Source organism: Poecilia reticulata, chromosome 2 (genome assembly GCF_904066995.2).
Source record: "Poecilia reticulata chromosome 2, P_reticulata-male-v2, whole genome shotgun sequence".
Lineage (NCBI taxonomy): Eukaryota > Metazoa > Chordata > Actinopteri > Cyprinodontiformes > Poeciliidae > Poecilia > Poecilia reticulata.
In genome coordinates this window covers 12,411,312-12,483,400 of record NC_088831.1, presented here as the reverse complement: position 1 = coordinate 12,483,400, position 72,089 = coordinate 12,411,312, and the positions used below count along the sequence as shown (strand labels likewise).

Here is a 72,089-nt window from a genome sequence, read left to right as displayed (position 1 = left end):
AACCCAGGGAGAAAACTAAAACATGCAGGAGGCCGGCCCTCCAGGACCCACTTTGGGCATCACTGATCTACATACTCAAACTGTCCCGGCTGAAGAGAAGCACCTCAGAGCATGATGCTGCCACCACCATGACTGACAGTGGGGATGGTGTGTTCAGTGACGTGCAGTGTTAGTTCTCATAGTGTTTTGGCCAAAACGTTTAGTTCGGTTCTGCTCTGACCAACTCTGTCACCTTTTTTCCTGTGGACAGATTGGTTTGGTCCAGAGTCAACATGGCCTCTTGGCTGCATTTCTGATCTCTGCTTTCCTTGTTCAGCTGGACGGTTTATAACTGAACCAAACTCTTTCCATCTCCAGATGATGGATTGAACAGTGTTCTGTTCTTTTCATTGACTAAGTCTGCTTTAAACTCCTCCACAGCTTTCTCCCTGACCTCTCTGCCATGTTCCTTGGACTTCATGTTGCTGTTTTCTCTGAATCTCTGAGGCGTCACAGAGCAGCTGGATTTGTACTGAGATTAGATCAGATCACACACAGCTGGACTCTGTTTAGTAATTAGCTGTCATCAGGAAACTTCTGAAGGAAATGGTTTGGACTAAAACTGAGGGATGAATACTTTTGCAAACCACACTTTTCAGTTTATTTGTAAAATGTTTTCAATATGGATAATTTTCTTGCTACTTCACAATTGTAAACCACTTTGTGTTAAACTTTAACATTAATGTATAATTTTACTCTAATATATTTTCTGACCAGAGCTGTCTATTCGTTGTTCTGATGTTAGTTCACAATCATCACAACGACAGGAAGTTCATGATTTTCATTGAAATTATATCCAAACCGAGTATTTAATTAAGATCTTTTCACCTATTTTTGCATACATTTATCAAAAATAAACATTTTTTTCAGAAAGCTTCATTGTACTTTTTAAAAAAAATAAATTGAAACATTTAAATAATGATTTAATAAGTTATTAATTGCCATTTGGCACGCTTCCCTCTCCATAAGAGTCAGAACTGGAGGAATGGTTTATTATTATGCTGTGAAAATGTTAATTTTTCTAAGAGCAAGCTAGTTTACCCTTCAGGACCCTGCTGAGGGTGTAGAGCTGGTCCAGTGTTCCACGACCAGGACGAAAACCACACTGCTCTTCCTGAATCCGAGGTTCGACTATCCGACGGACCCTCCTCTCCAGGACCCCTGAATAGACCTTACCAGGGAGGCTTAAGAGTGTGATCCCCCTGTAATTGGAGCACACCCTCCGGTCCCCCTTTTTAAACAGGGGGAACACTCCAGTCTGCCAATCCATGTCCTGGAGGGTGCATGGAAGTTCGCCCAAACAGTCTACATGTGTTTTGTGGACTTGGAGAAGGCGTTCGACCGTGTCCCTCGGGAGGCCCTGTGGGGGGGCCTCCCTTCTGAAGCTGCTGACCCCGCAACCCGACCCCGGATTAAGCGGAAGAAGATGGGCGGACGGATGGATGGATGGACAAGCCAGTTTATCCCTAATATAGTTTTAGCAATAAAAACTTTTAAGGAATGATAAAGCTACATATCTAGAGACAGTGGTCCTCATTCATCAAACTGTGGCAGCAGCAGATTTGATCTCAGATCTGCTTGTTCTCTCAGTTCAACAGGAAACAACTGGCTTGTTCTTAGAAAAATGTGCATTTCCAAAACTAAAAAATGCACTTTTTTTCCCTTGAGTTCTACATTATAAACTATATTTATTTATTACATTTTGCCAATGGAATAACGTACTTATTCCATTGTCAGATTATTTCACTCACAACATGGAGAAAATGTTGTGCTATAAAGTGAAATAATCTGCCATTAAGGAATTATTGACATAAAAGAAGCTCGTATATCTTGCTGAAAAATTACTTGTAAGTTATTTTTGTATTATTTTAGGCATACCAAGATATTTACATTAGAAACTAGTCAAAAATACTTAGTGATTGTTTTTTGAAGTGTAGCTGTACAACTACCAGTGCTTCAGCTCCTTTATAATACTTACATTTCTATTTTTGCCTATTTATAACATACAGCTTAAATTCAGTACTGAAATATGTGATTCTGCCACATCAACAAGGAAGATTGTGTGTCTTATCTGCGAACTCCTGCCTGGCAATCAAAGAAGGCAGATATCATGTAAGTCACTCATCACATCGACTGAAGTTGTAACAAAGATATCACTGCAAAATCTGCATTTGACTCTGATTATTACATGGTTTAAGAGACATTATTTTGCTTTTACTCAGATATTATGCATCCCAGAACAGGATAGGATAGGTCTAGAATTAAAGGCAATACCTTGAATATTTAAATACATTTTTACCATTTTTAGATTTAATCATTTTCTATGATAGTTTAGTTGTTTTATTTCATGCTGATGCAGCAGTGAAGTCTGGTACCAATGATAATTTTTTAGCTACATTAATCAAGTTTGCATGTTTGATTGGTTTGATTTGTTGCCAATTTCTCTATTTGACAAATTTGAACTGGAATTTTGAAGTGCACTTTTGTTTAATTATGAAAAGAACCCCCCCTCCCCCCCCATTTTTACAATAGTACAAATCAAAATCAGCTATGATACATAGGACATATTTAAATGCATTTTTAATGAGCCAATATATATATATATATATATATATATATATATATATATATATATATATATGTGTGTGTGTGTGTGTGTGTGTGTGTGTGTGTGTGTGTGTGTGTGTGTGTATTATACGGTGGCCCTGAGGTGAAAAGCACTACAACTTTAACAAAGCACAATTACAAAATCACTACAACATTAACGAAAACATAACAACATTAACAAAAACACAACAACATTAACAAAAACATAACATTAACAAAAACACAACGACATTAACAAAACGGAAAAGGTAATCGCTGATTGGACTACAGCTCGTTTTACTTTTGAACCGGAAGTTTTTCTGGAGACCCTTTTCACAATGATGTCAGACAATGGCCGCCGTAACTCGAAGAGGTGTATCTTTACTTCTGGTGTGATTTTGCCTCGGGTAACCTGGCCGAAAAATTCACAGATACTCATTATGTTAAGGATATAATAAAAGTTATGGTTAATAACATCAGCATTTAAGTGTTAGCCGTCATCAGTCATTGTCAACCCACCATTCTCTAACTGTGTATATAATTAACAGCCTCCGATCGGAGAATAAACCAGCTAGCAGCAACTTTAACCACAGTTGGGAACATATATACACCCTTGTCTGTCAGTGCTATAACGTTTAGAGGTTCACTTTCATGTATGTTCACTTAAGTGTTTAAGTGTTCCCTTTATTTTTTTGAGCAGTATATATATAAATAATGTTTGTTCTTTGGACTTAATGTAGGTCAGATTTTTGATTCACCTGACCGCTGACCACTGAGATGGCGTCCGACCCACACTCCACCTGGTGGTAGGAAATCGAACCACGCTCCCAGCTCCCAGGAACATTAAAGAAAAAATGAATTATTCCACATGTTCCCACCTTTTTATTTTACCCAGGAGACCTGGATTTGATCTGTGTTGTTTTTCTGAAGTGTCACTGATATTTGTTTTGTTTTTTTTCCTCCAACCTCCGACTGAGAATCCACAACCAGACAGTTGAAGAATAATATGTTAGATATCACTGCTATTTATGTTTTATATAAGTGTTTTTAAAAAGCAAACTAGAAAGAAAATGTATTTATAATAAAACATTTTCTTTAAGAAACAATGCCTGGATTCTGAAAACACTGATATAAAGATTTAATGAAAACACACAAAAAAACAAGATATTTATTAAGTTTTATTGTTAAAGGAGTAATGAAGAAAAGTTTCAGTAAACAAATATCTGGTTTGATTTCAAAAGTTAAGTTTTAATATCGGTGTTAAAACGTTCCTCTAAAAACTGCTTATGATTTTTTTTTTATGTTTTCTAAACTCTCGAAGCTTAAATGTTGTAGATATATGGAAGTATGTAGTTGTAAATAAATGTCAACACATTGTAAACAATTTGGCATGAAGCAAAATATATTGTGTCATGCTTTGGTTCATAAATTTTCTGCTATTTTTGTTAAATTATGGAAATGAATATTTCACTTGTAAATCTCTTTCACTTTTAAGTCTTCACATTTTCTTAGCAGTTGATCAAAACTCTAAAATTAATTTATTCAGTTTAGTTGTTCTAAAGTTTAATTTGCTCCAAGGAAGCAACTGATTGAAACTCTACCAGCTGCAGCAGAACCTGTTAAGTGAAGAAACACAATCTGCCTGGAAACTAGATCCTGAATGTCTCTGAGGATTCACTCACATTTAATCACAGGCTGACCTAAACATCCAACACCATCACTTCCTCTATTTCCTCATCCTGGATCCAGATGTTGAACTTGAAGCTGCTTCGTTTGGAGGAGAGACCCTCAGAAGAAGAAGATGGAGGAACTAATGGTATCAATAATCGATCAATAGTAACCTTCAATAGTAACCTTATTAGAGCCACTTCAGCTCTGAATAGTTTTAACCTTTAGAGGGACCTGTGAGCTAGCACTGACTGTAAAGAAAACAAACTGAAGGGACTTTGACTTGTTCTGCACTTTAAAATGACAAGTTGTTTTTATTCAGGTTTTTTCAGGGTTTTGATGCTGGTTCTGTTTTCCTGCTGGAGTCTGTGAAGTGGACCATCAGAGGCCCAGTTAAAGCTGGAACCAAGGAGACATGGAGAAAAAGACACGTCAGACAGCATCTCACTGAGGAGTCATTCTGATGGTTTCACATCAAGCGTCTCAGAGTAGAATCCACTTCCTGCTTGGTACTGATTGGTCCATTCAGAGAGAAACCAGCCGCTGAGCTGCAGCAGCATCAAGGTCCAGTTCTCCCAGTGCAGGAGTCCTATCAGCCACTAGAGGGCGCAGAACATCTCCAGCTCTTTATGGTTCTTAAGCTGATTTTCTGCAGGTTTCCTGCTTTCATGGGACTATAAACAGGAAGTTTGAGGACGGCTGGGATCTTCAGCCACATCTTTATCGTCCTCCTCTTCCTCAGCTGCAGAATCAGTGATCGTAGAGGTCCAGTTCATCTCCTGCTGATGCTTCCAGTTCTTCTGGGTGTCTGCTGCTCAGCTTCAGATCTGCTTCACTGACAACTTCAACTTTTCGAACTGGACCAACAGATGATTGATTTGCTGCTGGAAACAGTGATGGTGCAGGGGGCGCTCTGGGGCCTCAGTGTTCAGGTCGGTTACAGTCAGAACACCCAGATTCCTGAATTTTCTAGTTCCTTCCTAAAACGATTTCCTGCAATAAAATATTGGCTGGAAATGAGCTGAAAACTGAGAAAAAAACTGAAAAAGTTCAAATCTGAACTGAGTTTCACAGCTCAGATCACTGTTGATACAAAGGGAGGAAAACATGAAAGTAAAAGTGTTTAATGTCACCTGGAAGGGGGCGGAGCCTCAGGAGACAGTCAGCTATTGTCGGATATCAGATCAGGAGGAACCGGTTAGACTCCATTTAGCAGCAGAGCAGAGTCTGGATCAGGTGAGTTTTCACTTCTTGTTTTTCTCTCTGTGGAGGAACCAGAACCAAAACTCGGCTCAGTTCTCCTTCAGAACCCAGCTGATGGCTTCATGGAGCTATGGTTTTGGTCGGGTTCTGGTTTCCTGTTGATCAGAACCAACTAACTCTGACAGCAGATTTCTACAAACTCTCTTTAAGCTGCAGTTTCCAGTTGCTGAGCTGAACCAGTCAGTACCTTGACTGTGTAAAGATACAGGGTGATATAAAGCTAAATATGTCCATAAATGTTACTGAATGTCCTTGAATGCATCATGGTTGGTAGAGCAACTCAGGTGACTTCCTGTAAGTGAGGAGGGAGGGGCTCATGTTTCACAGGTAGCAGGAAGAGAAGGAAAGCTTTGAAGAACGAGTGAATTAAATCAAGTCTCTCAGAGTTGAAGGTAAAATCACTTTTTACTGAAACTTCACTGCAGCTCAGTGAGTTTTTCTCTCTCTGAAGAGAAAAGAGTCAGAGCTGTTTGATTCTCTGACACTGGAGGTTTCGGTTCCAACAGGAATAGGTTTCATTTGTATCTTATTGTTGCTGCTATTAGAAAAATCCAAGTTTCTAATCAGACCTGCTGGCAGAAACGATGCAGCAATAGTTTAATGTTGCTTGAGAACCTTTGGATCCTGCTTTGACATCTTAAAATAATTGTTATTAATTTGTTTTTAGCTTTAAGGAAATGTAGTCAGAACGTTCCAGAACCAGCAGCTTCAGCCTCTTCGATACAAACTGAAGGTTTTAATGGACCTGCTGAAGTGCAGCTGGTTCTGCAGCACAAATAAAAACCCTCCGGTTAGTAAATACTTTAAGAAAATACATGTAACACCTTTTATTTACTTTCACTGCTCAATAGAAAGAACATATTAACAATAAAAATTAGGCTGAATCTTCCTGTTTATTGTCCCCCCCAATAATGAGATGGGATTTACACCCTTGAATAAACACTGAAGGAACATTACATTATGGTGGAAAAATAAAGGAAAGTTATAAAAAGTTATTATCCTGAACAGTTAATTTATTTTCTAGTTATGTTTCAAAAGCAGCTTAAACAGGTGGATTTTTAATCAAGATTTAAAGGCACTCTGTATTTCAACTGTTTTGTAGTTTTCTGGACATTTGTTCAGCTTTGTGGCAAGTAGAAGCTGAATTCTGCTTCTCCATGTTTGATTCTTGTTCAGGGGATGCAGAGCAGAACCAGAAGACCTGAGAGGCCTGGAAGGTTGATACAACAACAGCAGAGCTTATTTATTTATTTCAGACATGATGATAGTATAAAATCATGCACAAGAACAAGGAATGCAAAAAACATATTTTATTTACATATACACATTGGTACTAACTCTCACACATATTTCTATATCTTGTGAAAATGACCTCCTTATATTTCCTTTTAAATTGTATAAAATTTTCACTTTGTTTTAACTCCTCATTTAACTTGTTCCATAGTTTTACACCATGAATTGAAATACAAAAGCTTTTTCCTGTTGTGCGCATATTACGAATCCTTAAGTTTGAGTAACCCCTTAAGTTATATCCTCCTTCTCTTTCAAAAAACATGTTTTGTATATGCTCAGCAGGCAGTTTACTTGATACCTTAAACATAATTTGAGCAATTTTAAATTCCACCAGATTGTAACAGTTTCCAAAAACCATGATTTTAGTCTTGTCCAAATTTAGTGATAATTTATTATTGTCAAATCATTTGACAATTAAACCATTAAATTGTCAAATTTAATGTGTTGTCAGCAAATAACACAAATTTTAATACAGTAGACACTTTGCTTATGTTGTTTATATACAAATTAAATAAAACTGGTGCCAGTACTTGGGGTCCTGGTACCCCACACACAATCTACAGACAGTCAGATTCAATATCTCCCATTTTCACAAATTTTCTGCTCCTCATCCAGTCCAAAACTACTCCCCGAATTCCATAACGTTATAATTTTTTAATTAAGATAATATTTATTGTGTCAGAAGCTTTCTTTAGATCTACGAATCCCCCGACAGCTAATTTCTTACTATCTGCTGCACTGGTAATTTCTTCAATTAAGTCAGTTATGGCTAGTGATGTTGATCGATTTGCTCTGAATCCATATTGACTGAGTAGTGTATGTTTGTCTATGAATTTTTCTAGTCTCTTCTTAAAATATTTTTCTAGAATTTTAGAGAACTGAGAGAGAAAAGAGAAAGGTCTATAATGTGTGAAGAGGTGATTATTGCCAGTTTTATAAATTGGTATGATCTTTGCTATTTTCATTTTGTCCTGTTTGGAATGATAAATTACAAATGTAAGTTAATGGTTTAGAGTTGCCCTCGATTACCAATTTAATTGTTTACATGTCTTGATCATTACAGTCAGTGGATGCTTTACTTTTACTTTTATTCACAATATATATGATTTATTTCTCTTGTATGGGGTTAAGATGCATTGAACTTGTATTATTCTCCACATAATTTAGATGAGTTGTTGTTTTTATCACAGGTGCGCTTTCTGCTAAGTCGGTCAGTAATTTATAAACTAACAACAGTGTTTTAAAGTCTATTCTCTCAGTGGAAGGACTTTAGAACTGGGTGATGTGCTCTATCTTTCTGGTTTAAGTCAGAACGCCAGCAGCAGCATTCTGATTGATTTTTTATTATTTTTTTTATAGGCAGACCTGTTGCAGTAACCAATGCAACTAAAGATTAACGCTTGGATGAGTTTCTCTAGATCTTGCTTAGACATTAGTCTTTAATCCTGGAAATGTTCTTCAGGTGATAGAAGGCATACCTTGTAACTGTCTTTATGTGACTCTGAAGGTCAGAAACTCTTGGTATCTCTAGTTTCCAGCAGTAATAACTGAAGGTGTGCACTGACTAGATCGTTCCTCTGTAGGTTCAAACATAACTTCAGGTTTGTTTCTGTTCAGCTGGAGAAGGTTTTGGTACATCCAGATATTGTATTATAAAGTTTATTTGATAGGGACAGACACACATCAACATAGACAAACTTAACAGAAAAGCAGTCCAATGTTTGCATCATGGTACAATAGCTAATTCGCAGCACTTGTCCCTAGATGGGCTTTTAAAAAGTAACTCTAAAAATTGAAGTGATAATCATTTAAAATAGCACAACATAATGTACACAACCAGAAAAATGTAAAACATCAAAAATGGGTACAGTTTTGTTTTTGACATAACCAGAGTTTTGTTTGAGTTTTGAATGTACTAAAACTTACAGACTTTAAATCAACAGGAAGTGAGTTCCAAACTGCAGATCATCTCACGGACAGAGCACTTTGAGCAAAAGTGTTTCTTCGAAAGGGGACCTTACAATTTCCATCTAAAGCCGCTCTGGTAGATCTGCTATTGCCCTGCAGTCTTTGTATGCAATCGACCAAGCAGGAACATGAATATTAAATAGGAAGGGCCCCAGGATTGAACCTTTTAGTACCCCATAGGTGGTTTCTGACCTTTCCAATGAGAAATAACCTGTTGACACAAAGAAATCCCTGTTTTTTAGTCAGACTGGAACCAATCAAGTACTAGGTGTTTTCTGCTGGTTCGTGTTTTCTTGTTTTGTTTTTGGCAGAAGTTTTTTGTTGCTGATTGAAAGACCAAGAGGTTTTATGTTAAAATTCCAGATTTATTAAGACAAAAACCCATCTGACTTTAAGAGTTGTTTAGTTCCCAGAAATCTCTGAGGTTGTGCTGGAATTGGGTTCCTCTTATTCTCTGAACACATGATGGGAACCAGCTTTCTGCTTCACAGGACACTTACTGGAACTGGATCACTGGACTGATTTCTCTCCCAAGAAGTCCAGAAGATGGAAGATCAGGATCTAAAACAGGACAGAGCAGAACCTCCAGGATCCATCAGTCCGTCTATGAGGAGTGACCGGTCTAAAGGAAATCCTCCATACCTCAGTAATGAACCTGGACCATCAGAAACAAAGTAAGAAACCACTTTCTAACTGATTTGTGTAAATCTATATAGATATAATATAACTGTTATTAACTGGTTGAGCTTCAAATTAAACCTAAAAATGTGATATGATCTATTTGATTTTTTATTTACCTTACGTTAAAGCTGAATAGAAATGTAGGTTGTTGGTCAGTAAATGAATAGAGTTTGAAAGAAGATCCAAGTAAATAAATGATGTATGAAAATGTTGCATTTAAAACAAAAAAGAATGTGAGGAGCAATGATTGAGATATTATATCCTAGTAACACTGGGACCAGTTTAAATATTGGGAACGCTGGGTTCAGTTGCTCATAACAAGTGAAATAATCTCCTAAAAGGCTCAGATATTAAATCCCAGGAAACAAAATTATGTCCCAGACCGACTGAAAGACTGAATTCACTAAATAAATGTCAGTTTGATCCACATCAACCTTCCACCATAAATTGGAACGAACAAAGAAAACTGATGTACCAAGAAATTCAGAAACAAAGAGCTGCTTTAGATTTATCAGAGCTGATCGATATATCAGGAAATGATTGGTTATCACAAAATCACTGAACACACAGTGGTTATCTTGAACTGCTTGGACTACAATAAATATAGATAATTATTTAGGTGAGATCAGTTTTACTCTGGCTCAGACAGAAAAATTATTATTGTCTCAGAACAGATTTCAAATGGACAAAAGGAATATCAATCATGATACCAGATATAATACAATGAAGAACTTCAAACCAGAGATCATCAATGTTCTGAGGTTCTGTTCTGACCCAGTTTCTGGTCTCTAGTTTGTGGTGGATCTTCATGAACATCTTCAGCTCCAGCCTGTTGTTAGTGAAATATTTCAGTGATGAAGAAATGTCTTTACTTGTCCAGGGTGAACCCCAGCTCTCATCTGATTACTGCTGAACATCAGCACCAGTCCCTCCATGACCCTGCAGAGATAAGAAGTGATAGACAGTGGATGGATGGATGGAGGAAAAGCAGCAGCTGTGCTCCAGGTGAGACTGAACATCTCCAATCAAATCACCTCCTACCATCTGTGCTGAACCAGATCCACCTCTTTAGTTGAGATTTAAAAATTCAAGGTTTAAAAGTATTTTTGTGATCAACTATTTCAACTAAGTCTGTGTTTTTCCAGCTGGTGTAAATGGAACGTATGTGTTGGTAACTCTAGTTAATACAGTCCTCATTTAATTTGAACCTGATCAGAAAAACCTGAAACTGATTTTTCAGGCTTTTATGGCCATAAAAATTATATGACAAGTGAAAAACAGACAATAAATAGATCAATACAGTTCAGGAAAAAAGCATTTAAAAAAATCAGCAAGAGCCAGCATTGTCATGTCATTTTATTTGGGTTTTAAAAAGTAGGAGAGCACCAATCAGCTATTAGTTGATGTGAATGTTAAGTTTAGCATAACATAATTAAAGGGTAAAATAAAGCAAGAAAAAAGAGAGAGGTGGCAAAAGTTATGGGTTACCAAATTGCCCAGTTGCTCGTATTTTTAATCCAACTTTGCTGAAAACGATTTTTGATCTACTTTTATTGGTTATTACACCAGGCCTTTAAGATTATGCTGGAAAATTGGAGCTGGAAAACCCAAATAAAGCAGAAGATGTCTTCAGATTTTAGAGTCCAATTTGGAAAATGACTAAAGGGCTGCATTTAATGTTTCAGGTAGTTTTGTTCTAACTTTACCACTATATCATGTTTTTTACTATAGTTGTCTTCTGTGTTTCAGCAGATGTTGGTCTACAGGAGGTTCTTAAGAAACATAAGATCAGTCTGAGGAGTAAATGTGAATGTGTGACTGAAGGAAGTGACGAAACAGGAAGTAGAACTTTCCTCAACAGGATCTACACGGATCTCTACATCACAGAGGGACAGAGTGAAGAGGTTAACACCCAGCATGAGGTGAAGCAGCTGGAGAGAGCTTCCAAGATCAAGAACCTCCATGACTCTGCAATCAGGTGCCATGACATCTTTAAATCCTTCCCTGACCAACATGGAGTCATCAGAGTGGTTCTGACCAACGGTGTTGCTGGTGTTGGAAAAACCTTCTCAGTGCAGAAGTTCACTCTGGACTGGGCCGAGGGCTTGGAGAACCAAGATATCAGTGTGGTGGTTCTGCTTTCATTCAGGGAGCTGAACTTGATCAGAGATGAGCAGCACAGTCTTCTCTCGCTGCTCCATGTTTTCCATCCAACACTCCAGAAGCTCCCAGCAGAGCAGCTGGCTAAATGCAAACTGCTCTTCATCTTTGATGGTCTGGATGAAAGCAGACTTTCACTGGACTTCAACAACAGTTCGCTGGTTTCTGACGTCACTCAGAAGTCATCAGTCAATGTTCTGCTGACAAACCTCATCAAGGGGAACCTGCTTCCCTCGGCTCTCATCTGGATAACTACCAGACCTGCAGCAGCCAATCAGATCCCTCCTTCATGTGTTTCCAGGGTAACAGAAGTACGAGGCTTCACTGACGCCCAGAAGGAGGAGTACTTCAGGAGGAGGTTCAGTGATGAAGAGCTGTCCAGCAGAATCATCTCCCACATCAAGAAATCAAAAACTCTCCACATCATGTGTGGAATCCCAGTCTTCTGCTGGATCACTGCTACGGTTCTGGAGAACATGTTGACCTCAGAGCAGAGAGGAGAGCTGCCCAAGACCATGACTGACATGTACTCACACTTCCTGCTGGTCCAGACGAAGAGGAAGAAGAACAAATACCATGGAGTACATGAGACAAGTCCACAGAAACTGATGGAGGCTGACAGGGAAGTTCTTCTGAAGCTGGGGAGGCTGGCGTTTGAACATCTGGAGAAAGGAAACATCATGTTCTACAAAGAAGACCTGGAGCAGTGTGGTCTGGATGTCACAGAGGCCTCAGTGTACTCAGGAGTTTGTACAGAGATCTTCAAAAGAGAGAGTTTGATCTTCCAGAAATCAGTCTACTGCTTTGTTCATCTGAGCATCCAGGAGTTTCTGGCTGCAGCCTACATGCTCCACTGCTTCACCAGCAGGAGGTCAGAGGTGATCAAGACGTTCCTGGGAGAAAAATACAACGAAGCATCTCTAGATGAGTTCATGAAAAAAGTCATGGAGAAATCCCTCAGCAGTGAAAATGGCCACCTGGACCTGTTTGTCCGCTTCCTTCATGGTCTCACTGTGGAGTCCAACCAGAGACTCTTAGAAGATCTGCTGGGTCAGACAGAGAACAGTCCAGAAACCATCCAGAGAATCATCACCAACCTGAAGAAGATGAACACTGATAGAATCTCTCCTGACAGAAGCATCAACATCTTCTACTGTCTGGTGGAAATGAAGGACCATTCAGTTTGTCAGGAGATCCAACGGCTGCTGGATTCACAACAGGATCTCTCAGTGACTGACTGTTCAGCTCTGACCTTCATACTACAGATGTCAGAGGTTCTGGATGAGTTGGACCTGGAGAAGTACAACACATCATCAGATGGACGACAGAGACTGGTTCCAGCTGTGAGGAACTGCAGAAAGGCTCGGTGAGTCCAGATGTTTTCATTAGTGTAAATGCTGATTCAGCACTACTGTCCTCCTGTTTCTTCTTCTTTCTTCAAGTTGATTCTGGATGTTTTTGGCCTTTAACTACTTCCTTCATCCTCTGGATGATTTCAGCCATTCAAACATCTAAACATTCAGTTCATCCAGGACAGCGGCAGCTTCTGGTTTTTAGACATTTTGATCATTTTAGAAATAACCCACTTTTATCAAATTTCATGTTGAAACTAATGGAAAACATTGAGAACTCTAGAAAGTCTCTGTTTTGTCTGAAAGATCCAATCAGTCAGAGACACATTTTAACTTTAAACTCCTCTTCATTTATTGCATCACTACTCCATAATTCACCTTTTAGGATCTTTGACTCTTTTTTTATAAAATCACAGTTTAGATTTGATTGTAACATTAAAATAAACCCCATCATTGATGTTGTTGCCATGGAAACTAATTATAAACTTTGTGAACAGTGTTGATCTTCTTCTTTCCGTCATCATCCTCACCTCTTCCTCCTCCCACTAGTTTCCTCTGAGTTTGTAACTGAGACCAAAATGTGGTGATTGTTGTCTGGTTCCAGAAAAAGTCCTAGTTTCTGTCAGATCCTCCCAAAGCTCTGAGAACTCTACTTCCAGAGCTGGAACCATTTTCCTCATCTACTCTTCATCTGCAGCCTTTGTTGAAGCTGTTAGCTGTCCTCCATGAAGACCTGCAGAGAGACATGAGCTTCAACTCTTTAGACATCCCAGCCTCTTTAGTTCCTGGAGAACTTTCACTGCTTCACCATGAAGATGCTGCTGGACCCAAATGCTCCGTCTCCTCCAGGGGTTTTGCTCTTCAGCTCTTTAAGAGTTTAGCAACAATTTCTTCTGACATCCAAACCTTTGTTCCTCTGAGACGATGGACAGACCACTGCAGAGACATGTGTCCCTCTTCCAACCAGTTTGTCCCAGTTCCTCTGAGATCAACAGAGGACAGTTCAGACCTGAAGGAGCAGCAGGACCGGTTCTGCTGCTGCTCTGCTGGACGACCAGAACAATCTGAAGCTTTTAGCTGAAGCAGGTTGACGACTGTCCACTTTCTACTTTGTTAAAGCCTCAAATCCTGCAGATGAACGGAGACACAACTGGGAGCATCATGTTGTCTGGTCTTCTCCCAGTTTCCTCTGTGGCAGCATTTAATAAGCTACTGCTGGGAGCCACGTTTCTATAGAATATACTACTATTATTAATGATGAGGATGATTCTAGATGCTGCAGCAGCAGATATGGGCTCAACAAACCCAGAGATGCCAGAGGTCCACAGCAGGCTGGACTTCCTGCTCTGCTCACTTCATTTATAACTCACTTCCTGCTTGGTGGAAGATCTCAAGGAGCCAATCGGTCTAGTCCAAGTCAGTGTGAGTCAGAGCTATGAGCAGTTCCTCCTCTCCATCATCTCCAGTAGTTTCCTTCATTCAGCTCAGTCAGCCTCTTCATCAGCTGCTGCAGCTCCTTTGAGGCTCTGATGCTGCAGAGAAACTGAACTTTCCTTCACAGATGATAGAAGATCTTCAACATCTGACTGAGCTGAAGGTCTGAGGACATGAAGCCTGGACCAGAACCAGAACCAGAACCTGGACTTTAGTCAGGAGCTGCACAGACTCTCTGTCGGGTCAAACTCAGTAAACTGAAGATCAGATGTTGATCAGATGATGACATCATGATGACATCACTGTTATCATATTTTAGTCTGTTTATGATCCAGATTGATTTCATTAGAAGTGAAATTATTTCTTCTCTCATCACAGACTTGGTGGCTGTTCAATCCAAAAGGCTGAATGTGAAGTTGTGGCCTCAGCTCTGAAGTCCAATCCAGATCTGACTGAACTGGAAATAAGTGAGATCTACATGTATGCAGGTGGAGACTCTGATATGAAAAATCTGTTTGAGATCCTGGAGAGTTCAGTCAGTAAAGTAAAGAAACTGAGGTTTGTTTTCTCCTTTTATCCCATAGTCATTCATTGATACTTTATTGATTATTTTAATTAATAAGTTTATTCTAATATATTATCTTTTAAAACAACCTGTTTAAATGTCAGAATAAAAACTGAAAAGCATTTTACCTTATAAATGAATTATTTTCTCATTTCAGACTTTTATATTTGTTTTTCAGTTTTTAAAATGTTTCTGACTGATGAACAAAATGAGTAAAATAATTCAAATGAAGTTAAATAATGATGGAGATGTTTCAGTTTGTTTGCAACGATTCATATTGTTTTATTTCTAATTCACATCTTTACATCCAGAATGACATGTTGTTCCTCCAGAGTCGAGCCAGGGCCGCATACAGAAACACTGACCTGTTCAAATCATCATTAATGAAACATCTAAGAAATGACTGATTGTAGAAAAGCAAATCTAGATGAACTGAATGACAGTGAGGTTTGCAGCAGCAGCAGGTTCCTCACTTTGTCCTGAAGCTGTGGTTCTGTTGGGCCGGGTCAGAGAGGAACCGTCCTCTTCAGTCTGACAGCTGTCAGTGTGTTGGAGCCTCGTCTCTGTGATGAAGCTTCATCAGGTCACGTCTCCTTAGAAAATAATGGCCTCCATTGGCTTTCAGCAGCTTTAAGAAGAACCGAAGGCCATTAATGAATAAACTGAGTGGTTCTGATCCAGTTACCAAGTCGGGTCTCCAGCTGATTATCAGGAACCAGCAGCCAAAGCCTTCAGTCTACGTAGGTTATTGTTCTATGAGCAGCAACCTGGATGAGCTGAGCTGTTATAGAGCAACGAATGAAGGAGAGAATCTGAGCGCTGGCGTTCTCAATCAGCAAACACTGAACACACATGAAGAAACACACATTGCTTCTCTTTAAATCACAATTTATTAATACAACAATCCAACTTTACAGTTAAATTACTGGAGTCAATAAAATCTGATGGTCACTAAACTGGGAACTTTAAACTGAAACAACAAGTAATCTGCAACAAACAGAATAAATCTCAATCAGGCTGCTGTGTGAGAGAGCAAGGCTATGTAAGGCAATTTTCTACAGTCACAGCCTTCCCTATGTAATGCTATGGCAGGCCCCAATTAATGCTGTCTGAGGTGAAATCGGAGTCAATGACAAGAAACAGACTTTGAGAAGGTAAAAATCTTTGTTTCAGTTTCATGCTGCTTCACAAAGACACAGCATGCCAACAATGTAGCATGCACTTCAATGAGGTATCTGCAGATGTTTGCTTGTATATTGATTATAACTGCTAACGGCACCATAGAGAGAGAGAGACTTACATCACTCTTTGAACTCGCCGATACGCGGTAAGGTGGTTCATGTTGCTCTCAATTGCTGGGTTTCAGATTACGTAGTACCGACGTCACCCAATGCAGATGGCGGGCAAAAAGTAAATGCAAACCTGTTTGATCAAAGATCAAAACAAAAGGTGCACCTCTGTGTTATATAATAATGATATCCACGTAAATGGAAAAAAAACAAGTAATAATACCACTTATAAAACTTATGTCCTCTGTATGCTAGTATGTCTGTGCAACAGTTAGCTCTGCTCCAGCTTATCTTCAGCTCTACATCCTACAAAGACATTTATATATATTTAAAAAAAACTAAATATTACAGATGAAAAATAAGTTAAATGGCAGAGTTAAATTAGATAAAGAAGTTTTAAATTACTGATGAGAATGTGAAGCTATGGCTGTTTTGATTGAAGACCTGAGATAAAAATGTTTTAAAAGCGCGTATCTGGCTATGTAACATAGTTGATTGTGCTTGTAGTCTGACAACTATTAAACTGTTATTCATTGATTAAAATGCTTATTTAAATGAAATTGTTTCTTGTTAAAATCATTTAAGATGACAATATAAGTGGGCATTTTATCAAACAAATTATAAAATGTGTAAAATGAGAAGCTTTAGTATAGTATTTTTATTTTCATTTATAATGTTTATTACATACCAAATGTCAGATGCCGGAATAGCAGAATATTTAAAATCAAGTGTGTGATTTGTGAAACATTCATCTGATTTGTGAAACTTAAAGGACTATTTTACCACTTCTTACACATCTGAACCACATTAGATTTGCTCTAATTCCAGAACTACAACACCAACCTGGACTGGATTAATCTCAACAACTAATAGCAGAATATTTAAAACCAAGTTTGTGATTTGTGAATGTTCATTAAAGGGCAATTCCACCTAATTTTTCGCTACCTTCAGCATCTTTTATGAGACAAAACGAAAAACCAAATTTGGATACAACGGCAAACTAACGGAAATTTCAGATAAGGAGGAGTTCAGTTCTCATGTGGTCCAGATGCAAAAAGAGAGCTGAACTCGCTCTTTATTGAAGTTCCACAAATCACACACTTATCTTATTCATCATGTTTCTTTTACATTCAGGAAAATTTATTTTCTACATTTTTATTATTTATTTGCTCATATTTCAGTTTTAACTGCATCATGTTGGCTTCAGCTCATCTTTTGTTCTTTATTCAGATTGTGGAGCTGCAGTTTGTCAGAGACCAGCTGGACGTCTCTGTTCTCAGCTCTGAAGTCCAACCCGACCCATCTGACAGAACTGGACCTGAGCTGGAACAACCTTGAAGGTTCTGCAGTGAAGGAACTCTGTGGTTTTCTACAGACTGAAGGCTGCAAGCTGGAGATTTGAGGTTTTCTATTTATATAATTATTGATATTTCAGTGATTAATTATATATAATTGATCATAAATCAAAGTTTATATCTTCTGTTCTAATAAATATTTTCTGAGTTTGTTCCTGGACTTGGATCCAGAGTTTAATTTTGTCCCTCTGTGTAACTGAGTTGGACCTGCTGACCTGAGGTCAGAACAGACAGCATTTGGACCCCCAGTGTGTAGAAATCTCCTCATGGGAAGCAGGTCAAAGGTCATTCAACCCGGTCTAGAAAAGTGAATTCCACCTCCTGGAATCTGACAGGAACAAATCAATAATCAATGATTGATGCTTCAACATTTTGATCAGATCCTGGAATGATTTTACTGACTAAAATCCTCCAACACAACATGACCCAGTACCAGGTTCTGGTTCTGAAGTCATCATGGCCCTCATTTATAAAGCGTATGTATACACAAAAAATGTGCGGCGCCATATTTTACGCACAAGTCAGCATATATAAAATGAACTTTGCATCAATGTTTGCATAAATATACACACATTTTTCGCTGGTGTGAAAATGTGTGGCAGCCACCCACACTTTTTCTGTGAACAATATCAAACAATGAACCATCAAAACTCACCTAAATACACTGAAATCTGACTACATTCAGTTATTTAGACAAAGATGCATCGAACCTGATATTTTTATGGTTTTAACTGAACAACATTTAATCTCAGACAATAACCTAACACACACACAAAATAAAGAAAATAAAAATAAAAGGATGCAAAAACCTCATTCGAATGTACAGTAAATAGTACTTTTACTCAGTTTTCGTCTCATAAAGACGTAACGCACTGGTCTGTGCGCCGAAGCGCATAAAATGCATCTATGGGGTAATTTCATTCTCACTAAAAAAACAAAACGGAGTTGCATCAGCAGATTAACTCCAAACAGGTCAGGTTTGATTATTTTTAAGGTGATTAAGGTACATAGACAATCACACGTATATAATTAGCTGTACAAATGTGAGCTGTGTAATTGTGGAGCGCTTTGGCTCTGATGGAGAACATCGCCAATGGAAGGATTCAGAAGGAGCGATTGATCATATTGATCTAGGAAAGGTTGATAATGGTTCATTAGTGTTTAGATTAATCCAGACTGATCATCCTGGATCTCTGAGCAAAACTTAAAGAAGGAGCCGTGCGGTACCGGTATCGGTCCAGCTGCAGTCATCCTTCAGTCAAGCTGCCCACTTTGTGAATGCACCTTATGGACAGAAAGGACCTTTGTTCTGTAAATGTACAACTTATGCAAGCGATTCCACTATTTTAGAATAAATGTCCAAATTCCCACTCAAATGACTTTCTGACTCTCTGTCTCCTGGCTGAATGCTCTGCTGTTCAAACATCAATTAGCAGATCTCTATTTTCTTTTTTTAAATTTGGATTTTTTTCTTTCAAATATTATTTTATTTTTGTGAGGTGACCTTATGTGCCCTGAAAGTACCTTTTAAGTAAAATATATAATTATTATTAGAAATATTTATACTGCTACAAACAAGGCATGGTTTCTGCTTCACATAGTGGCAGAGTTCCAGGTATTTATACTAATTTACATATGTATTTATGGGTGGCGACAGGACGGACCAGCAGCTGCACTCTAGTTCCTGCAAATTGGGATTTATAAAGGAAAGGTGCGCAGCTGTATGCGTACGTATGGCTTTATACATCCAATTTTTTTTGTCGCACTTTCCTAAATTTGCTGTTTTACTGTAAAAACTGTGCACTGTTTTATGCATGAGGCCCCTGGTCTTTATTGAAGCAGCAGCTTGTTGGCTTTAATATTCATGAAAATCTGTTGGATTAACTGGTTCACCTGCATCCTATTGGCTTCAGCTCATCTTTTATTCTTTATTCAGGTTGTTCAGATGCAGTTTGTCAAAGATCAGCTGTGATCATCTGGCCTCAGCTCTGAAATTCAACAACCTCCATCTGACACAACTGGACCTGAGATACAACAGCCTGGAGGATTCAGATGTTTACCAGCTGAAGGATCTTGTAAAGACTGTAGAGTAAGTAAATGTTTGTAGTGAGTCCAGCTGCTGTCAGCATATTGAACTAAACCCAGTTAGAATCAAAGCAAAGACCCAGTGTTGCCAGTAAAGCTGCAGCTTCTCACTGGGAGGAGAATGGTTCAGGCTTCCTGATTGGACACAGAGACAGCAATAAACCAATCAGAGGAGCAGCAGCTTGCTGTGTTTGTGTTGGTGTGAAGATGAGTGTTGTTGCTGTGTCCATGTCTCCAGGAAGTCCAGCCGTCCAACATGTCTAGAGACAGTGGTCCTCATTCATCAAACTGTGGCAGCAGCAGATCTGATCTCAGATCTGCTTGTTCTCTCAGTTCAACAGGAAGCAACTAATCGGGTTCATCTTGGTCACAGCTCTGAGATCAGTCTGACTGCAGCCTGGAAACCATCTACTGGATGCACTGACTGCTGCTGGAGAGGCTGGAAACACTCACTGATCTGATCTCTCCATCCTTCTTCTCTCTGCAGGTGGCGGGGATGATTGGTAATCTCTGTAAAGTAGAGAACGGCCTCTGTGTCCTGCTGATCCTCAGAGATTGAAGCTGCAGCAGTTTGAGTCTAAAGAGACTGACTGGATCATGATAATGACCTCTGACCTCCAACATTTTTCTCCTGTTTATTTTCTCATGTCTGTCATTTAGTGTCTGATATTGTTTGTCTCTTTGGATCAATAAAGATCCGATTCAAACTGGGCTCCATTTAGATCAGGGGTCCCCAAACTTTTTCCTGAGAGGGCCACATAACTTTTCCCTTCTCTCGTGGGGGGCCGGAGTCAGTTTGTAACAGAAAAAGTGTGACGATTGCAGGAGTTTGTAAATGTAAACATTTATTGTTTTTCAGAAAGCACAATCAAATAACCCTCTCTGGGTTCTTCACAGAAAAAATCCAGGAAGGATCATAGTCCGTAATAACAGGTCAATTGAATATCACATTTATTACGGTTGAAAAAGAAAAAGTCGCCAAGTTTAGATTTAACTGAACTGATTACGGTAGTTTCCGGACGGTAACTGTAACAGTAAAAGTGCTGATCCTTCGTGTTGCTACTACTTCGTGCTACTAGCATGTGCTAAATGAAAATGGGCGCCTTCTTCTTCTTCTTTAGATTTCAACAGCAGCTTGCATCCATTATTGTTGCACTACTGCCATCTACTGGATCCTAATATCTATACCTCAAATTCTCATAATGATCCCAGTATTATTTATAAAGCTGTTAAATAGCATTTCCCTTCAATGCTATTTAACTGATCAACAACATTCTCAAATTTCAATTCCCTATTAAAACCTAATTCCGTTTTAATGGCCGCTTTCTTTTATTTTCAATGATTCACTTTGTAATGGTCTCGCTATGGTGTCTTGTACCAAAACTAACCATCAGCCAAACTCCTTTCACACGAGTCTGGATTAATTAGTTCTTCCTTTATTTCCATGTAGAATGGAGTGAAACTGTCAAAACACAAACAACTCAGGATGAGCTCAGAGCAGCTTACAGAAGTGTTTTACATTCAGATACATACATTAGAAGTACAACTGATACAACAGCTACCTCAGAATGCTATGAGCTGCAATGCTACATAACGACCTAAGAAATCTTAGCAGCCTGCTAGTTAGCAATGACGTAGCACATAATCAAATCGCCCGCAGGTATTTCCAAAACTAATTCAATAAACAAGTTACTTCTTCTATCATATGTTAACATAAATGCTTGTTTTGAAGTATAAGCTGCTACTTCCAGGCATTGCTTTGAAGAACTCGACCTGGAATGCGGCGTTCATAACAGACACGTGTTCATCTGCTGTACCCTAACCTGTACCCTAACCGTACATAACATCGAGCAGTTCCCCAAAAGTCCAACAGATGGCAGCAATGCGTCATGCAAAAAAAAAAAACACCCACAGTTTATAGGACACACTTCCTGCTCAAGAGCCCCCTGGTGGTTGAAGAAAAAAACACATATAAACGAAAAATACAATATATGAAAAAAAAATCTGAATGCTCTCTGGTATTGTTCAGGGGGCCGGATCCGGCCCGCGGGCCGTAGTTTGGGGACCCCTGATTTAGAGGCTTCATGGAGTTTTGATCTGAACTGGATTCAACTGGAAAGTTGATCTTTTTTCTCTCTGATTCATTTTCATCCTGGAACCAGAAATGGTCTGAGAATGGAAACATGGGAATCATTTTCAGTTCAGCTTTGAATCATGAAAGACACTTCAAACCTCTTTTCTCTGCTGCTTCTTCTTCTGTTGACAGGAAAATGTTCCTCAAAGCTCCACAGATAAAAAAAGATGCTTTACTGGAAACTGCAGAGAAACTTCAGCTTCCATCACAGAAACCAGTTTAACCAGTTTAGAACTGGATGTCCCACAGAAACTCTGATCATAGAACAGTTTTCAGGAACATCCAGCATTTTATCTGAAAAAAGAAAAGATTTTACATATTTTAATCTTTTTATGCTAATTCTAAAATCTCAAAATAATGAAGTTTTGCATTATAGTTATTGATTATCTGTTTTAATATTTCTCAGTTTGTTTTGGAGTTTTACTTTTTTAACTCCGTTTTTCATGTTTTGAGTTTTCTAGAAAACTTTAGGACTCTATGTGTCACATCATGCTCTTTACTGAGATTTACTGATTTATTCAGATCTCAGAGAATCACTGGGATAATGTGCTGATTGATTCATATTTTTAAATATTTCTTCCAATATAATATGGGTTCCTGTTTAATGATGAGTCAATAAAGTTTTTAATAATGGTTATATTGTTTGTGTTTTTCTATGCACCTGACTGTGTACAAATATAGTAAATACTTTATTTGAATCCTTCACGCTGTTTAGTTTTTTGTATTCAGATGAACACAGAATCAAATTATTTTTGTAAGTTTTATCTTTTAGTTTGACATCTTTATTTTTTAAACTTTAAGGCAGCTGTTTATTTTTACATTATTCAGACTGAATATGTTTAAATAAAATATAAGAACCATTGAATTAATAAATACTGTTGTTCTTCCTTCTAGTTTCTTGGTTAAACTGCTTCAACGGCACTGATACTTTCCAGTGTTTTATTTTGAAAGACCTCACAGGAAGCGTATCTATTTTTTCAGCATTATCATACTTGCAGTTACCACTTTCAGACACCCTATGGCATAAACATGTTGCTCTAAATGATGAGTCTGAATCGCTGTATCTAACTGGTTTCTCGCTTCACAGTAGCAGGTTAACTGGTTCCAAGTGAGACAATTGAAAGCAGATTCTTCGCCTGTGTTCACTAAAATGTTTTCTGTCAGTGTGAACTAAAAGCACCTCCACAGAGATGAAAACAGCCCGCAGAAACTCTGAGAGGAGCTAGCGATGCTAACAGACTCCAGCAGCAGCTTCAGAGGAGCTGTGGCTCCTAAACTTGAGCTTCAGCTCCAACAGAACTGAAACAAAGCTCTACAACTTTGGTTTAGACGCTAAGATGTTGAGCTTCCGGTCTGATGGTAAGAGAATATTTATGAAATGTTAAATTATCCTGGAAACAGAATGATGTTGATGGTTTTGCTGGGGAGCGGCGAACTGAAATTTGCAGGGCGGTTATTGCCCTCTAGTGGACCCAGACGGTAACTACAGCAACTTGAGAACTTCAGTGCCACATTTATACCACATTTACTTCCGGTGAGTACTTTCACATTAAGAGCATAAAAACGAGTTCCTCTTAGCTTTTATGTGAAATAATACATTTTACTTTTGTTTCCTCTCTGACACAATAATTTTTATTCCAAAGCAGAAAATTAACCTTTCCTATTTTCAGTCTGAAGTTAAATTTAAATATAAATAATTTTATTTAAATACTTCCATAAAGCACTTAAATAACATTAACAGCAGCCCCATCTGTGACCCAGTTCCGAGTCTGACCCCGTTCCCTCTCTGACTCGGTTTCCTCTCTCACTCTGACATCATGTTTGCTCTGTTGGACTCTCTTGTTTTCATGACATCAGTTCCTTTGTTCAGAGACTCAAACTGAAATGTTCTTTAGTGAAGAAGAAGCTTCATCTGGATCAGATGTTGAAGCTGCAGCTTGAATCTGTCTCAGGATTTGGTTCAGAATCCAGTTTATGTCACTGATCGGCATCATTGTAGCTCCAGAACCTGGCCTACCTCTAGCTGTGCTAGCCTGAGGAGGCTAAGAGGTCAGTGAGCAGAACCAGAACTGGACCTGGTGCCGCCATGTTAGTGTATGAACCTGGTGCATTCTGGGAGTTGAGATGGATCAGATGGTAAACCTGAAACTAGATCAGGTTGACTCTCTAAACTTGTGCGTTTCTCTTGTAGCTGCAGGTCGTTTGTATGTTGACGTCACTTTGTTGACCTGTGAATATTTCATAGAGCTTCATGAATGAAGCTGCTTTGGTCGATTAGCCTCACCGTGTTTCTCTATGAGTCGGGAACAGAGACAATGCAGAGCCACTTCCTCTGAAAGAGTCTCCACTTCCTGCTGGAACTGCAGAGAGTGGAGACGGAGCAGCAGGAAAGGCGGCCATCTTGGTTTCCTGCTCTTCTTAAAGCGACGCTGAGTTTATTTAGTTTGCTCCGCTGGTTTAGTGAAGAGAGATCACTGGTCACGTTGTTCTGGACAAGCTGGGAAACAGGCTGACCTTTGACTCCTTGGACAACATTCTGGGTTTTTGTCCTCTTCCTCAGGTCTTTCCCCAATCTAGCAGCAACAAGCTAGCTCTGACCGTAAACAAACTGAAGGGACCATGACTTGTTCTGCACTTTAAAATAATAATTTGTTTTATTGCGTTTTTTCTGTATTTAATTTACTTGTTTAATTCATCTGTAGAAGAAACTGTCTGAAACTTTTTGGGAGTTGTAAGAAATTGTAAACATGGAAAAGTTATAATGATGGAAAGTTGATCTAAGCTGTATTGATAATTAATAATTGATAAGTTATAATTGTAAACAGTCAGATGATTTTGATAACGGGTGAATTGAATGCTTCAAATTTAATGAATTAATATTTAACAATAATATTAATAATTGGGAAGAAACGTGATGTCTCTGTTATTTAAATAATGTTTGGTTGCAAATGTATAAAACGTATTAATCAGTTAGATAAGTAACAGAAGTGTTGTGAGAAAAGAGGAAGTTGTTGTGGACAGAGAGTTCAGACGACTGCAGGGAGAATCTGTCGCAACAGTTTCAACGGCAAAAAGAGGAATCTTCCAGTAAAGGGGAGAGACTTTATTGCCCAAAACAGCGTAAAGCAGAAGCACTTGCTGATAATTGGGGTTGTGCCTCAGGGACAGTCTTTGTGTTCTCATGGGGAGAAGAGATGGTGACGACCTTCAGGGTTTGGAGAAAAGAACTGCAGCCCTGATGAGGCCAAAGGCTGAGCTTCACTATGTGGATTTAGTCTCCAGGCTGCTGCTTCACGCTCAGGTTTTCTTTTTGTTGGAGCCAAGAACTTTCTCAGATTTTGTCAGGAACAAGTTGAATTTTTTTTATTAGAACTTTGGGGCTACATCTGTCCACTGGGGAAAATTGGATTTTTGCCAAGTAATTTACTCAAAGACTAAATGGATGAACCCAGGAAAAGGATTTCTATGTGGTGTGGGCCTCTCTTTCTCCGTCTGCTTGCATTAAAAAAGTTCACTCAGCCACAGTTTTAGTTAAAGATAATTAAACATGATTCAAGGATTCAAAGATTTTTACGTTTTGTTATTTTTTTTCTGTTTTGATGGATTTTCTACTGTGTGCTTTACCTGCTATGATCTGCAAAATAAAGCAATAGAAATCTTACTGGAAGTTGTGGAATGTGGAGTTCAACCACATCTCCAGGTCCCAACCAGGTTTTCTGCTGCATCACCTGCTGCATCACAACTGAAACTAACTTTGTTCTCCTTCAGATCAGCCTCCATTTTGAGCCACAGGATGGAAATAATGTGTTCTCCGTAAGTGTGAGTGTGTGTGTACATGGTTGTTTGTCTTGTCTGTCTCTTTGTTGCCCTGGCGACCAGCCCATGGTGAACCCCTCCCGACCCCAATGGGATAAGGGTGTAAGAAAATGGATGGATGAATTAACAATGATAGAAATATTGAACAAACTATAAATACATTGCTCAGTTACTGCACAGTTAACCTGATGAATGATCAGCTGTATCACAGCAGCATCTAAAGCTGATCTGTTGGTGTGGAGCAAGAATGAACTTCCCAGATTTAACCTAAATAAACTGACAACTTAATGTAACTTTTTTACAGTGCATCATTGTTCTTGCTGCAGCAACACTTTCTGGTGTTTTAACCTAAAAACCAGAACAAAAACAGTTTAAAACTAGTTTCTCTGCTTTTTGAAATCAGCAGAAAGTGAATCACATTTTTTTGGACCCATTTCTGTCTTTAATAAAGCTGATGATGATGATGATGATGATGATGATATCACTCCGTTCCTCATCAGACTGGAGTTCATCAGAAACTGATGTTTCTCTTTTCTGGATCAGAACCGGCTTTAAGCAGTCCACAGATTTCCTTTCTTTCTCCTCACCGACTTTCGTCTTTTTCCAGGTTTTCTTCTTGTTGCTCCTCGCAGCAGGACGAAACTCTTTGTCTCTCAAAGCGCTGCTTAGTTCTTATCTTTATGTATAATCCATAAGTTGTTATGTCTGAAGGACTGCAGGTAGAAGATAGATCCTGGAGCTAAAGTCTGGTACGATGCATGTTTTCACATTTTCTGATTAATTCTGCTGGTTCTGCCTGGTTCCTGTCAGATAAATGACAGTAAATAAACTCCATGTTGTGTCTGAGGTTGTCTAAATGTGAGGTCGACCTGGGTCGCCTCAACTGCTGGTAATGAAATTGGTTCTGGTCATTCGGCTAAACCACAGTAAGAAAAACATCATGAGATGATAATTGAACTCTGGATTCCTAAGAAATATGAACGCACTGACCAAATTAAAATTTAATATTTGCTTTAACAAGTGATGTGATTGGATAGTTTATCTAAACTTTCAAGACAGAAACTAGACTTAAAGTCTGAATTTTAAATTCAAACTATACAAAAGTATTTTCACCCTTTAAACATCATATTTTATCAGCTCCAGTGGTCAACCTGGTATTTATGTGAGACCAGAACAAATTATTATATATTCTATTATTAGTATTCTATAAGCTGTTGCATAATTGTACAGTGGAAGGAAACTGATGAACAGTTTTCATATTTCCCACCAAATTATTCATCAATCTTCATGTCAGTACAGGGTGCATGTGGTTCACTTGTTGAAAGCTGATCAAGGTAGGGGTTACAACAGCGCCCCCTGGAGGAACAACACTATAATAACATCAGAACCTGGTGGATCACCTTCCAGGGGGCGCTGTAAGAACTTTAGGGCCCCAAGACAGAAGATCAAATTGTCTTAATCTCTATTTTTTCTCACAATAATTAAAATAAAAATTCTCTAAGCAAAATAAAAATTGTAATCTTCCAGTAAATGACTAAATAACAGATGATGGATGAAAACAGGCAGATAATTGATATATGTTTAAATTAATTATTCAGTTATTATCTTAATTATTACATTAACAAACTACAAAGCACCAAAACTCACTGAATTACACTTAAAACTGATTAAGTTTCATTTTATATTTTAGGACCTTCATCATCTCTGATCTGCAGAACTCAACGTAGGACGGGAAGCAGCATAACCCGGGTAGGTCAGGGACAGCTTTGTCCCTCATGTCCACTGCAGCTACACCGTCTTATAGGACCGGTTCTAAAGCAAATCAGAATCCATAAAACCATCAGATCTTCACTTTGGTCCCTGACAACAGCTTCAGCAAAACCAATCAGAACCTGGTTTGTTTCAGCAGGATGTTGCTCCATCGTTCCTCTGAGTTTTTATACCTGCTGCTGCTCATCAGAGAAAACAGAGACGGTGAGGAAGATTCACTCTGGCCTCCTGGAAACTAAACACTACATGTTGGGTTTTAGTGGAAACAATATATAAACTTAAAACCTGCAGCACAACGTTTATCTCACAACCGGGTTCTGCAAAAATGTCAACATTAAATCACAAAGCACCAAAACTAATTGAAATCTGTCTCCAAGTGTTAACACATTATCAAACCTTGTTTTTCTGATTTTAATCGTTTATTGTTTAAACTTAAATAAAGAGAACTGGATTTAATCTCAGTAACATATAAATGATGGGAAAACCTCAATCAGATCTAAAGAGTAAATTTCTTCATTTTTTTCCTCTTGTAAAAGTAAATGCTCATGGGTCTTTGTACCAATGAGCATGAAATGCATGTACATTACATAAGAGGCACTTTGACTTTCAGAGAAAAGAGTCCGGGTCTGGATCAGCAGATTAACTTCTACCAGGTCAGGTTTGATGGTTCTTCAGCTGGAGACAATCACACATCCATAAGTGGCTGAATAAAGGTGGAGTGATGCTTTGAGTCTGCTGGAGGATTGAGGGTTCAGAGGTCAGACTGACTGACTGGGACATGATGATGATGATGATGATGATGATGATGATGATGATGATGATGATGATGATGATGATGATGATGATGATGATGATGACGACGACGACGAGCTGGAACTGGTCTTGACCTTACAGAAGGAGTCATTCAGTTTTAGTTCTCACTTCTCTGTGATTCATTTCATTTCAAGAGGAACTGTCTGACAGATCAGGATTTTCAGTCAGGATGTTGTCGATTAGTAGTGTTGGTAGCAAACAAGCAGGGCCGTTACCATGGTTACTCAGAGACATGGTGGGTTTTTTGGATGCCTCATTTTGCTTGAAGCAACTTGAATGGACATGCAGCTGAACCAAAGTGACTGCAAATCCAGATTTATCAAGCAATGGTGTTCGGTCACTACTGCAGAAGTTCAGTATGAAAGCTATGCTCTTTTTTATACATGGGGCCCCTCATTAGTAGAGAAACCAATAAATCTTCAAACTTGTTGTCCTCTGGTTCCACCTGCAGCTTGAGCTGTGTGACGAACAGAACCTTGTTCAACTCCTGAATGATCTATCAGACGAAGAATTCAGCAAATTCAAAAAGCATCTGAAGAAGAAGATTAAGAAGACCTGGGATGACAAGAATCCCATCAAAAACGATGAAATGCAGGAGGCAGAGAGGTCAGAGGTCGTTGACCTGATGGTGCAGAAGTACAGGCTGAATGAAGCTGTGGAGGTCATGGTGAATATTTTGAAGATCAAAAGGAAAGACCTGGTGGAGAAACTCAAAGATCTGAGTCCTGAAGCTGCAGCTGAAGGTCAGTCAGACTGAAGAAGTTCATGTCAGATTCGACTATCAGGTCCTTCTGAACCACCTGTAACACTTATTAGTCCAAAACTGATCCAGACCTCAACTTCTAGAGTAAAATCTGGATATCATAATTAATATGACTGGTTCAGTGTGAAGAAATCCAGAGGTTCATCAGACATGAAGCAATTTTGCTGGTTCAGGATCTTGAGAGCAGACGACATAAATCAGAAGGTTTATTTATGCTTCTGAGCATAAATCTTCTGAGATTTATGCTCTCATCATCAGTGTGGGGCCCATTGAAGCAAACCAGTTTTGCTGTGCTTTATTAAAATCATCATGTTGTTTTACTCATGATGGCTGCCATATTTAACCAGATTTGACAAAATATGAAAAGACTTTGCAATGATTTTAATTTTATGTGCGATGCTTTCAAACTCTGCTGGTACATTTAATATCTGGCCAAATGAAGGACTTTCTCTGCCTTTCATTCCAACAAATTTGGTAACAGATCTTAAAATGTAACAGAAAATGACGATTTTTTTTGATGATGGTAAAGAAAAAGTGTAAATCAGTCAATATTTTTATATTTTAATGTTTTTCCAGTATAGTGCAACTCTACATTAAGAAGATGTTCTTTTATTTTTCTTCCATGCAGTGAGGAAAGAAAGCGATGAAGCAAAACCTTCAGCTGGAATCACAGAGGACAATGTCTGCTCCATCAAAGATGTTGTGAGGAAGAAAGAGGAGGAAGTTTCTCTGTCCCCTAAACCTTCTGCTCCAGGTGAGAAAAAGAACTGAGTAGAAATGGTCCCAGAAACTAAGGCCCTGTCCCGATACTCGCACTCCCACCTCATTCCACCTAGGGTCTTTCAAATGTGCTTTCATGTTGAAGAGTTTGATTGCCTAGTGTGTTATTCTCCACATCCGCCCTTCGACCCGCCCATTTTGGGTACTATTTCCATCTTTACACGAAGCCCGCATTCAGAGGGACTTTGGCCAAGTGTATTACCCACAAATCATTGTTGCATGTGACGTTTTGAGTTAAAAGGTGGATTTAGGGCAATGTTTTGTTGTTTTTCCCAGTCTTTATAGAAAAGTCAAAGATAATAGCATGGCAGGCAAACATTAGTAATAAAAAGTTGATATGATAAACTGAGCAGCAAAAAGAAGAAGTAAAAAAAAGAATCGTTACAAACTGAGGAAAGTAAAACAAAATGTCACAAAGGCAAGACAAATTTCAAATCTTAAATTAAGAAATATGATATTAAGATATAAGATAGTTATTTCCTTATCTATCTAAAGTTAGACTCACTTCTGACTTTTTGGTTCAAATGAGGCAGGAAAACATCCTGTTCAGGTCAAAGTACCTGGAACATTACTATCACCCATTTCCTGACTAAAACCACACAAACATAATTACTCTCCTACTTTTATTGTTCTTCCTCTGCAGAGAGGAAAGAAAGCAATGAATCAAGAGCTTCTGCTCAAAATATAGAGGAAAAGATCTGCTCCACCAAAGATGATGAGAGGAACAAAGAGAATGAATCCTCTTTGTGCTGTTAACCTGCTGCTCCTGGTGAGAAAACAGAAATTTGTAGAAATGGTCACAGATACTAAATGTATCTGACTGTGGAGACTTGGGTCGGTCCAATCCTCTCTCTTCCTCCTTGTTCTGCCCTGCATAATGTGCATTTATGTTGAAGGTTTGAGTGTGTAGCAGTGATGCCCAAAGTGGGTTCTGGAGGGCCGGCCTCCTGCATGTTTTAGTTTTCTCCCTGGTTTAGCACACCTGCATAAGATGATGGCTCCATGGAGGCCTAAGAACAACAACAGGGAGAGAATTAAAACATGCAGTAAAATGCGGTTTAAAAAGTGTTTGATGTGTTCAAGCTGCAGGACCAAACAGAACTAGTAAGTGGTAATGCACATCAAACATGTTTTTCTCAGTTAATAAACCGTTGAGATCCATTAAAGTCAAATTAAATTTCAAATGTTTGGTTTGAGTTTGGCTTGGTGTTGTCTATTTTCTGCTACCTTTACAAAATTTTAAGGATCTAAATAAAACGTTTTCATGATTAAAACCCTCTGGTGCATAGCGGTCACTACAGTGGACAGCTGTTTAAAAGTCATTGTTTCCTAAATGCAGTGGTTTCTATGGTGGAATTGCATATCAGTCCTTAGAATGCTCTCTACTGCTCCCCTCCATTGAGGTTAATTCAGCGGCAAGTTGTTGTAACTACAAGTTAATGTCATTGGAGTCCAAGATGGCTGGCAGACAGACACACTCGATGACCACTCCTGGAATATCCTCTCAGTCCTTCTATTCTAGGAGAATCCTGGAGGTAAAAAAATATGCTGACATGCAGAAGTATCTAAGTAACAATATTATTAACTTAGTTTGGAAAATTTTATTTCACATAAGTAGGAAATTGTGATTAAACATGTGTCCAACACAGTGGACATCATGCATCGCTGACTATATTTTTAACATAAGTCATGTAGTTGATTTACCTTTCATTATAACTGTTTTGCTTGTAATTTAATTCATTTTGAGTATATCTATAAGTTAGTTTTAAAAATATGCTTTCTTATGCAGATTAGTTGTAGTTTGTCTTGGTAAAATTATCATTTTCTCATACTTTTAGACCACAAGTGCAGCAAAGAATAAGGAACACTATAGAATAGTCAAGGAAATTCCCTCCGACTCTTCTGATGATGAGCATAGTGACAGCAGTGATGAGGAGTGGCTACCAGAGAACATTAGAAATATAGGAGATACGGATGATGAAGGAGATGCAGACAGTCAGGATGCTGAAAGTCAAGATGATGGGGGCCAGGATGATGAAGGACAGGTTGCAGAGGGAGGTCAGCAAGATGAGGGAACTGAGGAAAATGTCCACATGGTACCAACTCAGAGAAATGTTCACAAGGGCCATGCCCGCACCCAACCCCGCAAATATGTCTGGAAAGTCCAAGACAATAACTTTGATGGAGACCTGCCACCTTTTCTAGGAGAAAGAAGGGTAAATATTGATGGAAGAGAACCAATTGATTACTTTAGGTATTTGTTTCCCTTAGATCTTATTTATGAGATAGTGCATAACACCAACATGTATGCGCTACAGAAAGGGAAAGAAAATCTGTCAGTGACCAGCGAAGAAATGCAAATTTTTCTTGGGATCAACATGGTCATGGGGTACATTCGGTATCCTAGGACACGGATGTACTGGTCCAGTGAGGATGGCCTCCGTCTTGGAATGTCTGTAAACAGATATGAGCAAATTCTGAGTTATCTGCACTTTGTGGATAACTATACCTACCAACCAGCAAACACAGACAGGCTCTTCAAAATAGCACCAGTGCTAAGTACACTTCAGAAAACATTCCTGGCGGCAGCAAACCCTGAAGAATTCCAATCAATTGATGAGCAAATAATTCCATTCAAAGGCCAACTGTCCATCAAGCAATACATACCAAAAAAGTCCAAACCCTGGGGAGTGAAAGTGTGGGTGAGGGCAGGGTCCTCAGATTATATGTACAGATTTGAAGTGTAGGGCTCAGCAATTAGGGGTCAGAGCAGCGGTTTGGGAATGGCTGGAGATGTAGTGATGCGCCTTTGTGATGACATAAAGCACAAAAACCACAAGGTGCTTTTTGACAACTTCTTCTGCAGCATTCCACTCCTTGAGGCCTTGAAAGACTTAGGCATCTATGGCACAGGGACATGCAGAGCAAACTAAGTGAAAGGAGCGAGTCAGAAACTTAAGAGTGAAAAACAACTGAGAAAAGAAGGTAGAGGAGCCTGCTCTGTTGTCAGCACAAACAGTAACATCACTGTCACACGTTGGCTTGACAGCTCAGTCATCCACATGGCATCGACCTGTGCAGGTCAGTCCCCTGAAGACACGGCCCAAAGATGGCTGAAGAAAGAACAAACCAAGATCAGTGTGCAAAGACCCTACTCGGTGGCCCTTTATAACCAACACATGGGTGGATCTTGTTGACCAGTGTGTGGCAATGTATCCCCACAGACGTAGAAACAAGCGGTGGTACATCAGAGTGTTCTTTCATTTTTTGGATGTGACTGTTGTAAATGCCTGGCGACTCCACCTGATGTCTGGTTTGGAAAAGATGAATCTCCTCATCTTCAAAGCTTCTGTGGCCCGTGCACTGATAAATTCTGGCTCCATTCAGCAAAACAGAAGAGGAAGACCCAGTGGAGCCCCACCTCCAGCAAAGTGCAGAGCAGTGACGAAAGTACCCAGTGAAGTCAGGTTCAGCGCAGGAAATCACTGGCCCGAGCTCACCCAAGTCAAAAATGCAAACAGATGCCATGATGCTGCATGCACAAGGAAGACCAAATACATCTGCATGCAGTGCAATGTGGCACTGTGGCCTGGATGCTTTGCCAATTTTCATGTAGCCTAGGAGTTAGGAAAATTAGTCAGGAGAGAAGTTAGAAGAGAAGTTCTGGAGATGCAGGTGTTTGATGAAGATTGTTCTCTTGGTTTGGACTAAACAGAAGGGCTATAGGATGTTAGAGTGTATGAAAGTATGTTCAAGTGCTTTTCAAAGTCCACAATGGAATAAGGGGTCATGGATATATAATCAAACTCAGATCAAATTAGTCTTCAGTTAAGTTCATACTGTTCTATGTTGAGTGCTGAAGCGCATGCAGTCCACTGTAGTGGACATTTCTGTAACTTCCTGAAAAAATAAAATTTTTGAAAAAATAGTTCATATTTGTTTTATTAATGCCCTAAGAAGAGTAAAAACAGATTTTAAAAAATTTTGACTCAGGGATTCATAATTCATGCATAGCATACAAGTTATGTGTTATTTAAATTTTAACTTGTTAAGTTGCCGTAAAGCTCAGAGCACCAGAGCTTAGTCAAAACAAATTCAGATTTTATTTTGTGGTTTTGAAGGCTCTATATTGAAGATGGAAAGAAATATATACTTTCTTTTTTTATTGTTAGCTGCTCTGTAATATCACCCCTCTGCTCTCGACTCACTTACAGAGCTGTCGGTTAGTGCTAACGCTCAGCTTCTGCGTCCCGTTTCAAACACCTCTTAACATAAGAATTAAAGAGCTAAATATCGTTGAAATTTTTGCTATCTTTGGCAAAAAACATGTGTATCAAAGCAATGTAGCATGTTTTGCTAATTCCCAAAGCAGTTTATCATGATTCAGCCAAAGTAATAAAATAACAAACTGCAGTCTGAATTTTATTGTTAAGGTGTTTCTTCCGATTGGGCAGTGAAAGTAAATACAATGTTTACATATCTTTTGCTTTAAGTATTTTTTTACTGGAGGTTTTTGTGTTTGTGCTGCAGAGCCACAGCTAACAGCTAGCTCCACACTCCAGCGGCTTTAAATGTATCCTTATATTTTTTCTTAGAACAATGGTGTTTTGTTCTTTGTTTCTTTTGGCTTTTCATATTGATATTGTTTAAATATAAAGGTTTCTTTCATGACTTTTTTTTTGGGACAAACAATTCTAGACTTTTCCAAGATTGGGGGTTCCGGACCCCCCAATTCCCCAGGATTTCTGCCCATGTTGAAAAGTATTACCTACAATTTATCACTGCGTGCTAAAAGGTGGTGCATGATTTTTGTCTTAATTAAAAATTAAAAGAAAATAGTATGACAAGAAATGCATGAGTAACAAAAAATATGATTGAGCAGAAGAAAAATAAATAAAAGAAATAATTACCAGAAACTGAGGAAAATGAAACTGAAAATTTTACAAATGCAAGAGTAATTTTAAATCCTTAATTAAGCTGTTATTGGTACAAAGATTGGGCTACTTTTTGTTGTTGCAATATTTAAGCATTTGCTTAAATAAAATAAAGGTACACTTAGAAAAAATTTAGAAAATGGAGGTAAATTTTAGAAAGTGTCATTTTTAAACAAAAATGTAACCAGAGGATTAAATTGTTAATATAACAACTGGACTCTTCATCCCCCGTTGGAAGACCACAGGGGATGGTCTTTTTAATAAATATAAAATGTATTATATTGAAACTTGAAGATGGAAAATATTTCTTCTATGAGATCCACCTCTGAAAATCTTTTTAAAAAAATTAATGATGTTGCAATTGAATATAAGTTTATTGTCTCAAAATCTCAGTCACAAAACGCAGAAAGATTTTAATTTTAAAGACTTTAATTTTCTGTTGGAAGATTTGACAGAAAACTTAAAACCTCCAGGCTAAAAAAGCCCAAAATTTAAAGATCATTATGTTCAGGAATGAAAGAGGTTCAGGTGAGCAAAATCACAGGCAGGTTATTTCCTATCAACAATAAACACCATTTAATAAATTAATAAAATCTGTATTTGATAATATTAACATATCAAGTGGTCATGTCAACATGTGGAGAAACATCAACATTTTAAGGTTCTTGGTTCTGACAATTAAAAAAAAATCTATATTATGCTGTTTGGATTGGGTTACCTTTAGGGTTGTAGAGCTTTTGACCCCTTTTAAAATCCCCTGAGTTCTCCAGTTTGGTCCCAGATAGCAGCTTCAGTGAAAACAATCAGGACTTGGTTTGTTTCAACATGATGAAACTCTGTCAGTACAGATTCATCCCCCTTTTGTGTCTTTATTTCTGCTGCTGCTTATTATCACTCAGAGGAAGACGGCAGAGACAGTGAGGACAACTGGTCACCTGAAAACCAAATACCTGAGCAGGAGTCCAGACGCATTTCTGGAGGAGCTTTAATCAGCTGATGCTAGAGGTAACAGCAACACAATACTGTCCTACGGCAACAAACAGGATTTAAAGAGGTTTTCATTTCAGCCTGAAGGAAATCTTATCCTAAAATGACTGATGATCCTGAACGGGAACATAGAAACATTTGGTAAGTTGGTGTTTATTTCAGATTTTCTGTAAGGATCAAGTCAAGTTTCATAAAAACATCTTTTAGTTTTAAGACCTAAATAAATGTTTTTTTGGTGGTGTGTTGATGATTATCAAGAGATTTAAATGAATATTTTCCACCTCTAATCCAGTAATTTTTAGATTCAGTTCCATCTTCCAAAAAGACCAAAATAAATTATGAAATAAAGTCTGAAACATAATGAATCTTCATGTTTTCCAGATAAAAGATGGCGCAGCAGCAGGAAGTGGATTTTGGTAAGTGATCAGAAGCAGAAATGAAGAAACTTAAAGGAACAAACTGACCAATCACAGCCTGTGTTGTTGCCATGTGATGAAGCTCAGCCTCAGTGTGTTTATTGTTTTCATGTTTCCTGTTCAGTGAAGCTGTGGTGGAAACATTGTGAGTTTCTGTGAAACCCGAAGATAAAAACTGAACTCAGATGGAAACTAAAAGGAACTAAAGTGAAGAACAGACCAGCAGCTCTGATACTTCAGGAATATTTACTATATACACTAATTAATTTATCCAGTAATCACATCATTTATTAATAATTTATTATCTCAGATAGAAAGACTTGCTGTGTCTTTTATTCCAACATTTGGTGACAGAGATGCTAAAGCTTAGAGATGGAGATTAAAAACTTGATGATGGCAAAGAAAGATGAAAATGATGAAATTCATCACAATATTCACCAATAATATCATAATTTCTTGTTTTCTAAAATAGTGCAGCTCCATATTTAGAAGGTGTTTCTTTTATTGTTGTTCCTGCAGTGAGGATAGAAAGTGATGAACCAGAAGCTTCATTTGGTCTCATGTAGACAGAATCAGTGGTCGTCACTCAGATATGAGGCAGAAACACAACAACAGGTTTAGACCTGAGGAGCTGATCACCAGACTCTGAATCTCTGGAAGGAGCAACATGAATAGTTGATCTTCATGACTATAGCGGCTAAAATCCTATATTTTCTTACTGATTGCTGAGGTTCCTGGTAGGAGATGGTTTTACGTGCGCTCAATGAAGATTCGTTATGCTGATCTTTAATTTGACTTATAATCATAGTCATTTATTTTCAGTCCTATATCCATTGTCTTGCCTTTGCTATTTAGAACCACATAAATCCACACCAAGCAAAGTAGAAAGCCTCTTACCATTAGCAACACCTCAACAGAATCACTCTGAGCCTTAAATAACACCATCCCCTTCAGACATACTGTACTCAGAACTCAAATGAAATATGCCCCGTGGTGGCGATAAACACAGGAAAAGATAAATGTCACATTTACAGTCACATTTTTCTCTCAAATATCAGTTTGATTAAATCCTGTTTCTGTCTCTGATTTCTTCCTGCAGAGGAAAAACTTTTAAAGGTTCGCTCTGAGTTTGTGAAGAGAGTTTCTGAGGAAAACCTGATTCAGCTCCTCGACGACCTGGAAACAGATGGTGTCTTTAATCTTTCGGAGAAACGGGCGATATTTGAAGGGAACCCAGTGACCACAAACAAGGCCCGGGAGACCATCGATGCTGTGAGGATGAAAGGACAGAGAGCCTGTGAAATGATGATCAAACATCTTTGTCACATCGATCCGACTCTGTCCAACCAGCTGGGTTTGTCCTCTTTGTCTCCTGTTAAAGGTGAGACACACAGTTCAATAAAGCTGCTTTTACAGCCTCTACTGTCTTGGATTAAACTCTAGATGATAAATAAATCTGTTTTCTTCAAACTGCACTCAAAATGACGAACACCTCATGATGTGACTTTTAGAAAACTTATTGAATTCTCAGTAGTTTTTCCAGTTTTGGTTCCTCTTTGCACGTCTCCTCCACAGAACAGATCTGGATTTCCTGGTGGGGGTCATGACCCCTCACTCTGAACTAGAACTGCCTTCAGGTTAATTTCACACATAAAAACTGAACAAATTCATAACCTCACAATAAACTGGTTCATGCAGATGAAACATTTCCTGTTAAGATCCCTTCTTCCAGAGCCGATCTCCAGTTCTTGGTGCCACCTTGTGGCATTTAGCATGTTCCTCAGAGTAGGAGAACATGCCACTGCATATCAGGTTGATATGCAGTGGCAGCTCCAGAAATTTTTTTCTACAGGTGCTAATGGGATGCTAAGCATTTTACTGAGGGTGCTATGACGGATCTTTTTCTCCCTATAGTTATTGTTAAGAATGGAAAATCCTAACCGATGAATCAAACTTTGTACTGACACATGGAGCATAAAATCAGCCAACAAAATCATTAAGACTTTACTTGTTTTATTCACTTTAGTTATCAACACACATGCATTATTATTGTTATTTTTCAGACTGATTTGCATTTATTTGACATTTAGACGTCAGCACAAAAAGCCATCAGTCATTAGCCAGATTGCTTCCAGATAATAATACATTGTTAGGTTAAAACAGCATTCATGACAAAGGGGATACCCTAGTATTGACCCTTTGCAACTACGACACTTAATCATTCAAAACACCATGATGTAGATCGGAAGTATTGAACTGAGTGGCTAAAGTTGATTTTCCAAAATTGTCTTTCTCAGTTTATTCATAGTTTCTACTTGCTGGAATCAAGTTAATTTGTCTGTGAACGTAACACACCTGGTTGGGGATCATAGACGGTGTTACAGATTAACTATTGGCTAAATTAACTGGTGGTGGCAGCTGGGAAAGACGTTTCTGCGGGCGTGGTTTTTTAGGACCCCTTTACCGAACCAGGAAATAAACAATGCGATGAGCTTAAAAAACTACTACTAACTACTATCAGATTCCTTAAGACACCCATTATCATCTCGGGAATAACTAATTATTATTAATTAATTAGAAATTAATTAGAAAGACTTTTATTGATCTAACATGGTATGTTGCCTTTTTTTTACATTAATCTGCAAAATCACCAAAACATATAAATTATGTTGTCCAGACTTATGTGTTGCTTCAGAGGTTGAAACTTGTCAAAGGAAGATCAAAATATATCTCGAGATGGCATGAACAGATCTCAAAGCTAAGATTATTCCTCGAAAGCCGACATAAATGTTGAAGAGCCATGCGATTAAAAATAAAATGTTTAAAAAGATCAACTTGCTATGTTGTTTTTTACATCTCCCTCATATTGTATATTTCAAATAGATATCCACAGAAACTATGGCGAAATCTTTTTAAACACTGTTTTTGTAATGTGCTAGTTCACTTACAGAAGACATGGCTACCGCCGATCTATGTGGCAGTGTCATTTCTTCATTATTATTGATATTTTTTCTTGTAATTTAACTAAACATCTTTTTTCCTCTCATCAAGTGACTCTAATACTCAACCATATGAGGCATAGCTGAAAAAACAATTGTCTTATAATCTTTTACATCAAAAATGGGTTAAAATCTTCACTCAAACTAAGATTCTGAAAGTGTCACCAGTTAATCAAGGTTTGCTTCTTAAAGCGCGGGGTGTCTGTTAGATGAGAATCAATGACAGGTGGGAACGTTGGAGTTCAGTCAGCTGATATAGTTTAGTGGATAAAACAGCACTTACCTAACTCAGCTGCCGCTGGCCATTCGTAAATAGTGTAGCGGTCGCTACACTATTATTTTATTTTATTGTCTAAAAAAATTATATTCACTTGCTGCCAACATTTTGGTGGTAATATTGTTTAACAGGTTTGCCAGGCAAACTTTTAACTGTAAGGATATTGTAAAATTACTAAATTGCACAGCTTTGCTTCTGCAGCCAATTTAAGGTGCAAATGAAATAATGTGGCTTCCATTAAGTGAGCAAAGAATTAGATTTCGTGATATCAGAACTGTTTACATTTATTGACGTGTTTGCAGAGCATGTCAGTCAATATAAGACCAAGAAGATGTAAAATAATTGTCATTACTCTTACAATGCTGGGCGATAGTACAAATTCTAACAGTTTAGCACAGTCTCCTCTTGAAGTGTGGTATATTTTGGTGACCTTTTAATACAATCTTAAATATTTCTTCACATACAAAGAATTATTGTTTTGAAAAGTTCATAGACATTTTCTAATCCGTTCCCAGATAGCACAGAATGATTGAAACACTGAATGTCAGCCAGAAACATTGAATCAACGTTGAACGCTGACATTGAAACAACATTGAAAGTGGTCGGTGACTTGTATGTTGAATCAACGTTATGGTTTCAACCATAACTGACATATCAATGTTGATTCAACCATCATCTGTATGTCAATTTACATGCATATTTGTGTTGATTTTATATTGAATCAGTTACAAGTCAATGTTGATTCAACCTTCATCTGAACGTGGATCTGCATGCATATTTGTGTTTATTCTACATTGAATCAGTTAGGAATCAACATTGATTCAACCTCTGAATGAGGATCTGCACACATTTCTGTTGATTTTACATTGAATCAGTTACGAGTCAATGTTGATTCAACCTTCATCTCAATGTGGATCTACATGCAGATTTGGGTTGATTTCATATTGAACGAAAGCTAAGGATTTATGTACATTTTTAGGTCTGATAGGTCTACCTAACATACCACTAAAAGCTTCTTCACTGGTGCTAAACTGGCAGATTATGGGTAAACTGTGAACAAAAGTTTAAAAATGACAACATCTTTAAACATATTTGACTCCTTTTTGACTGTCAGAATAACAGTCTATTGTCCACAGAAGAACAGAGTCCATGAGGTTAAGCTTTGTACTGTATGAACCAGGGAAACGGTACAAGTTGTGGTAACCAGAGTTTGACTCTGGTTGGCATCACTTTGATTCCTTGCGATGTCTTCCTCTCATTCTGGCGTGTAATGAAGCCACTTCTTGACAGTTTTACTGCAGTCCTCAAGAGTCAGCTTTTGGTCAAACTGCAGAGCAACGGCTGAAAAACACAAAAATAAAAGTGAGGAAGGTGCTGGTTAGAAATATGATAAACATTTGAAAAGTTCTGAAAGTCATTGAAATATTAAACAGTGAACTGGTTACAGGTCTGAGAACAAATACAAACCATATAGTTCCCCATGTACACTCAGCTAATATCTTAATTGTTCATTAATATTCATCTTAATGTTTATGTATACAACTACATTTACCTATGAAGCTGCAGTCTAGTGTAGGATTTATGATGCTGCACTCATGTTAAAATGAGGGAATCAATATTCAAAATAAAGGCTGGTTATCAGAAAACCTAAAGATAAAATTCAGGGAGGATCAGGGTTTAACATACCAGAGACAGATAAATAGAGCAAAAGGTGATTTATACTACAATTGGAAAATTTATAATTTATACAGAATAAACTTCCATCAAATAGCTGGTTTAATCTTCAATCAACTACAAATATTTCCAAATAGTATTATTAAATTCATTACAAAATGTCCACGTGCTGATAAAGATCCCACACCAGTAATAATAGACCAGTTCAGTTTAACCAGTTACCAATCCAAGAAACATCAGTCATTAGCAGGTTTAGTTCAGTGTTTCACCTGCCTTACATGTTTTAAGTGTTTCCCTTCTGCCTCACCTGGATGGAATCTGTGGATGATTAGCAACCTTCTGCACTTCTTGATGGCTGCAGACGGTCATGCAATCATCTAACTCAGCTGTTCTAGAACAGAGGCACATCTAAGCACATCATAATAAAAAAAATTAAAAACAAGTGTTCTTCTTCTTTTCTATTATGGCGGATTGCAAGCAACTTTAAGGTGCATACCGCCACCTACTGTACATGAGTGTGTAGCAGCATTTCTCTACATCTTTTAAATTCTATTTATTAATCTTGTATTTTTAAGAAACGTAAACAGTGCTTTCCTTAGTCTATAAATATCTTTTATGTTTCCTTCATTTCCTAATATTCCTTTGAGACTCCATTCTTGCCCTGTCCTTCTGACTGTTCTTTTCAAATGTTCCCTTTCGGATTCATATATTCTACAGTTCATTAATACGTGTTCTACATTTTCTTTCTCACCACATCCTTCACATTTATCATTATTTTTCTTCCCTATTAAATATAAGGTGTCATTTAAATAGGTATGACCTACTCTTAATCTGGTCATGATTATTTCTTCCCTTCTGTTTCTCTCGTTAATATTTGTAATTAGTACTGACTTTTGGACTTTATACAATCTTCTCCCTTTTTTTCCTTCATTCCATCTTTTTTGCCATTCTTCTATTTCTTTATTTTTGATGCATGATTTCCCTTCCCCTTTCCCAAAAGGAATTCTAATTGTTATTGCCATTTCTAAGGCCCTTTTTGCTAATTTGTCTGCTTTTTCATTTCCTTTAACCCCTTCATGAGCTGGTACCCAGCAAAACCGGACATCGGTACCACCTCTATATAATCTAAATAAACTATGTATTGTTTCTAATACTAAATCTTTTCTATTATTTCCTTCTCCCTGGATGCTTTCTAATACTGCTTTAGAATCTGAACATATCACCACCCTGTCTGGGCGAACCTCCTCTATCCATTGCAAGCTTAGTATAACTTCCATCATTTCTGCTGTGAAAACAGACAGGTGGTCTGATATTCTTTTGGAGATGTTAATTTCAAACTCAGGTATATTTATTCCTATTCCCACACATCCTTTGGAATTTTTAGAACCATCTGAGTAAATTTTGAGGTAGTTATAATATGTTTCCCTTAAATATACATTAGTCTTTACACCTATTTCATTTAACTTCCAGTCTCTTTTCATTTTAAGAATTGTCATGTCTACATTAGTCTCAGGAAATATCCATGGAGGAATAACACTAATTGGATTAATTTGAGCTATTTCCTTATCCTCTAATCCGTATTTTTTGGTCAGTTTACTTATCATCCATCCGAATCCATTACTCTGGAACTTTGCATATTCCCAACAGTTTTTTATTATATTTGATGTTATGTTCTCATCTCCATTACTTTTAATTTTCATCCAATATACTAAGGCTAATTTTATTCTTCTCATTTCCAGCGGGGTCTCTCCAGTTTCTATTAGAAGAGCATTAATAGGTGTCGTTTTAACCGCTCCTGTACATATACGTAAAGCCCTACTTTGAAGTCTATCTTTTGCAGTGTTGTTTTAGCTGCTGCTCTATATATGAAACTGCCATAATCAATTATTGATCTCATAAGAGCCCTATATATGTTTAATAATGACTCTCTGTCTGCACCCCAGTTATTTCCAGCCACAGCCTTAAGTAAATTTATGACCTTCTTACATTTAGTTTCTAACTTTTCTATATGTGTTTTCCATGTATAGGACTTATCTATCCATAATCCTAAATATTTAAAGTCTTTAACTCTTTCTATAGGTTGTCCGTATAATGTTAGTGTTCCTGCATCTATATTTCTTTTATTTGTAATAACCATAAAGCAGGACTTACTTGCTGATAATTTAAAACCCCATTCATATGACCATTTTTCCACTTTCTTAATTGCTTTTTAATTTTTTCTACTACGTACTTTACATTTTTTCCCCTCATCCATATGGCTCCATCATCTGCGTATAATGCAGAATTTATACATTTATCAGTGTCAGAAAAGATATCATTAATCATTATATTAAATAATATTGGGCTGATTGCACTTCCTTGCGGAATCCCATTCTCCACATTAAACTCTTTTGAGTAATCATTCCCAATCTTAACTTTTATTTTCCTATCCCTCAGAAAATCTGCTACCCAATTGAACATCTTTCCACCAATTCCCATCTGTTTGATTTTTATAAGTAATCCTTCTTTCCACAGTGAGTCATATGCTTTTTCTATATCAAAGAATACTATAATCATTACTTCCTTCATTTTCAGAGCTTTCTCTATGTCATTACATACTCTGGCTAGGGCATCCATTGTTGATCTTCCTGTTCTAAAGCCACACTGGTATCCATTTATTAGTTTCTTATGTTCAACAAAATATCCTAATCTATTAACTATTATTTTCTCCATCCATTTACTTAAATGCGAGGTTAAAGCTATTGGTCTATAGTTATTTGGACTAGTAGGATTTTTCCCTGGTTTATTAAATGGAAGTATTATTGCCCTTTTCCAGCTATTTGGTATTAGACCTTCATTCCATATTCTATTAAATAGTTGTAATATTAATTTCAATGTTACTTCTGGTATCTGTTGAAACATAACATAACATAATTGATCCTCCCCTGGAGCTGAGTTTCCTGTCCCTTTCAGTACCGTTTTCATTTCCTTCATGGTTATATTCATGTCTAGTGATGACATGCATTTCTGACATTTTTCTAATATATTTTTATAATTTCCTAATTTTTGTATTTTCTGCTGTCTATGAATGTCTGTAAGATGTTCTCCACTGTGTACTGCAGCAAAAGTCTCCCCTAGTAGTTCTGCTTTATCTTTATTTAAAACTAATATATCCTGTCCTCGTACTAATGCTGGTATTTTAACTTCATTTCTTTTCCCCGTCATTTTCCTAAACATTGACCAAACATTCTGTAATTTTATTTCTGAACCTATTGAGGAACAGTATTCTCTCCATGTTTTCTTTTTAGCCCCTTTAATAATTCTCCGAGCTATTGCTCTTTTCTTTTTATATTCAGTTAGGTTTTCGGTTGTTAAATTTTTCTGTAATATTTTAAATGCTTTGTTACGTTCTTTAATTGCTGTACTGCACTCATCATTCCACCAGGGAACTACTTTTTTCTTACCTTTGACTTTGATTTTTGGTATGCTATAATTTGCAGCATTTAAGATGTGTTCTGTTATCTGTTTTGTACATTCCTCAATGTTATTATTTAATGAAATCATGTGGCTGGTTTTTTCACAATTATTTTTGAATTTTTTCCAGTTAGCTTTTTTAAAGCACCATCTTGTTATTATGAATTCTTGTTGCCTATTTATACTGTCATTAATTATTGTACTTACTGGGAAGTGATCACTGCCTAGTGTAGTCTCTCTGTGAATATCCCATTCACATGCACTAACAAGACAGTTAGTTATTAATGTAATATCTAGACATGACATTGTATTTTTGTATATATTTATTCTTGTATCTTTTCCATTATTTAGACAGACTAATGACCTTTCATCCATCATTTCTTCAACTATGGTACCATTATGATTTGTTTTCTTGCTACCCCATAGCCTATTGTGTGCGTTAAAATCACCACACCATAGTTCTCTTTTATTTATATTTCCTGCAACTTCTGTAAATATTTCCCTATCAAGACTTTTACAAGGGTTGTAATAATTTATACATGTAATATTTCCATACTTTCTTAGTTTAAATAATTCTATATTAACACATTCTAAATCTTTATTTATTATGTTTCTCTTATAAGCTATTCCATCCTTAATTAGGGTGGCACATCCACCTCCACTACCTTTACTTCTGTCCTGTCTTTCTACATTATATCCTGGGATTTTAAATTCTAGGTTAGGTTTCAGCCATGTTTCTTGTATACATATTATGTCTGGAATTATTTCTAAATCATAAATAAATTTTTTAAGTTCTTGTCCATTGGTAATTAAACTTCTAGCATTCCATTGAAGAATATGAATACTTATTATGAGAGTCTATTCCTGAGTATTCTCTGTCGTTTCTGTGGCACTTAAGATGGTGTGAATCTGATCTGCTTGGATTTCTTTCATATCTAGAAATCTTCCTGCCGCTGTTACAATTGCTTTTATTTTATCACTTTTCTTCTTCATTTGAACTGTAACATTAATAATGTGGCACATAAATGCGATAAAGTTTTCTTTTTTCACCACCATTGAATTTTCATCCACTTTACATTTGTGTGAGCATGTTTTTTGAATGATTGTTGTTGGAGCTGAGCTTTGTCTTTGCTCATTCTGCCCTTGATTTGAACTCCAAATTGTGTTTCTTTGACCCGTTTCTCCTGATCTAATTTCTCTTGAGTCATCTTTCCTAACTCTTTTTAAGGCTTCGGCGTATGAGACTCTTTCTGTTATTTTAATTCTTTGAGCTTCTTTAGCTTCCTTTTGTATTTTGCATCCACCATATGCTGCACTATGTTCTCCTCCACAGTTACAGCATTTGACTTTAGCTTCTTTTTCACATTTTCCATATTCATGTGGCCCTCCGCATCTTGCACACCTGGGTTTTCCTTTACAATCTTTTGCGATGTGTCCCATTCTTTGGCAAGCGAAGCATCTGAGGGGTTTTGGGATGTATTCTCTGACTCTGTAATTCAAATATCCTAGTTGAATATTTTCTGGCATGATATTTTCAAATTGCAGAATTACTGCCATTGTATCTTTAAGTTCTCCATCTCTTTTACTTTTAATCCTGGTGGCATCTGTTAACTTTCCTCCTTTAATTTCTTTTTTCAACTCCTCCATTGATATTTCTGTTGGGACTCCTGATATAACTCCCCTCAGCCTTGCTAAGGACCCTGGAATATGTGCTTTGATTCTCTCCCCCATCAAGTTTTCCATTCTGATTATCTTTTGTTGTTGAGTTTCACTGCTAGCATAGATTAGCACTCTTTTGTTACTCATGATTCTAGCCGTTTTAATTTTTCCTATCTCTTTCTCTATTGCTCTAGTCAGCTTTATTGGGTGGATAAATCCTCCTTCTTGCTTAAATTCCACTATTACCTTAAATTCCACTTCTCTATTCCAGTTATTCTTTTCTCTTGTACTCGCGCTGTCGTTAGTTTTTGTCTTTTTGTTGGTTTCTTCTCTGGCTTCACTTTCTTCCGACCAACTTCTTTCCCTTTCTTGTCTCTTCCTAAGTGCTCTTTTCATTCTTGCTGACCTTGATATCACCCATTCCATTTCATTACCACTATTCCCTCCTGAAGTAGAAGCCATGCTGCTACAGTCAATGCACAGTTTATGCAATCCGCCAAATCGCTCCTACCGTCTTCGTTTGTTTGTTTGCTTGTTAGTTTGTTGCTTCCGTCCGTCCTCCAGAACCTCCTCCTAACACGAGACTCCTCACTAATAAGCCGCCGGTCTTAAAAACAAGTGATTACTATCACAACAATTTAAAGCCTACCTGGAGCAGCCAGCCTTACACTTCCTTGTCCACCACGTGCTCTCCCAGACCAGACAATAGGCCCCGCCCTATTTTAAGAACTAAAATCTCACAAAATCTCACAGGATTTCATACTTAGGCCGGAGCGGTGGGCAAGATGAAAATAATACAAAATGAGACATGACCTCAATTATTAAAAATATCTGTTTTGCCCAAAAATAACCAGGATTACTATGGGCACAAAACAATGCCCTTATTTTTCAATAAACACATTTAAGATCAAAGTAATATTGACCACTAGTGTAAAAAGGGGGAGTCGGGACTGTACAACTCCTAGTAGAGACTTGTAGATGTTTTCGTGTCAACACATTATGTACAGTCAGTAATAATATTTACAGACAAGTAAGAAAATGTACATAAAGGAATCACAACCCACTGTTCTCAACATGTAGTGCGTTATTTGAAACATGATTAACCCCCACTTAGTAAAAAAATGTTCTGACCCAGAGCTGTCTCCCTGGTAGAACACACCTGGATCCAATAGATGAATCACCTCCGCTGTTCAGGCAGATTCTCCAGAGTCCTGATAATGACCTTATTATTTGACTCAGGTGTGTTGAAGTAGAGACACATCTAAAAGTTGCAGGAGACCGGCCCTCGAGACCTGCAGTTGCCCAACCCTGCCCCAGACCTTGTCGCAGGCTCGATTCCCGGCCTTGGCAACCCTTGCTGCATGTCTTCCCCCTTTCTTGTCAATTAACTATCAAATAAAGGCCACTAAAGCCAAAAAAATCTTTAACAAAATAAATTGTGAAAATTTAAAACCCTCACATAAAATTAAAATTGTTTTAATTTTAGGTGCCCAAGGAGGAGGGGAGGAGTGAGGAAAGGGGGAGGAGATTGAGGGGTAGATGGGTTTGATTGGATGGTTGTTTGTTGGTTGATCCACCGTCATTTGTCGACTTCAACCAAAAATCAGCGATTCTAACTATTTTTCAACGTTGATTTAACATCGTGTGCTATCTGGGTTTATTTACATTTGTGGGGTTTTGATCAAAAAACGATACAGCCACCTAATTTTTTGCAAATATCTGCGTTGAGGACCCTGTTTGGCTGTCACTAGTTAATCTTAATGCAGCTTGTTCTGTTTTTAAGTTCATTTCCCGTCGTCAACAGCCTGCAAACTGTTTCCCAGTAGAAAACACGCAGATAAATACTGTAGATATGGCTCATAATCTGTTTGTGGTATCTGACAGTAATTTAGGAACGTTTATTATTATAATTTTGGCTTGTCAATTTGGATATCACCACCAACTACAACATTGGCTGTTAACTTTATATCATTAAGGTGAGATTTTATTGCAGTACAACTTATTGATACTACTTGATATTCCTCTCTATTTGGACACGTAAACACCACAAGCAACACCATCAGATATGTGATTTAAATTTGATTAAATATGACACAAACTTCACTGTTTAGCGACACTTACTGAGGGTAGTGCCGCTTAAAAAAGTTCAGAAACAGTTTGGTCGCATTGTAGGACCTGAGCCAAAAACACACACTACGCTAGAAGTGTTAACAAGCAACAAACATTACAGGTACTTGAGAGTCAATTCCAATGCTTTTCTGGTCAGTGCTGGTCAGAAAATCTATCCACTTTACATTACATTTACAAATCTATCCGGTTTACATTGTGACTATTCATGAGTTGGAATTAATTTATTCTGGTGAACCTGAATGTGAATGGGATTGTGTTGATCCGGTTATGCTCAAATGCGGTATTTTCGAAGCGCATTGAATGCTTCTCTGCAGAAACTTGTTTTGAAACATAATTTTCACATGCAACATTAAACACATGCGTCAAATGGGATTTATAGTAAAATTTTGAAAACGGTTTTGTCACACGGGTAGCATTTTTCAACAGGCATTGACGCAGCCACCTACATTTTAGAAACATCTGCGATAATTTAGCCACCATGTTACATGCCTGTCAGGCTGTTTGTTTCTCTTTCCCCTCCCCTCTCTTTTGGTTGTCTCTTCACAGGTAGTAGGGAAAGCTGGTGTCAATCTCCCCTGATTGATCCTCGTCAACCAAGGCCCAATCAGCATCCAAGGAGGCCTTATATAAGCATCCAGCTGGGGAGGTCTCTCTCTTCAACTGACTTTTCCTGACGCATGTCTTGTTGCTCTTGGTGTGAAGGTTTGTGGTGGGAGTTAGAGGGCGAGGTAAGTTTGGGGTACCCTGTACATGTCATCACGTAGGTGTTTTTCTGTTAGAAACATTAGGTAAGTAGGTGGGTGCCACCCATGTAAAGTTTTGGTGGAAACTTTTGTTAGATTAGGTAGGCAGGGTTTTTGTTTTCTATTTCTTTTCTTTAACATAGACGGTAGTTAGGCCCTGTTTTGTTTTATTATTTTCTTTGATTTGGCACCACTTAACTGTCCCTTTCTCCCCCACAGTTTGTACAAGCCTTCTGGGATTTTTATCAATAAATCCCTCCTTTTTAAAACATTCACCTGGACTCTGTCAAGGTTTTGTGGTTGTTGGGTTACTCCCCTCCTCCTCACAAAAGGGGGGGTGGGGGGCGTAACAAGTGGGGGCTCGTCCGGGATCACCATTTTCCCTGAGCTGTAGACATTCACAATAATTTGAGAGATCCTTGTGTCTGTTTAGAAATTAGCTTCAGCTTAGAGGAGTTCGTACAGGCTCCTAGCCATGAACAGCTGGAACTGTGTCGTAAGGACGACTTGTTGTGTCTGGCTGAACATTTTGACATTTCAGTGAAAAAACACTTTTCAAAAGCTGAAATTAAAAGCATTGTTGTTCACAAACTGAGATTAAAGTCCTAGCAGACTCAAGTAAAATGGATGTAGATGTTTGTGCTGTTCCTTCTGTTGATCTAGGACTCCCTCCTTCGAAAGATGGAGTTGCTGTAATGGAAACTCCCCCAAAGGGGTTGGCAGAGCCACAGGTGCCCCCTGCGACTTTACCACGGTTCGAGCCGGTGTCACCAGAGCTTAGTGGCTCCAGTGGTAATGTCAGACTCAAGGTTCGGCTGGCTCGCCTACAGTTGGAGGCACAGGAGAGGGAGTTAAGAAAAGCTGAGTTTGATTTCAAACTTGAAATGCGCAAGTTGGAGATTGAAGCTGAAAAAGAGATTAAATTGAAACGGCTTGAGGTAGAAGTTGAGGCTTTCATGTGGCAACTCACCTCCTCGTTCATCTGTGAACTCTGATTCTCCACATGTGGTGTCAGATAAAAACAAGTTTGATGTCAGCAAGAATATTGCTTTGGTGCCTGTGTTTAGGGAGTCAGAAGTGGACTCTTACTTCAATGCATTTGAGAGGATTGCTGTGGCACTAGAGTGGCCAAAGGAGATGTGGGCTGTGCTATTGCAGTGCAAGCTCATGGGTAAAGCACAGGAGGTTGTTTCATCACTGTCAACAGAAGACGGCATGAAATATGATGTGCTGAAAAAGTCAATCTTGCGTGCTTATGAACTTATACCTGAAGCTTGCAGGCAAAAATTCCGGAACCAAAAGAGGTCTAGTGGCCAGACCTATGTGGAGTTTGCATGTGAGAAGGGACTACTTTTTGATAAATGGTGTGCTGCAAGTGAGGTTAAAGGTAACTTTGAATCCCTTCGCCAACTAATTCTGTTGGAAGACTTCAAGAACGTGTTGCCTGAAAGACTGGTGGTTTTCTTGAATGAACAAAAGGTGGCCTCTTTGTCTAAAGCAGCTCTTGTCACTGAGTTTGTTGACCCACAAGAATGTATTTGTGTCTGTACCTCGTGCAGATAAAGTTTTGAACATTCGTCAACAAAAACCTGACCCCACTCAGTCAGAAGCTAAGGCTAAGCAACCACCACTTTCTCCACGTGAGGTAAGGGAGTGCTTTTACTGCCATAAAAAGGCCATGTCATTGCTGACTGCCTTTCATTAAAGAGCAAGGCTTTGGCAGCACAGACAAAAGGTGTTGGGTTGCTTAAAAATGTGTCACACTCCAGCAATCGGACTGCTAAACATGAGGATGAACTAGATCCCTGTTTCATACCCTTTGTTACCCAGGGTCTTGTTTCCTTGACAGGGGATCCAAAGGATGGCCGACAAGTCAAAATACTGAGGGACACAGGCGGTTCCCAGACAATCATTCGGAAGGGTATTCTGTCTTTACCCATCATGTCATCTTGTCAGTCCAAAGTGATTGTCCAAAGTATTGGAATGACTTTTGTATCTGCACCACTGCATAATATCCACCTTAACTCGACTCTTGAGTGGTTTTTGCAGGGTTGCTGTCCTTCCGGCCTTGCCCATAAGGGGGATTGATCTCATTCTGGGGAATGACTTGGCTGGTGGAAAGGTATTACCTGTGCCTGAGGTGTTGGACAGACCTGACACAAGCGTGGACTTTGACTTTGACTTTAACGTTTTCCCTGCTTGTGTGGTCATGCGGGCCCAGTCAAAGAAATACAGTCTTGATTTGTCTGACTCTTTTCTTGCTGCAGAGCAGACTCAAGCTGCTGGATCAGAGACTGAACTCAAGTCTGAAAATGTATCTCCTCTTCCAGGTCCAGATATGATGAAGTTACCTGCTTCCAGAGAGGAATTCATTGCTGCTCAAAAACAGGACATGATTCTGTTGAAATGTCATTCTTCTGTTCTTACCCAGGAGGAAGCCCAGGGAAAGGAGGTGGCATATGTGTTTGATGATGGTCTTCTGTTGCGACGCTGGGCTGGTGAAAACTTGGAGGACTCGAGTACTATTTATCAGGTGGTTGTGCCAATGAGGTACCGCATGCAGGTGCTAGCATTAGCACATGATCATCCACTGTTGGGGCATTTGGGTATAAATAAAACTTATAACAATGTTCTCAAACACTTCTTTTGGCCAGGTCTCAAGTCTGATGTTTCACTTTATTGTCGTACTTGCCATGTTTGCCAAGTTGCAGGCAAGCCAAACCAGATTACACCTCCTGCTCCGTTGTGCCTAATTCCGGTCATGGGTGAACCATTTGGAAGAGTGATTGTGGATTGTGTGGGGCCTTTGCCAAAGTCAAGAAGTGGAAACCAATTCATCTCGACAATGATGTGTGCTTCCACCAGGTTTCCTGAGGCCATGCCCCTGTGGAGGATCACAGCTCCCATGGTTACCAAAGTTCTGGTAAAGTTTTTCTCAATATTTGGTCTTCCCAAGGTTGTCCAAACTGACCAGGGCACAAACTTTGTCTAGAACCTTTGCCCAGGCACTAAAACAGCTGGGTGTGGAGCATGTAACTTCAAGCTCTTACCACCCTGAAAGCCAAGGCGCCCTTGAAAGGTTTCACCAGACATTAAAAGCAATGCTGAGAAAATACTGTATGGATACAGAGAGGGACTGGGATGAAGGCATCCCATTTCTGTTGTTTGCCGTGCGTGGAACGGTGCAAGACACTTTAGGTTGTAGTCCTGCTGGACTTGTGTTTGGACATGAGGTTAGGGGACCTTTAAATGTCCTTAAAGACAAGCTCATCTCACTCTGTAAAAAGTATTCCAGAGTATGTTTCAAAGATGAGAGAGCGCCTTCAGGCAGCTTGTGCTCTTGCGCAAAATGCCTTGGCTTCAAAGCGGATCAAAATTAAACATTATGACCGGAAAGCAGTCACTCGTGAATTTCACCCTGGTGATAAGGTTTTGATCTTGCTACCCATCCCTGGCTCTTCTTTGGAAACGAAGTTCTCTGGACCATATGTGGTAGAAAAGAAACTTGGTGAAACGAACTACATTATTCAAACCCCAGATCGCCGCCGTAAGACCAGGCTTTGTCATGTCAATATGATGAAACTATATCATTCAAGGGGGATTGACCAACCAACCCAGAGTCAGGTTGAAGCCATTTCCCCTGTAACATGTGTTTCAAAGTTGGCTGAGGAGGATATGATGATGCGCAAAGATCCACCACAAGTTGCAAGGCTTAGTAATAGTGAAATACTAGCTAACCTGCCTGACTATCTGTCACATTTATCAGATGACCAAGTGGAGGACATTACAAAACTCATATCAGACTTCCAATGTCTGTTTGGGGATGTTCCTACCAAGACTAATGTGGTGTCTCATGACATTATTCTTGCCAATCCTGCACCTATAAAGTAGAGAGCATACCGTGTCAATCCCACAAAGAGGGAGGTTATGAAAAAGGAAGTGGAGTACCTTGCCATTCAGAGTTGCAGCCCATGGAGTTCTCCATGTCTATTAGACATGAAAGCTGATGGAAGTCCAAGGTTCTGCACAGACTTTCGTAAGGTGAATGCTGTAACAGTCCTTGATGCACACCCTTTGCCTCTCATTGAAGACTGTATTGATGAACTTGAACCAGCAAAATTTGTCACTAAACTTGACATGCTGAAAGGGTATTGGCAAGTACCTCTAACAAAACAGGCCTCTGATGTCTCGGCTTTTGTCACACCAGACTGTTTTCTCCAGTACACAGTGATGCCTTTTGGGCTATGTAATGCTCCGGCTACGTTTCAAAGGCTGGTAAATAAAGTACTGGGAGATGTGCCAAACTGCCGAGTATATCTAGACGACATAGTTGTATACTCAAATGACTGGCCTAACCATCTGGCAGCTTTGCTTGAGGTCTTCAAACGTCTTTCAACTGCCTCACTAACACTCAAACTTTCAAAGTGCGAGTTTGGTAAAGGTACCATTCTCTATCTTGGCCAAAAGGTTGGCGGAGGAAAAGTGTGTCCTCTGGATGCATAAGTCAAAGTCATTTCTGACTTTCCGGTTCCTTCAAGCAGAAGGGAGCTCCGTCGATTCCTGGGGATGGCAGGATTCTACCGTCGCTTTTGCAAAAACTTTTCCACCTTAGCTGCTCCTTTAACAACTTTGACCAGCCCTTCTAAACCTTTTACTTGGTCTGATGAATGTCAGTATGCTTTTGAACAGCTAAAAGGATTGCTCTTGTGTTCTCCTGTTCTTTCCGCCCCAAATTTCAGATTGCCATTTAAGCTGGACATAGATGCCAGTGCTGTTGGGGCAGGAGCTGTCCTTCTGCAGGATGATAAAGATGGCATCCTGTGAGCTACTTCTCAAGGAAGTTTAATCTTCATCAAAGTAGATATTCTACCATTGAGAAGGAAGCGCTTGCACTACTCTTGGCGTTACAGCATTTTGAAACTTACCTTGGCTTGAGTGTGGAACCCATCACTGTCTTCACAGACCATAATCCACTTGTCTTTCTTTCCAGGATGTACAATCAGAATCAAAGACTTATGCGGTGGGCTTTGATCATTCAGGAGTACAACCTCAAGATCTGCCATAAAATGGGGTCAGAGAATGTGTTGGCAGATGCTTTGTCACGTGCATTTTGAGCTTGTGTTTTTTTTATCTTGAGCATTCCAAACATTTTTGTTTGGACTTATAAGGGTGGGGGTGTTACATGCCTGTCAGGCTGTTTGTTTCTCTTTCCCCTCCCCCCTCTTTTGGTTGTCTCTTCACAGGTAGTAGGGAAAGCTGGTGACAATCTCCCCTGATTGATCCTCGCCAACCAAGGCCCAATCAGCATCCAGGGAGGCCTTATATAAGCATCCCAGCTGGAGATCTCTCTTTTCAACTGACTTTTCCTGACGCATGTCTTGTTGCTCTTGGTGTGAAGGTTTGTGGTGGGAGTTGGAGGGCGAGGTAAGTTTGGGGTACCCTGAACATGTCATCACGTAGGTGTTTTTCTGTTAGAAACATTAGGTAAGTAGGTGGGTGCCACCCATGTAAAGTTTTGGTGGAAACCTTTGTTAGATTAGGTAGGCAGGGTTTTTGTTTTCTATTTCTTTTCTTTAGCATAGACTGTAGTTAGGCCCTGTTTTGTGTTATTATTTTCTTTGATTTGGCACCACCTAACCGTCCCTTTCTCCCCCACAGTTTGTACAAGCCTTCTGGGATTTTTATCAATAAATCCTTCCGTTTTAAAACATTCACCTGGACTCTGTCAGGTTTTTGTGTTTGTCGGGTTACTCCCCTCCTCCTCACAAAGGGGGGGCGTAACACACCAGTTAATCTATAACACCGGCGGTATTTACGGAAGCCTGAAACAGCTAGCTTAGAAACCGACCCGTATCTCCTCCCGCCTGACGTGTTGATTAAATTACCGACTTTGCCTGAATTCACACCACATGATTTATGTCACTGTCATAAACATGATTTATGTCACTGTCATAAACACAGTGACATGGTGACATATGTCACATACACAGTGACATGGTGACATATGTCACATACACAGTGACATGGTGACATATGTCACATACACAGTGACATGGTGACATATGTCACATACACAGTGACATGGTGACATATGTCACATACACAGTGACATGGTGACATATGTCACATACACGGTGACATGGTGACATATGTCACATACACGGTGACATGGTGACATATGTCACATACACGGTGACATGGTGACATATGTCACATACACGGTGACATGGTGACATATGTCACATACACAGTGACATATGTCACATACACAGTGACATATGTCACATACACAGTGACATATGTCACATACACAGTGACATATGTCACATACACGGTGACATGGTGACATATGTCACATACACAGTGACATATGTCACATACACAGTGACATATGTCACATACACAGTGACATATGTCACATACACGGTGACATGGTGACATATGTCACATACACGGTGACATATGTCACATACACGGTGACATGGTGACATACGTCACGATGTCAGCTGGTATGTAAAACCAACAGATCTATAGCGTTCAGATCTTTTCATTAATAATGCTATTTAAGCCCACAACAATATAGTCTTAAAAACAACAAATAAATGAATAAACAAAATGTATTGGTGGAGTTTGGAGCTTAATAATTGCATACTGCACATGTCTGAAGTGTCTTTGGTACTTATCATCTTTGGTGTTTTTTAACTGTGATCTTCACGCCACGGTGTCCTGGATACTTTTTAGAATAATAATGAAAAACAAAAACCATTTTCATAATGCTAACCACAGTAAACCTGTTTAATATATTAAAGAGGAAAACACCATCAGCACTAGCTAAAGTGCTGATAAAAAAATAAATTAAAAAAGCGGAAGATAAATGTGTTTTAATTTACAATTGATAATCTTTCAGTGTTTAACTCACAATTTTAATATAAAAAAAATATTTCGATCAGATGGTTACAGCAAACAGCTTGAGTTAGAAATTGAGGCTCTTTGCAGCATAAACTCTCAAAGCAGTAGAAAAAAAACAAGGTTTCTGTTCTGTCCTCTTCATTTCCATGTCGTTTTCTTATATTTCAAGCAGTTATAAAAATAACTTTAATCGGATTACTAATTATTCTTTGAAAAAGTAATTTAGTTAGGTTGCTGATTACTTGATTTGGAAAGTAACTAAGTTACATTAAAAGTAACTTAAGTTACTTTCAGCAGCTGCTAACAACAACGCTCTGCCACTTGTGGAAATTTGCCAATACTTAATTGTAAGTATTGGCAAATACTTACAATTAAGTATTTGCCAATACTTAATTGTAAGTATTGGCAAATATTGCCAATACTTACCACATTGTCGATGGTAACATCGACAATGTGTCTCCACTTATAAGGTTAAACTGAAGGGGAGATTGTTTAATTGTTACAACAGTACGAAACAAAAAAAACGTTTGCAATTATTGTGTTCCTCTACTGTCTGAAAAGCTCTAAATAGAGCTGTCTCTGCTTATTTCCAAGCCCAAATGAGTAACTTCACTTTCAAAAACAAGCCCAAAAAACCACAACCGGTGACTCATTAAGTTAACAAGCAACTTTAGAAAAAAACAAGCCCAAAGCTGCTTTAATAATCTCATGCGGTGACTGAAGCTCAAATTAGTTTGTTTTTCCACCAACAAAATGCACATCTTCCTCCATTGTTTACATTTCTGTCGCTGCTGCTAACTGTCGCATAGAAGCAGCGGTTTCTCTCCAAGACGCACAGAGGAAATTAAATTAAATTACAAAAGAAATTCTGTTAACGCAGAAAAAAAGAAAATTACTTGATTTGAAATAGTAACTTGTTGGATTACAGTAGAGAAATCACTGATTTCAACACTTCCAAGTGAAAAGGCTGAATGTCACTCAATACACAAAAATTACTGATGTGGATGGAAGAAGTTTGCACTTAGCACATAGCCTACGTCATTTACCAGGAATACATTGCAGCACAAACATGCCGACTTCCAAGTGACAAAATTTGGTTTAAATTTATCAAAAAACTAAACAGCCTGCAGTATATTTATTGCTATTTTTACATCTGAACTAAATGTTTCTCAGTCTATTATTGCAACTAATCTCGGATCCCTTCATGGTTCCATGTGTTGTGGTTTGGCTGTAACAAGATTTCATGTCAGCTCCTGCTGCCTTCCAATCACCTTCAACTGTTAACATGTAACTGGACAGGTGTACCTAATAAACTGGCCAGTTTGGTTCTTTGTTTCCAGCTTGCAGACATTACTCAAAGAGTGCCATTTCAAATTAAACGCGTTGATAAAACTCTCATTCTCAGAGGTCGCTCTGTGGGAAACATGTCTGATTAACTGAAACCTTCAACAAGAGAAAAGTAGGAGAGCTTTAATGAGAAACTAATTTAATCATGTTTGTGCAGCAAGTACCTGGTTTTTAGGTTTTTTTTTCCTTGCAGTTTTATCACGTTTTAGCCTTTTATGTATTTACTTTTTTTTTTATCTATCGCCTCAGTGAGTACAAGATTAAGTTAGCAGAAAATCACAAATTAAATCTCAAAATTTCTCAGAAACCGAAGTTGGGCTAACTTTCATTTTTAGATAAGAGCAGTTTTTAAGTTATTGATTTTTATTCTTCAAAAGTTTGTATCTAAATCCCGTCTGAGGACATCAAAAATAATTGTATACCCTATATTTAGATGAACTGTCTCCTCTTGTGTGTTTGTCTCTTTTTTTCCCCAGATTTTCATATTCAGTGTCAACATGACCATAAACAGTCTGTGAAGACGATGTTCCAAAGTTTCTGTGAAGGCATCGCTGAACATGGAAATCAAACCGTTCTGAACCAGATCTACACAGAGCTCCACATCACAGAGGGGTTAACTAGAGAGGTTAATCAGGAACATGAGGTCAGACGGATTGAAACGGCATCCAGGAAACAAGAAACAATCAGAAGAGAAGACATCTTTAAAGCCCCACCTGGAAGTGATCAACTGATCAGAACAGTGATCACCATGGGAGTGGCTGGCATTGGGAAAACTCTGTTAACACAGAAGTTCACTCTGGACTGGGCTGAAGGCAGAACCAACCAGAACATCCAGTTTATATTTCCATTCACTTTCAGAGAGCTGAATAACTTGAAAAAGAAAAAGTTCAGCTTGGTGGGACTGATTCATGACCACTTCACTAAAACCAGAGGAATCAGCAACTTTGAAACGTTCCAGGTTCTGTTCATCTTTGATGGTCTGGATGAGAGTCGACTTCCTCTGGACTTTCACAAGACTAAAATATTAATTGAACCTGAAAAGTCCAGCTCACTGGATGTTCTGCTGACAAACCTCATCAGGGGGAAACTGCTTCCCTCTGCTCTCCTCTGGATAACCACACGACCTGCAGCAGCCAGTTTGATCCCTCCTCAGTGTGTTGGCATGGTAACAGAGGTCAGAGGGTTCACTGACCCCCAGAAGGAGGAGTACTTCAGGAAGAGATTCAGAGATGATGAGGAGAAGGCCAGCAGGATCATCTCCCACATCCAGAAATCAAAAAGTCTCCACATCATGTGTCACATCCCAGTTTTCTGCTGGATCACTGCTAAAGTTCTGGAGGAAATGATGAAGACCAGAGAGGGGGGAGAGCTGCCCAAGACCCTGACTGAGATGTACATGGAGTTTCTGCTGGTCCAGCTCACAATCAAGAAGAAAAAGTTTGATGGGAGAAAAAAGACAAAATCTATCTGTAATTCAAAGAACAGGAAGCTGATTGAGTCTCTAGGAAGACTGGCTTTAGATCAGCTGCTGAAGGGAAACCTGATCTTCTATGACAAAGACCTCAAATGGTGCGGCATCAACATCAAAGACGCTGCATTGTTCTCAGGAGTTTTCACTCAGATGTTTAAAAAGGAGAGAGGAATGCGCAACATCTTCGTCTATTCCTTTGTTCATCTGAGCATCCAGGAGTTTCTGGCTGCAGCCTACATGCTCCACTGCTTCACCAGCAGGAGGTCAGAGGTGATCAAGACGTTCCTGGGAGAAAAATACAACAAAACATCTCTAGATGAGTTCATGAAGAAAGTCATGGAGAAATCCCTCAGCTGTAAAAATGGCCACCTGGACCTGTTTGTCCGCTTCCTTCATGGTCTCACTGTGGAGTCCAACCAGAGACTCTTAGAAGATCTGCTGGGTCAGACAGAGAACAGTCCAGAAACCATCCAGAGAATCATCACCATCCTGAAGTGGATGAACACTGATAGAATCTCTGCTGACAGAAGCATCAACATCTTCTACTGTCTGATGGAGATGAATGACCTCTCATTTTATCAGGAGATCCAACGGCTGCTGGATTCAGGGAAGAAACTCTCAGAGTCTGACTGTTCAGCTCTGGCCTTCATGCTGCAGATGTCAGAGGTTCTGGATGAGTTGGACCTGGAGAAGTACAACACATCATGGGATGGACGGCAGAGACTGGTTCCAGCTGTGAGGAATTGCAGAAAGGCTCGGTGAGTCTAGATGTTTTCATTGTGTGAATGCTGATTCAGCACTATTAACCTCCTGTTTCTTCTTCTTTCTTCAAGTTGATTCTGGATGTTTTTGGCCTTTTACTACTTCCTTCATCCTCTGGATAATTTCAGCCATTCAAACATCTAAATATTCAGTTGATCCAGGACAGCCGCAGCTTCTGGTTTTTAGACATTTTGATCAGTTAAAAATATTTAACTTTTATCAGTTTTCAGGTTGAAATGAATAGAAAACCCTGAACTCTAGAAAATGTCTATTTTCTCTAAGATCCAATCAGCCAGAGAGACTTTTTAAACTTTAAACTCCTCTTCACTCATTGAGCTGCGGCTCCATAATTCACCTTTTAGGATCTTTGACTGTTTTTATAAAATGGTTGTTTAGGTTTAATGAAAATTTGAACCATTAAAATAAACCATTGCATTAATTATAAACTTTATGAACAGCGTTGATCTTCTTCTTTCCGTCATCATCCTCCTCTTCCTCCTCCCACTAGTTTCCTCTGAGTTTGTAACTGAGACCAAAATGTGGTGATTGTTGTCTGGTTCCAGAAAAAGTCCTAGTTTCTGTCAGATCCTCCCAAAGCTCTGAGAACTCTACTTCCAGAGCTGGAACCATTTTCCTCATCAACTCTTCATCTGCAGCCTTTGTTGAAGCTGTTAGCTGGTCCTCCATGAAGACCTGCAGAGACATGAGCTTCAACTCTTTAGACATCTCAGCCTCTTTAATTCCTGGAGAACTTTCACTGCTTCACCATGAAGATGCTGCTGGACCCAAACGCTCCGTCTCCTCCAGGGATTTTGCTCTTCAGCTCTTTAGGAGTTTAGCAACAATTTCTTCTGACATCCAAACCTTTGTTCCTCTGAGACGATGGACAGACCACTGCAGAGACATGTGTCCCTCTTCCAGCCAGTTTGTCCCAGTTCCTCTCAGATCAACAGAGGACAGTTCAGACCTGAAGGAGCAGCAGGACCGGTTCTGCTGCTGCTCTGCAGGACGACCAGAACAATCTGAAGCTTTTAGCTGAAGCAGGTTGTCGACTGTCCACTTTCTACTTTGTTAAAGCATCAAATCCAGCAGATGAACAGAGACACAACTGGGAGCATCATGTGTCTGGTCTGCTCCCAGTTTCCTCTGTGGCAGCATTTAATAAGCTGCTGCTGGGAGCCACGTTTCTATAGAATATACTACTATTATTAATGATGAGGAGGATTCTAGATGCTGCAGCAGCAGATATGGGCTAAACAAACCCAGAGATGCCAGAGGTCCACAGCAGGCTGGACTTCCTGCTCTGCTCACTTCATTTATAACTCACTTCCTGCTTGGTGGAAGATCTCAAGGAGCCAAACGGTCTAGTCCAAGTCAGTGTGAGTCAGAGCTGTGAGCAGTTCCTCCTCCTCTCCATCATCTCCAGTAGTTTCCTTCATTCAGCTCAGTCAGCCTCTTCATCAGCTGCTGCAGCTCCTTTGAGGCTCTGATGCTGCAGAGAAACTGAACTTTCCTTCACAGATGATAGAAGATCTTCAACATCTGACTGAGCTGAAGGTCTGAGGACATGAAGCCTGGACCAGAACCAGAACCTGGACTTTAGTCAGGAACTGCACAGACTCTCTGTCGGGTCAAACTCAGTAAACTGAAGATCAGATGTTGATCAGATGATGACATCATGATGACATCACTGTTATCATATTTTAGTCTGTTTATGATCCAGATTGATTTCATTAGAACTGAATTTATTTCTTCTCTCATCACAGACTTGGTGGCTGTTCAATCCTAAAGGCTGAATGTGAAGTTGTGGCCTCAGCTCTGAAGTCCAACCCAGATCTGACTGAACTGGAAATACGTCAGATCTACATAAATGGAGGTGGAGACTCTGATATGAAGCCTCTGCTTGAGATCCTTGAGAGTTCAGTCAGTAAAGTGAAGAGTCTGAGGTTTGTTTTCTCTATTTATTCCATAAAATCATTCATTAATATTTTTATCCTTAGTTTGATTAATAACTATATTGTAATATTATAAAATAATCTGTTTAAATGTCAGATTAAAATCTAAAACATTTTGCCTTATAAATTAATTATTTTCTTATTTCAGACTTTGAGATTATTGAACTTTGTTTTTCAGTTTTTGACTTTAAAATGTTTTTTACTGATGACCAAAATGAGTAAAATAATTCAAATGAAGTTAATTAATGATGGAGATGTTTCAGTTTGTTTGTAAAGATTCAGATTGTTTTATTTCTGATTCTCATCTTTACATCCAGAATGAAATGTTGTTCCTCCAGTCGAGCCACAAACACTGACCAGTTCAAATCATCATTAATGAAACATCTAAGAAGTGACTGATTGTAGAAAATCAAATCTAGATGAACTGAATGACAGTGAGGTTTGCAGCAGCAGCAGGTTCCTCACTTTGTCCTGAAGCTGTGGTTCTGTTGGGCCGGGTCAGAGAGGAACCGTCCTCTTCAGTCTGACAGCTGTCAGTCGGTTGGAGCCTCGTCTCTGTGATGAAGCTTCATCAGGTCACGTCTCCTTAGGAAATAATGGCCTCCATTGACTTTCAGCAGCTTTAAGAAGAACCCAAGGCCATTAATGAATAAACTGAGTGGTTCTGATCCGGTTACCAAGTCGGGTCTCCAGCTGATGATCAGGAACCAGCAGAAATAGCTCACCTCATCCAGGCTGCTGCTCATAGAAAACTTTGAGTTTCTTTTTTTAAACCAGTTTGACTGGATCAGATGCTAGAATCAGTTCATCATGTTTCTTTTACATTCAGGGAAATTAATTTTCTACATTTTTATTATTTATTTGTTTATATTTGAATTTTAACTGCATTCTGTTGGCTTCAGCTCATCTTTTATTCTTTATTCAGATTGTCTCACTGCAGTTTGTCAGAGACCAGCTGGACGTCTCTGTTCTCAGCTCTGAAGTCCAAACTGACCCATTTGACAGAACTGAACCTGAGCTTCACCAACCTGGGAGATTCTGGACTGAAGGAGCTCTGTGGTTTTCTACAGACTGAAGGCTGCAGACTGGAGACATTGGAGTAAGTAATTATATAATTATTAATATTTCTGTGAATAATTATATATCATTGATCATAAATCAAAGTTCATATCTTCTGTTCTAATAAATATTTTCTGAGTTTGTTCCTGGACTTGGATCCAGAGTTTAATTTAGTCCCTCTGTGTAACTGAGTTGGACCTGCTGATCTGAGGTCAGAACAGGGCAGCGTTCGGATCCCCAGTCTGTAGAAATCCCCCTCATGGGAAGCAGGTCAAAGGTCAATATGTAAAAAAGAAAATGAAATCTCCCTTTATTGAAGTTCCGCAAATCCAACACTTTGTTTTAAATATTCTGCTATTAGTTGATAGCAATCTAGTCCAGGTGTTTTAATGTTTAACTAGAGTAGATTAAAGATGCTGGTTGTAGTAAATAATTAGGTGGAATCGCCCTTTATCCATTTCCTGAATCAGAAGCTTCAATTAGAAACCAACTTAAACTTCGTCTGAAAAAATCCAGACCTGAGTTTTTCTCTGAGCTCAACAGGCTGCAGGTTCTTCAGGACATGAGTTTTCTGGTCCAGACATCAGAACCAACAAAGACTGCAGCTCATAAATCTGGACCAGGTGTGTTAGGAGAGGTTCTGCACATGCTCAGACTAAAGGTTCACAGTCTGACAGAGAAAGTCGACCAACTCTGGATGAAATGGTTCCTAGAAACAGGGAAGCTTTCTGAGGACTTGACTGCCTGCTCATATGGAGCTGCAGCTCATGCAGGAGTTTGATGTTGGCAGGAATCAAAACAACATGGAAGCAAGTGATGAGTTTCCATTTAGTGTCAATTCCACTGATGGAGCAAATTACAAGTCAGTCGTCCTCCAAACCACTGAGAGCAGCTTCCAGAGGAAATCTGAGTTTGTTCTGACAGTCAGACTATCAGGATGACCACAGTCTTCTGGCAGAGTTCCTGGACATTAAGGAGACAGAAATAGTATAAAGATCATTAATTAACAGTCCTGCAGTAAATACTTACTTTGTGAAGGTTATGGTGGTAAAAGTCATTTAGTTCAAACATCTTGATTCAGCTCTTATTTTGTAGGACAGGAAATGAGATCTTACCTTTGTAAAGCTTTGTGTGCAACAAGCTTCAGCAGTTACTGAAATCATTCTCATGTGGTTCACCTGGAAAATGGATTTAAAAATGATTCATCTTCACAATCAGGTTGTTCCTTTATGCTAATGTTCCCATTTCTGCAGCGTCTCTGATGAAGGATTCAGGACTTAAACTAAAAGACCCAAATCAATCTGACAGAGAAAAGGATCAATATTTTCTAGATGATAGTTCAGGAACTGAATCATCACAAAATGAGAAAATGATCAACTTTCAGAATCTGAGCTGTAATGGATGTTGTAAAACTCTGAATTAGACGGATTGAAATAAACCGTTTACATCTGTCATACTTAACAATGAGCTGCAGTTAAAATACAACCAGCAAGAAAAAAATCATTAATAGAATAATGAACAAAAACTGGAGACATAAAATATCTGATGATAAATGATGGTACAGAGCAGTCAGCTGATACAGGAGCCTGTAAGGAAACATGGAGAGAAAAAACATCCGACTGAGTTTAAGATCCTGAGAAACTTTTAGAAAAACTTTGAGTTTCTTTGTTGATAAAATGTTCTGGTTCTGCTGGTTTGGACTCTTTAAACCAGTTTAACGGGATCAGATGTTAGAATCAGTTCATCGTGTTTCTTTTACATTCAAGAAAATTAATTTTCTACATTTTATAATTTATTTGTTCATATTTCAGTTTTAACTCCGGTTTCCTCCCACTGTCCAAAAACATGACTGTCAGGTTAATTGGTCTGTCTAAATTGCCCCTTGGTGTGAGTGTGTGTGTGCATGGTTGTTTGTCCTGCGTCTCTGTGTTGCCCTGCGACAGACTGGTGACCTGTACAGGGTGACCCCGCCTCTCGCCCGGAACGTTAGCTGGAGATGGGCACCAGCAACCCTCCCGACCCCACTAAGGGACAAGGGTGTAAAGAAAATGGGTGGATGAATATTTCAGTTTTAACTGCTTCCTGTTGGCTTCAGCTCATCTTTTATTCTTTATTCAGATTGAAGAACTGCAGGTTGTCAGAGACCAGCTGGACGTCTCTGTTCTCAGCTCTGAAATCCAACCCGACCCATCTGTCAAGACTGGAGCTGTTCAACACCAACCTGGGAGATTCTGGACTGAAGGAGCTCTGTGGTTTTCTGCAGACTGAAGGCTGCAGACTGGAGACATTGGAGTATTTTAATTATATAATTATTGATATTTCTGTGAATAGTTATATATAATTGATCATAAATCAAAGTTTATATCTTCTGTTCTAATAAATATTTTCTGAGTTTGTTCCTGGACTTGGATCCAAGGTTTAATTTAGTCTAGCGCAGGGGTGCCCAAACTTTTTATGTGAATATACATCAGTTATAGCAGAAATAATAAAGTGACAGAAAACCTAATCTAGTTTCTTCCTCAGTGAGATTCTGACACTGGGAGCAGCTTGCTGGTTTCTCAGTCAGAAGCTGGTTGCAAACCTGACGCCAGCATGTGTCAGTCAGTCATGGTAGATCTGAAATTTGGTTTGATGACCTCAATATGAGAAACTACAGAACCAAAGAGCCCAATAAAGGTAAAGGCAAATCTTCTGAAGTCGGGATATAATTAATTTAATTTCATAATTATCGCGGTAGAATTTGTTAAAACTTAATGAAATATATTTGTCCTATTTGATGTTTGTTGTGACGTATGCTCACAAACGAACGAGGTAATTAGTCCAATTTTGTCGTTTATTGAATGTTCAGAAACTACAGCAGGTGTGATTTTTACAGCAAAGGTATAAAAAAAAAGGTAAAACAACCCGAACAGACTATCAACTGAAAACATCTACCTTTTTACTCTCGGTCTCTGTCGTTTAAGCACACCCGTTGCCGTGGCAACCGCCTGCACCCCGCAAGCCGAGCAAAGATTACATTAAAAACAACATTCAGTCCGTTACGATATCAGGTTTCCAGGCTTGATATTTATTTCTCGATTATTAATAAGCCTCTCATGAACACAGCGGTGGTTGAGTAGCTAATTTAAACTCCTGCTCTGTTCGTCAGTCGGTCTTTGAGTCGCATTTTTTTTTTTTTTTTTGTTAATGGAACCGAAACGCAAAGAATTGCGCAACACCTTGTTGAAACAATAATTACTGAGATTATTAATTTTAACATGTTTCGTTGACTTTTTATAATTCTTTTTTTAATGAAGCTACAAACGTTTAGGACCTTAGTGAATATTTTTGATAAGCCTATCAGAAGAGGAAGTGCTGGACTCAGCGTCCTGGCGGCGTTCAGTTTGTCACCTGCTGAGATCGACTCAAAACCTTTCCCGACGTATTGAGCACCCCTGGTCTAGCGGTTCTCAACGTGGGCGGTACCGCCCCCAGGGGGCACTGGCGGACATTTTTACAAAAGGGGGTCGCTGGGATGCCTTTGGGGGGCGAAGGTAAACTTTACACCTTAAATGCACAACAATGCCAGTTTAGACTTTGAGAAACTTGGTAAAACTGTCTTGTGTAACATTAAACCATGCTTAGCTGCAACTGTATCGATGACAGCTCTTCTTCTATTCAGTGTTTGTAGCTTCTGTTAGCTTCTTGGCGCAGCTACATTCTCCTGCTACTGGTAGCTAAAATCACCGCCCTCACTGTGTAGCCCTCTGAAAAATGAACCCATTTAAATAAAAACAATAAAGAAATCCATCCACGGGTGATACCACGATAGAGAGCGTTCATTTTATAGCGTTAACACCGGTGCTGTAAGTGGTCCGGTATGAAACTGGGGTGATGGAACAACGGTACCACAGCACTTTTAAATTTCAATAATCAGAATGCAGAAATTGTTTCTGTTGTTTTAAAAGGTTTATGTCAGTCTGCCTTTTCCCCATCGATACGCTTCCCGACCGCCCTGCACCTTAGGGGCTTAAAAAAAAAAAAAAGACGCGCACATTGTGCAAAACTCTGAAACAGCAGAAGCAGGACATAAAACGGAGCGACGAACTAGATGTGAATTATGGCATAAAAACAGAGAATCCGACGCTGAACAGTGAAAAATCAACACATGATATGATATGACGATTAGGCGGCGCAGCAAGTAATGAGTGAAGATTACTGATGGTGAGAGTCAATAAATGATAAAATACATCTAGCAACAGAAAAGAAACTAAAGTGGACATAGCAATAAACCAAGATAGGATAATACTAATCGAATGAAACTAAATAGAAATGAATGAAGAGCAAAATGCAAGAATAAACTAAGAAACTAAAGTAAATACAGAGGAATAAACTGGTATGGCAAGACCTTTCGAGCAATAATTAATACAGAGGACAGTATGGCAAGAATAAACACACTATTTCCAGATAAAAGGTAAAATAATATTGTTGAAGTGCCATGTGTTTGTTGAGACCATATCTAGTACTGAGAATAAATATATCTTAAAGAACTGATCACTTATTTATGTTTTTAATTTGATTTGATATATTTATTTCTTCAATATTATTTCTCATGTCAGTGTTAATGTCATGAGGCTGATGACTCCATGACACTTTCAATTTGACTCATTAGGATTTTATTAAGAACCAGATTTGTTCTTTGCAATTTCTGTCCAGTAAAATTATTCATCTATAATCAATAGACAGGTCTATATAAAGATATTATCCATGTTTGTGTCTCATATTTCTATGGCATTAAAAGGACCAGGAACGTTAGTTTTTCCACTGAAAGCTCTGGTTTGCACAATAAATGCCATGTGGGTGAAGTTTTATGGATGATACTCTGATGTCCCATTCTCCTGAAGGCAGCACAGAGCTGCACCACCAGAAACTGACAAACACTGAGGAGAAGAAGAATTATGATTAATGTAGTTACAGTTCTATCCATGTTTTAATGTTGCAGAGCTCAGTCGTCTCGTAAATAGCTCAAAGTGTAAACTGCATGTTGAACATCTTTTATCTGGTCATTTTGTGGAAGATTTAACAACTAGAAAATGGCACAAAATAAGAATATTTGTTCCACTCTGATTGGTTGCTGTTAGGCCTACAAATTTTAACTTGAATGTTTGTTGCATTTTTCGTAGACGCCTGTGAAAATAATTTCTATTCCCATGGCTTTTTGGTTCTCTGGGAAATTATTTTTGATGAAAATACAGAAACAAGCATAAAAATCAAAATATCTACAATAGTAATATTAATGATAAAATAATGGTCAGTGCAAAGTAGCCTACAAAATCTTTGTTGGGGGGCAGTGAGGGACCTGGATAAAGCCTGGGGGGGCACTGGGCCAAAAAAGGTTGACAAACACTGATTTAGTCCCTCTGTTTAACTGAGTTGGACCTGCTGATCTCGGGTCAGAACAGGACAGCATTCAGACCCCCAGTGTGTAGAAATCCCCCTCATGTGAAGCAGGTCAAAGGTCATTCAACCCAGTCTAGAAAAGTGAATTCCAGCTCCTGGAATCTGACAGGAACAAATCAATAATCAATGATTGATGCTTCAACACTTTGATCAGAACCTGGAATGATTTTACTGACTAAAATCCTCCAACACAACATGACCCAGTACCAGGTTCTGGTTCTGGTTCTGAAGTCAGCAGGTCTTTATTGAAGCAGCAGCTTGTTGGCTTTAATATTCATGAGAATCTTTAACTGGTTCTGTTGGATTAACTGGTTCACCTGCATCCTGTTGGCTTCAGCTCATCTTTTATTCTTTATTCAGGTTGTTCAGATGCAGTTTGTCAAAGATCAGCTGTGATCATCTGGCCTCAGCTCTGAAATTCAACAACCTCCATCTGACACAACTGGACCTGAGATACAACAGCCTGGAGGATTCAGATGTTTACCAGCTGAAGGATCTTGTAAAGACTGTAGAGTAAGTAAATGTTTGTAGTGAGTCCAGCTGCTGTCAGCATATTGAGCTAATATGCTGACAGCAGCACTTTTATTTTAATCCTCCATGCAGTTTAGCTGGATTTAGCATCAAAGCAAAGCTCCAGTGTTCCCAGTAACGTTGCAGCTTCTCACTGGGAGGAGAATGGTTCAGGCTTCCTGATTGGACACAGAGACAGCAATCAGCCAATCAGTGGAGCAGCAGCTTGCTGTGTTCCTGTGTTTGTGTTGGTGTGAAGATGAGTGTTGTTGCTGTGTCCATGTCTCCAGGAAGTCCAGCTGGACTCCAGCGTCCAGCCGTCCAACATGTCTAGAGACAGTGGTCCTCATTCATCAAACTGTGGCAGCAGCAGATCTGATCTCAGATCTGTTTGTTCTCTCAGTTCAACAGGAAACAACTGATCAGGTTCATCTTGGTCACAGCTCTGAGATCAGTCTGACTGCTGCTGGAGAGAGGCTGGAAACACTCACTGATCTGATCTCTCCATCCTTCTTCTCTCTGCAGGTGGAAGTACTGATGATCTCTGTAAAGTAGAGAACGGTCTCTGTGTCCTGCTGATCCTCAGAGGTTGAAGCTGCAGCAGTTTGAGTCTAACGAGACTCTGACTGGATCATCATGATGACCTCTGACCTCCAAGATTTTCTTTCTGTTTATTTTCTCCTGTATGTCATTTGGTGTCTGATATTGTTTGTCTCTTTGGATCAATAAAGATCCGATTCAAACTGGGCTCCATTTAGAGGCTTCATGGAGTTTTGATCTGAACTGGATTCAACTGGAAAGTTGATCTTTTTTCTCTCTGATTCATTTTCATCCTGGAACCAGAAATGGTCTGAGATGGAAACATGGGAATCATTTTCAGTTCAGCTTTGAATCATGAAAGACACTTCAAACCTCTTTTCTCTGCAGCTTCTTCTTCTGTTGACAGGAAAATGTTCCTCAAAGCTCCACAGATAAAAAGATGCTTTACTGGAAACTGCAGAGTGTTGGGAATGGAAATCCCGATTGATGAATCATAATTTGTATTGACACACGGAGCATAAAATCAGCCAAGAAAAGCATTCAGACTTTACTTATTTTATTCACTTTCAGCGCTGAAAGCAGACGCTTTTACCATTACATCCGAGAAGAGTTTCTAAAAAAGTCTGTGTAGCGTCTGAGGAGAAAGAGGAGGGGAGCTGATTATATGGACTGAAGACACTCCCTGAAATCACACCATGTCTCTGTGGCCTGGGAAAACGTTTCTTTTTCGTGAGAAATGGACCTTGGTGTCTAACAGAATCAAACATGTAACTCTTTACTATGGGCCCTTTGTCTAACAGCATGTGACTCTTTCTCGACCTTGGTAAAGCATCTCAACATGACCCCTGTTGGGCTTTAAAAGAGCCCAAAAAGTGGAAGACAAACCCTAGAGTAGACACTGTCCCTTCCGGAAAACATCCCCCCCCCCCGAGGCTTTTGCAGATGTTGGCATACATAGCATTATTTCAAGGATTGATGTTGTCTTTCATTCATTTCATTTCATTTTTGTGGGTAAAAACGGACAGGGCACCCGTAGGCCCCTTAGGCGGTGGATAAAAATCGCAATGTCCCCCTTACAATCTAATAAAGAATATGTAAAGAAATAAAATTTTAAAGGATATTAGAGTGTTAAATTTGGAGGAACATAGGTCAACCCACCATGGCATGACTGTTTGTTTTTTTTTTGTGGTTGGAGAAAATATTTTTTTGCAGTTTTGTCAGAGCTTCGTCATCTTAAATTACACATCAATCTTAATATTGGACCGTAAATTATTTCATTTTTGATTTTTTATCCTTTATTCATTTTTAAACCAGATTTTTTTTTATTTATTTATTTTTTTTATATTAGCTCAGGTCAATGCTATGCCATAGAAGGTTAAAGGACTGTAAAAAAGCAAAATCCAAAAATGTTTTCTGTTTTTTCTTTAGTAATAAAGGTTAAAAGAGATAAATGCTATATTTAATGACACATGAAATGGTTAAAAGTTATATTGAGGGAATTGTTAGAATGCACTGCAATGCAAATTGAATGAAATGACAAGATATTATTTCAAAACTTAATAAAATGCCAAAAGAAATAAAGTGTTGGGTTAATATTTTCAAATGAATAAAATGTAAATGTGCTGTTTTACAGCATTTATCTTTGATATTATGTGAATGTAGTGTGTTTGATGGCATTTTTGGTTGTTTGGGGCTGTAGTGGATTTGAAGGCTTTTGTTTTGAAGTGCCATTGTATTGTCTGTGTCTGACTTCCTGTTCAGTGTTTCCTGGGGGTTTTTTTTTAGAGCTGCAGCAAGCATGGCTAGATGTTGTTTTGTCTTCGGCATTTAATCCTTTGTCATCCACGGGAAAGCTCAGCTGAAGCAATGCTGTAAGTGATGTTTATGTTAAGATATATGCAACTTAAGATGTGCCAGATATTATTTTGTTAAAATGCTAATGTGTCATTATTGTGACTGATGTTTTTTCATTTGACCGCTCATGGTACATTTCAGTTGACTGCAGAGCACATATTTATGTTAAATTTATGGTCTGTATGTCAGGTTTGCTCACAGAACTAAGTTTTGTATTGTTTTGTGTTCATTTTGTCTGCAGTTTTCACCGCAGCATGTAAAGAGGAAGCAAACAGTAAATGGTCAACCTTACTTCACGTCTCCCTCTCATCATTTGCTGTGGTTTAACTCGATGTTTAGTCAGAGTTGATACACTCTTGACGAGAACATTACAGTGAAAAAGCATTGACTAAAAGGTTTCAAGTGGTCGAAATGGCATCGAGCAGGAGGTCATCTTTGTCCTCCAGTACGAAGACATCTAAATCTTCAGCCAGTGTAGCTCAAGCTAGAGCCAAAGCAGAGGCTGCCAAGGTAAGAGCATCGTATGCAAGCCATGAAGCTAAACTTAAGCTGGAGAAGGCTGTCAAAGAAGCAGAAAAAGCTAAAAGGGATGCTCAAAGTCAACTGGAAACTGTAAAAATTGACACAGAGTTGGAAATGTTAAAGTTTCAAAAAGAGGCTGCTGCAGCAGCAGCTGAAGCTCAAGTCTTAGAACAGGCTGAGGCAGTTCAAGTTTTGGATGAAACGGGAATGTCTGATTCGGACAAGGTGAAAATTGAACGCACTAGCGGATATGTTCAGTCTCAAATCGAAATTAAGAACTCAGATCAAGCTTCTCCACAGCATGCTGACGCACATGCTAAGGACATTCCAGAAGCAACACACTGTGTGAAATCTGAGAAGTCTGAAAACGTTGAAGCACATGAACCAGTGTTTTCACCCAAACCTCATCTAAAATCTTACAGCGAAAAAGACTGCCAACCTCTTTATTCTAATTATGTCCCATTGGCTGCCAGGTCTAGAGAACCAGTTAATAGAATATCGACATCTGATCCGTTAGCAGAGTTTTTGGCCAGGCGAGACCTTGTCAGTTCAGGTCTTTACCATTTCGATGATAAGCCTGAAAATTATCGAGCCTGGTATTCTTCTTTTAACAGTGCTATTAGTGAGGTTCGACT

The 72,089-nt window shown here is 38.8% G+C and overlaps 2 protein-coding genes and 3 long non-coding RNA genes across 7 annotated transcripts; 4 read left to right on the top strand and 1 right to left on the bottom strand.

Moving 5' to 3' along the window:
* The first annotated feature begins 11,213 nt into the window (after positions 1–11,213).
* LOC103457608 (NLR family CARD domain-containing protein 3-like) lies at positions 11,214–19,746 on the top strand. Its single transcript, XM_081614076.1, has 4 exons — positions 11,214–13,024; positions 14,823–15,002; positions 17,529–17,699; positions 19,590–19,746. Exons 1-4 carry the CDS (start codon positions 11,214–11,216, stop codon positions 19,744–19,746), a joined length of 2,319 nt encoding a protein of 772 aa, XP_081470202.1.
* Positions 19,747–25,174: 5,428 nt separating this feature from the next.
* LOC108167055 (uncharacterized) lies at positions 25,175–35,880 on the top strand. Of its 2 annotated transcripts, XR_014084107.1 has the most exons (5): positions 25,175–25,685; positions 27,379–27,437; positions 29,663–29,788; positions 35,648–35,753; positions 35,816–35,880. It is a non-coding gene; the product is annotated as an uncharacterized LOC108167055 (long non-coding RNA). The 2 variants fall into 2 exon arrangements; XR_014084106.1 differs by having other exon boundaries at positions 35,648–35,874.
* A 243-nt stretch (positions 35,881–36,123) lies between these two features.
* On the top strand, positions 36,124–69,993 carry LOC108166986 (NLR family CARD domain-containing protein 3-like). The gene is made up of 8 exons (XM_081614072.1): positions 36,124–36,151; positions 37,251–37,532; positions 57,819–59,571; positions 61,342–61,521; positions 62,456–62,629; positions 64,708–64,881; positions 68,389–68,541; positions 69,064–69,993. The coding sequence occupies exons 1-8, from the start codon at positions 36,124–36,126 to the stop codon at positions 69,074–69,076; spliced, it is 2,757 nt and encodes a 918-aa protein (XP_081470198.1). The 3' UTR covers positions 69,077–69,993.
* Positions 40,526–46,855, bottom strand: LOC145547856 (uncharacterized). 2 transcript variants are annotated; one of them, XR_014084109.1, is made up of 3 exons: positions 46,725–46,855; positions 41,409–41,492; positions 40,526–40,768 (listed from the first exon to the last, which is right to left on the bottom strand). It is a non-coding gene; the product is annotated as an uncharacterized LOC145547856 (long non-coding RNA). The 2 variants fall into 2 exon arrangements; XR_014084110.1 differs by having other exon boundaries at positions 41,409–41,487.
* A 230-nt stretch (positions 69,994–70,223) lies between the features above and the next one.
* Positions 70,224–71,223, top strand: LOC145547810 (uncharacterized). Its single transcript, XR_014084104.1, has 2 exons — positions 70,224–70,949; positions 71,174–71,223. It is a non-coding gene; the product is annotated as an uncharacterized LOC145547810 (long non-coding RNA).
* Positions 71,224–72,089: the final 866 nt, after the last annotated feature.

Bases quoted from the DNA above. Each gene is read 5' to 3' on its own strand.
- LOC103457608 (XM_081614076.1), top strand. From the start codon at position 11,214: ATGTTTTTTACTATAGTTGTCTTCTGTGTTTCAGCAGATGTTGGTCTA. The intron at 13,025-14,822 runs GTGAGTCCAGAT...CTCTCATCACAG, and splicing joins AGGAACTGCAGAAAGGCTCG to ACTTGGTGGCTGTTCAATCC. The intron at 15,003-17,528 runs GTTTGTTTTCTC...TTCTTTATTCAG, and splicing joins AGTAAAGTAAAGAAACTGAG to ATTGTGGAGCTGCAGTTTGT.
- LOC108166986 (XM_081614072.1), top strand. From the start codon at position 36,124: ATGGCGCAGCAGCAGGAAGTGGATTTTG. The intron at 37,533-57,818 runs GTGAGACACACA...TTTTTTCCCCAG, and splicing joins CTCTTTGTCTCCTGTTAAAG to ATTTTCATATTCAGTGTCAA. The intron at 64,882-68,388 runs GTATTTTAATTA...TTCTTTATTCAG, and splicing joins TGCAGACTGGAGACATTGGA to GTTGTTCAGATGCAGTTTGT.